This window comes from Scomber scombrus, chromosome 13, assembly GCF_963691925.1.
Source record: "Scomber scombrus chromosome 13, fScoSco1.1, whole genome shotgun sequence".
Taxonomy (NCBI): Eukaryota; Metazoa; Chordata; class Actinopteri; order Scombriformes; family Scombridae; genus Scomber; species Scomber scombrus.
In genome coordinates, this window is record NC_084982.1 from 10,847,014 (window position 1) to 10,912,340 (window position 65,327).

General features: G+C 37.6%; 2 protein-coding genes across 2 annotated transcripts; one reads left to right on the top strand and one right to left on the bottom strand.

Moving 5' to 3' along the window:
• The first annotated feature begins 10,315 nt into the window (after window positions 1-10,315).
• On the top strand, window positions 10,316-16,891 carry ecrg4a (ECRG4 augurin precursor a). Its single transcript, XM_062432071.1, has 4 exons — window positions 10,316-10,388; window positions 13,815-13,865; window positions 13,958-14,127; window positions 15,728-16,891. Exons 1-4 carry the CDS (start codon window positions 10,316-10,318, stop codon window positions 15,875-15,877), a joined length of 444 nt encoding a protein of 147 aa, XP_062288055.1. The 3' UTR covers window positions 15,878-16,891.
• A 19-nt stretch (window positions 16,892-16,910) lies between these two features.
• Window positions 16,911-59,563, bottom strand: uxs1 (UDP-glucuronate decarboxylase 1). Its single transcript, XM_062432070.1, has 15 exons — window positions 58,850-59,563; window positions 54,215-54,242; window positions 52,684-52,732; window positions 43,422-43,465; window positions 40,384-40,444; window positions 38,907-39,087; window positions 36,124-36,228; window positions 35,174-35,233; window positions 34,716-34,837; window positions 24,074-24,193; window positions 23,194-23,237; window positions 20,462-20,522; window positions 20,258-20,315; window positions 18,666-18,769; window positions 16,911-17,066 (listed from the first exon to the last, which is right to left on the bottom strand). Exons 1-15 carry the CDS (start codon window positions 58,938-58,940, stop codon window positions 16,935-16,937), a joined length of 1,260 nt encoding a protein of 419 aa, XP_062288054.1. The 5' UTR covers window positions 58,941-59,563; the 3' UTR covers window positions 16,911-16,934.
• Window positions 59,564-65,327: the final 5,764 nt, after the last annotated feature.

Consider the following 65,327-nt stretch of genomic DNA (forward strand, 5'->3'; position numbering starts at 1 on the left):
TGTTGCGCAGCATGTCTTGTGCCTCATGCCGGTTTGCCCAGTGAACAGTTGTTTGGTAAATCATTTAAGTCCTAAAAGTCAGAGTTCACAGTAAGATTTAAGTTGGAGCCAGCTCGTCTCTCTGACTGGCTCTTAGAGGTGAGTTATGTAGCCAATGGTGAGGGTCGTTTATCCAAGTGGTACTATCCATTCACACTGGGGTGTGAGTTGGTCTTTCTTTCTTCTCTCTATCTCTCGTCGCTTGAAGGATCAAAGGTGGTTTAGGTCAATGGTTTGGTTTAGTGACTATGCAGGAAATGGGGGTCCTTATCTGATCCCTTTTGTGTGTAGGGTGTATTTTAGATGATCTGGTCAGTGAGAAGTTTGGAATTCTTACTTATGTGTTATTGTCCAGCATTCCTGGGGGTTGAAGAAAGAGGTGGTCTGTTGTTTGAGGTTTGTGCTGTCTGCCTTAGAAACATGCAGTGTTTTTATCCTACATTAGGTCTGTAAAATTACAAAAAAGTCAAAAACGTTTGCTTTTACTTACAGGTAAGTGTTTTAAGGGGGTCTACACTTGGTGGTGGTCCCCAGGTCGCAGTGGCATAGAGATCCTCCACGTAAATTTCTTCTCCCTGCACAAAAAAGCCTCCAAAATGGGTTGACGTATATAGTAATGATAATAAGTACCTTAAGGCTTGCAATTTGTTGTACTAAGTGCAAGCATGCATTTCCAATCTAGATAACAAAAACTAGAATTTCACAAACGACATACAATCTACCATTCATTTCTAAACTGATAGTGGATTCAAGCCAGGATTCTGGTTAAAGATATTTCATGTTAACCACATTCCTCTGACTTCCAGAAGCCAAGCTCATTTGTGGCCATCTGGTATCCATGACAAAGACAATCTGCAGTGAGGAAAATAAAGTAGGGTTGTAGAACATCAAACTTAAGAGCCCTTTAACATCACATAACAAGCAGAATATTTAACAACAACAACACATGCTTCAGAAACTGATGGAAATATGAGTTTACACTATCATCATCTACTGGATAGACTGTTTCATCACTTGGCCCTGGGACTGGATTTCACACTGTCAGTGAACACTGTTTAGTCATTGTCAATCAGCAACAATCACTGTCACCATTATTAAGAGTCCTGCTGTGACATTTCCTGTGCTGTACACCTTATGAACTGATCAGTGTAGGAGCCACTTAACTTGCAAATGACACGGCAATAGCATGACTCATCAACTACTACCTAGCTGCTTAAACTTCATACCATTCTCTCCTGTCTGGGGTGTTTGATAAAGCCTTAAGACAATCTGCAGGCTTGCACATTCTGAAGGTTGGTGGAAGCTTCCACACAGACACACAGACACAGACACAGACACAGACACACACACACACACACACACACACACACACACACACACACACACACACACACACACACACACACACACACACACACACACACACACACACACACACACACACACACAACTTGAATCACTGTAGTCACCATGTGTGTGTGTGTGTGTGTGTGTGTGTGTGTGTGTGTGTGTGTGTGTGTGTGTGTGTGTGTGTGTGTGTGTGTGTAAGAGAACAGAGAAGGTGTAGTGTTAAGGAAAAAAACCTTTCTTGGCAATTGCTTTGCAAATCTGAAAAACTGTTAAGCATACGCTATAAATCTGAGTTTTCTGTTATAGCAATCATGAAACCCATAGGACAGACTGCTACCAGACAAAGCTTTCCCACTAAAATTGTTGGTGATCATCTTCCCTCCAGTAATTGCAAATCTGCCAATAGATTCTGATTAACTCTCATATTATAGTGATGAACATTACATCTCATCAAGAACTCATGACTGGCTTGAAAAACCATGCTCATGAAATAATTATTTTTCTGCATTTCTGAAAGAAAAAAACAATGCTCTGCCTTCTGAGACTTCACCCAGACACAGTTCTGGACCCGGACCAAACCTCCTCAGCACATCCTTCACATCCTTTGTGCAGTACTGGTGGAATGTATCATACAGAGTACAATGCTCTGCTGATCCTGTGACTGGATAATGATTAATATCATGATTCTTTGTTCATGTTCAACCAGGGAAAACAAACATGATGACTGCCCAACCAACTTTCAAAAGGGAACATAGAAAAAGCATAAGCATCGCTCTTCACAAAATGTTCAGATATTAATAAAGACTGAAAAATCAGATATTAATAACAATCCACATTTAGAAGCCTTTACTCGCCCAATGACACTCAAACCTTCTCGAAATCCATATCATAGGTGCTACCTGTTTGTGTTTCTCCCCACAAGCATATGACAAGGTCCATTTTGGAGCCCTTAGAATCGAGCGTTCATGCACAGCAGTTTCCTTTCAGCGTCAACCTATGGAGATATTCTCGAAAAGAAAAAAAACCCAAAACACACTTACTGTGTTTAACTGTTGTTTCATGAATTTTATTTGTAAGCTGCTATTTTGTAATGTTAATGTCACTCTGCTCTTGGTACTTCTGTAATACATTTGCTTTAGCATACTCTGTGTTGGTGACAACTTGGGGCCATATCCACATGGCACCACATGGAAAGGACTGTCACAATTACCTGGGGAAAAATTTGACTAAGAACAAACAAACAAAAAAAACAAAGGTTCAACAGGTTATTCTATATCACTCACTGCATTACATTAACTTAGGTTACATAAGGCCTTGTAACTACAGCAACATTAAATTCAAACCTGGTGGTTACTGGGTGATGTATAGGATGTACAGGATAATGGTTCCTCTTGTCTTGAGCTTGACATTTCTTCTCCTCAGACCTCATTGTGCCTTATTCAATCCCTGTTATTATCTCATCACACAGGACCTGCACTCCTGTCCTGCACACTAAATTTTGTCTTCACCCTGGGTTGCACTAAATATTTCTTAGTGTGAACAATGAATTTATCCAATGAACAAACATTGCCTAGACAAAAGTCTGATACAGTGCATTCCTCTTGGACAAATACCAGAAGTAATAATGGGGGTTATTCTGAGGGGTTGCAAGATAATTAAAGGGATATTAAAGAACAAATTATAATTCAATTTGTTGGAGATTTTTCTCTGTCAGTGTCAAATACTGAATACTTCTAGGTTTATTCTAATCAACTGTAAAAACAAACAAACCGAGAAAAAATTTGTTCCCAACATATTGTTATGCAGATGACACAATTATTTATTTAGATTAGTCATTAATATTTATGCTTTCTGTATTGTGGTTGTTTCTAGGGTGATTTTTTTTCTAATTACATTAAGAAATATGTTCACAATAACAGGATTTAATTTCTGTTTTTATTTTTATTTGTGAGATATTATTTTGTCAAAAAAGGCTCAATGGTTAAAAAAAAGTTACACAAAATTAAATTAGTTAATAATCCAGAGTTGAAAAGGTCCTCACACAATGCACTGTTTACAACCATTTGTGTAACATTTATCCAAATCTGGAGTGTCAAGCTGTTCAGGACTTTACTCAGCCTTTTTTTTTTTTTTTTTTTTTTTTTAAGAATATGGACATCATCAGTTGTAATGAATGGGCTGAGAGCAACAGAAAGGGTAGTGAAGTCTGATAGTATTCAAACATCAAAAAACAGTTTGTTGACAAAATCAAATACTACAGCACAACTGTTTTTAACTGGCGAAGATCAGCCAGTAGCCGAGTCAGCCACCCACCCCTCCTCTCTCTGACGGTGTCCTCAGAGAGTAACAAACACCCACTGAACAGATAAATGGATGGTCAAAAAAACCCAAAAGACTAACTTACGCCCCGTGGCTGAATGTCCAGACAGTCTGGATACCAGGTGTGAAAACTGTCTGGTACATTCTTTTCATCCACATTCTCACTCTTCCCTCAGCTTTCTCTGTCCTTTTCTCCATCTTACCTTGAAAACATCCATATTACTCCCAGGCAATAGCAGGCAAAAAATTGATTATTAAAATATAGATTTTGCACAATGTGGCAGTCACAGCAAGAATCCATAATCATTTCCTGTTGAGCCTGAATTCATAAAGAGACAACTTTTGAGGGATTTTTATCTCCCAACATGGTCAAATTACTTTTTTGTATTCTCACAGACAAGATCAAAGAAAAGGATGCCAGTATCTCCTCTAATTATTTCACTTGTTCCAAATGTTCTTTTCAAGACTTTTGTAAACTTTGAATACTTATCTTTGCAGCAGTCCATCACTGACTGAGTCTATCTATTGAACCTCTAAGGACAACACCAACCTTGTATTGCTTATGATAGGATCTAGTATTGATGATAGTAAGTGGTAAAGTTTTCTGATCACTCAAAGTGCTTTTACACCACAAACCACATTCACCCACTGACACACACATTCATAAACTGTTGGAAGAGGCTGCCATGCAAGCTGATAACATGGTTATCAGAAGGATATAATCATTGATAACACAGCCATCAGGAGCAATCTGGGGTTTGAGTATCTTGCCAAAGGACTCTTGGACCTGTGGACTGAAGAGCCAGGAATCAAACCGCTAAATCAACCTGTTGTAAAGAATGCCACCCTCAATCTTGGCAATTCACAGACTTGTCATTACGAGGGGTGTGAAGCAGAGGTTTCCTCAAACACTGACTTTCCTGTTTTCTGATCATTTTGCTGTTTAAAAAAATGTATCATTAATACTTTACCTACATCCAACAGTCTTGTTCAGATCTCGTGCATTGTTTTAATAAATTTCCCTCCCCTTGGATGTTTGAACAGTGAACTCCATTGATATTTTTTGCAAAATAAATTAATCTGGTTTTAATTTGGGGCAATCCAACTAATGTTAACTTTTTTGGTTTGTCTTTGGCCTTACACAGTTTGGATTCCTGTTTTGTAAAGCAACTTGGGCTGAAAGTTGCTATACAAACAAAGTTATTATTAAGATTGTTAACATGTTTATATAATATTATTGGTGTTTTTTTTATCACTAATATGAAGATGTCCAGATGTAACCATGCATCTTGCCTAAATCATCTGTAAACCAGGAAAAAATGGAACATTTTAACAACACATAGGACACTTTTTTATGGCAAAAATTATATTGCTGTAGTATTCCTCTAAATAAAGCAAACAGATGTGAGAGGTGTGAAAGTGGCTCTCTGACATCCTTTGGAGACAGTCAAGTGTAAGAGGGAAAATGTGAAAAACAAACATGTCCGCCTTTGCTTCTAATCGAGATGCAGTGAGTCATCCTGAGATCAGTCTGAGGGAGAAGGGCAAGGAACAGGTCTGCGAGGATTATCTGCTGCCGATCTGGTAAGAGATGTTTTTTCAGTGAATCAGAGATGACGCATCGGAGCTTTTATCTTCTTTTTTATGGACGCATGCACTTATTCTGTAGCTTGCACAATTTTTGAGAGCATACTCTTTTGAAAGTAAATTACAGGCATTACATTGTGTTATACTTTTGAAATGCTGGTGTTAGTAAAGTGCTCTATATGTGCCTGAAAACATACACGGTCCCCCATAAAGTTGGAATAAAATATTTTTTTCCTCTTTCCATGAAATGATTGTGAAAATGTGATTTATTCTTGATAGATAAAGTGTATATATTCTCAAAATTGTATTGATCAATCTCATTATACCTGATCAAATGTGATTACTGATGTGTATAAATAGAAAATAAAAAGAGGAATGTGTCTGACAACAAAATTATTCCAACTTTATGGGCGACTGTGTATGTTTTTCTTGTAAAGACTGAATTCAATGACTTCTTCCCTTTTATGTTCAGTCTTCCAGTTCCTGAAATCATGCATCATCTGTACATGTCTGTGCTGCTCTTTTATCTTGTGCTCGGCTCCGTGCCTCCTACAGGTATGTCAGTGGCTCATATATGGTGTTACAAATGAATGGGCTTGACATGATGATGTACAACAGCAATTCTGAAATAACAGACAAGGTGTGTAGTAATTTTCACACCTCTTTCTGTCTCTGTCTCCTTTGACAGGAGCGGAGAAGAGCGATGCAACCGTCAGGAGCAGGGAGAGGGAGAAACGGAGCATGCCATACTGGGGACTTTGGTCGTCAGACTTCTTTGGATGGTTGGAGGAGCTACGAGTCCAGGCGGCTTACGACGGGATGCGGGACCTGGCTCACACCTTCTGGGCTCACTTCCCCATCAGCAGCGAGTTGGGCTACGATAGTCCTGAGTCCGATTCTCAACTTCAGGAGTGAGGCAGCAGAGACACAGGGTACAGATAAGATATTTAAATTTCTGAGGACTGGTATATGCCACCTTTGACAGGTTTTGATGTTTATGTTTCCAATAATAAATAGTAGTTTTTTACTTTCTAAACATAGACTTTTGTAAGTGTTACAGTCAAAATGTCAAATGTTTCTTTTTCATTATTTCTGGCCTTATCAAAACCCAACATATAGAAAACATATTGAGTCTCACATTTTGCCACAAACTGAGTTAACACATTTGATGAAGGTGATTAAATAACTATTAAGAATAAGCCAAATGAGGAAAAATGCTTTATATATTGCACGAGCTATGCATGAACAAAAACAATTATTCACAAATACAAGTGCAGAATGTTATCCTACATAGTGATGATTCAGGGTCAACTAGACCCCATAGAGCTTGAACTCCCTGTCAGGCAAAACAAACTTTTATAAAACTTCAATCACAGAAATCCAGACTTATTTCAGATGAAGAAAGGGTAGAGTTGCGTAAAAACTACTGTCAACACCAATCACAGATATAGAACATACGAAAAAGTGTATTTAACCATATTTTGCAGCTTGTGTCTGTAAGACCCGAAACAGAAGGCATGCATCATTCTCTGAAAAATGAAGCTTTGGCAAAAGTTCAAGAATAAAGATATCCGCCTCGCATTTTTCCTTTATAACACTAGGGGTGAATGTCCGTCATTCCTCCTGTTTTCTCCGTCACGAGTGCTTTCCCACGCTGTCAAAATCCCTTCATTCACAATTCTGACAACACCACAACTGACCAGTGATCTTTCTGTATGTATTCCTCAAACCAATCAGTCCCCAGATGCTGTTCTTTAATTATCACTGCCATTCTGCCATTCTGTCTGTCAGTCCTGATATTGTGCAACCCACCTCATCTGCATCACCACCATGACCTCCGTGGTAGCCAGGGAGACTCGGACAAAGGTTTCAATCCACCACTTGCTAGCTCTGCTCCACCACCGCCAGCATCTAGGCTCCAGAGGGATCCTGTCCAATTTCCTATCTTCAAATGGCTTTATGAAAATTCTTCACATCAATGGACTCCTTCTGTTGCTAACAACAATAAATATTGTTATACACTTCCAGTCGATCTCTCCTTATTGAACTAACTTCCTCAAACAAGACATCTGGATTAAAGGAATGTTGGAAAAAGCACATATGCATGACTTTTAGGTCATAAAAGGCCAACAATCTTTTAACTGAGTTTGTCACTGCAATTTGATTCTGTCTTTTGAGTTGAGAGTGTTTGTGTGAGCTTTGAGAGGTATATGGGACTACGTCTGTGTTTGCAAAGGTGTCACTGAAATGAATCTGTCTCAGCTTATGACATACAAATTGTCGAGTGAAGCATGATGAGAGGGGATGGGGGTAGAGGAGGAACAACAAAGGAAGGAGTTCAACATGTATTTCTGATGTTCCAAATGCCTAAGAACAAACAACACTGATATAAATGAGATGATTACTTTATTCTACTTTATCTTTGTCCAAGAACATTCTGGCATAGAGGTGCTTATTTCACAGATCTGTGACCAAATAAAAAGAAAGCTTTGTAGTTGAATCTGAGTCACTGTGTCCACATATGCCAAAGCTTATGAGTATGTGACACATTTGGATGGGGAAAATCAAACCGGATGTCAGATGAATATTTTGCCTATGAAATTCATAATTCTGTCAGAAACGTCATGTTCTAACTGCCCTTTGTGTCTTTTCACCCCTCATTCCCGTCCTCCTCGCTTCTTCTAATCTTCCCCATACCCTAGAATTACAAAATGACACCAGAGGGAGATGTGACTGATCAGTATGTATGTCTGTGTGTTTTCAGACTTTCAAGCACAGATTTTTTGAAACTCAAACTCAGAATATTTGAACCAACGGACATCTGTTTTCCCTTTAGTAAATTTGTTTTCCATCTCCAATGGAAATGCTTGCCTGAGGACAGCGAGTCTTTGATAAGACTGACTGTAATTTGAATCAGGAATCAGTCTGTTCCAGAGGTGTCTGATGCTTTGGATGAATAGAAACACAGTAGAAAATCCTATTGACTTGGGTGTCTGCACTGAGAGCGGGAGCCTTCACCTTTCAATGAGTTTTACAACACACCAGGACTCAGATTGTTCAATTCAATTCATTTCAGAATATGTGTTTGTGTGTGTGTGTGAGGGGGTGCACTTCGTGAAGAGGAAGTAACCACGTTACAAAGAGCCTGAATGAGGAAATAAGGAAAGCTAATAATAATTCACCCTCACCCTTTCATCAAATGCTTTCTGTTTCTGCTCTTTCCTCAGCATGCACTTACTGCCTTTCTGTCTTTTATTTTGTTGCTCACCCTCTGTTCTCTCTAAATGCATCATGAAGGCACTGCAATCGTCTGCCAGCTTCTGGATTCCTGCATTCCAGCTCTACCTGTGAGACACACAGAGACGTTTGTAGCCCCGAACCAAATGCTTTCCTTCTCTGACACACACACACAAACCTTCATCATATTCCAAGTTCAAGCCCAGTCAAAGGTGAATTTATGAATGAAACCTCTATAAAGTAGGTGCTATCATTCATTCTGCTACCAGAGAGGCTGTTATTATTATATGTACAACTGCTTTGCAAATAATCAGTAACTGACAAACACAGTTGCACCAGTCAGTCAATAATTAATTCCAACTATTGATGATTTTCATTATTATAATCTGCTGATTATTATCTTGATTAATCTGTTAAGTGTTTGTTTCTTTAAATGATCAGAAAATAGTGAAAAATGCCCCTTAGACTTTCCCAGAAAACTGACATCAACAAAATTTGTAATCATACTCTGTAATCATAAAAAACAAAGAAATGGAATCAGTTAATCCTTTGTTAGTTTATTTTTGTAAAATGATTTTCGGTTCCCCTCCACTCAAAAATGTTTTTCTCATAGTAACCTCACTATGACGTTTGACCTTCACTGTGCAGATGATGTATGTGCAGAGTTTGACGCTAGAAGGCTGTTTTCACATCCATCTGCCTCTCTGTGCTCGCCTTAAACCCCAATTTAAGACATGTACTCACAAGCATGATTTTGATCTGATAAACTATAAGCCAATCATGGTCCAGTATGCAGCTTGCAAGAGTGGGGTGGAAACTTGAAGCCTTCAGTGCACATACACTAGTAGCAATTCGACTTTTCTGTGGAAAAAACACATCAGACTTAAAATATTATTTAGTGTATTGCCTGTTAGGGATCTTTAAACAATGAATCGATTAGCAGCATTTTTGTCAAATAATTTTCTGCCGATTGACTCAACGATTAGTCTAGCACTTGTTTCAGCTTTTTACATTCATTCAGTCATAAGGGCTTGGGTTGTATATCAAGAGGAAATCATTGGTAGGAGTGGCGTTATAGTGGTGTTTGGCTTGAGCTTCAGTTTTGAAAAGATCAACACAGTTAGAATAACTATTTCCAATTCATGCTGCGTGCAACTCATTTCAGCTGTAGCATCACACTTTCTCATTGCAATAGTTACCTGAATTACACCTGTTTCTCATACAACCAGTAGGCTGAAAAAGATTTAAAAGAGAAGAAAAAAAGAGATCCTTATGTCTTTTTCTGGTCACTTTCTGCTCTCTCTCTCTCTTGCCACTGCCCAGATTTTTCCTGGGGTACATTCATGCATATAAATCCAGTGAGTTTGAATGATTGTGCACACTAACTCTGTATTACATCAGACACAGCAGTCATATGGGTTAGGGTTAGGGTTAAGTGTGAACATAAGTGAAAACAGCATTTTTTAATAATACATTTCTACTGCATTGAACTGCTTCAAGAAGTCTAAATGACAATGTTCTTTAGTCCTCTTCTCTGCATTATAAACCACATTCAGGTACTCTGCCTCCCTGTACAGTGTGGAAAAGTACCTGAGACGCACATGAAAATTCATTTAAGAGTGGAAAAACTTTCAGTTGCAGTCTTGTTTCTGTAGGCAGGGAGGTAAACGACATTCCAGTGCCATAGGCCAATTTCCACTTGGAAAGTCTGGGTTGCCGCCCACTCTTCCCTCTGGTTGAGCAGCACTTTATGCACAGCTTTAAAGACTGAGTGGTTGGGGGAATGATGGCATCTCAGCAGCTCTGTTTGAGGCTATTGGGGGTAGCTGCATTGCTGACTCTGTTGGCTCCTAGAGGTGAGCTCAGTCTTTTTTCTTTTTGTTGCATTTTGTCTCTATTTGCTCTGCTTTGCTCATGCATGCTACACTTTTCTCACCCATACACATCTGTTCTTCATCCTCTGACCTTCGATTAATTTCTAGATGTTAGTGGTAGTCCAGTTTCTAACAGTAATCACAGTTAAAAAGGGAAAAAAATAACTGCATATCTTTCAGAAAATGCTTCCTCTTAGAAACCATGAAAAGGAACGAGAAGCCTTTCTAATAACAAACAACTTTCCTTTCCGAAGTGTAGTACATATTTGAATACATTTCACTACCATTCTATTTGATTAATTTAAGCTGGCTGGGACACAGAACATGCATAAAACCTACTTGAGATGGAAAATCTATCACAGAGAGCATCTTGTCTGCTTTTATTATTGTCAAAGTTATATTGTTAAAAACAAATGGCAAGTGTTGTAAAGTAGTTGGCAGTCATGTAAAGAATAGCTGATATAAATAGAATAAAACGAGCACCGGAGTAGCTCTTAACTATTATACTACTCTCTATTATTGTCATAAGAAAGGCTTTTATACACTTTTCAACAGTTGAGGTTGAACTTCTTCTGAAGTAAAATAACTTTGACTGGAAAACTTTCCGATCCATAGTAATAACCTCAAAGTCTGGTACCTGGCGTTCACAGTGCAGTCACCACAGCTGCAGAGTTGCACCACAGGACACTTCAGGATGTGACTCACAGAGCCATTTATTTCTGATTTAGTTAGGTTATCAATCCTCTGATTCTTGCAGTACCAGTTGTGTGCCACAGGGCTCTACTTAAGGCCCAGTACTATATACTAATTTGTATATGTGTATATGATATGACCTCACATAGTCAACAAAGTTTCATTTAGCTGTGCAGATAGCAGCCTACTGTGCACCTCCATGTCATCTAGTACTGAACAACAAATGATAACTCTCATTAAAAACAAGTTTTAAAAAAAGCACAGCCAGCACAGCTACATCAGCCTTCTAACAAATTTGTCTTTATTTCTCCTTCTTTTTAACACTGAACAGAAGAAGCCAGGCATAAAATGGGGAATCTATGGGTGTATTTTTCAAAAAGTGAACCATAACAGTGCAAACACCCAGAAAGACAAATTCAAACGCACATTTTGAACAAAGTATTTCCACAGCTCTAAATCATTTGCAGTGTTGGTCTACCCTCTGACATCTGTTTGATGTTACTTTTACATGCATTAAATATCCAGATGTCACAAAGTTCACTGGTTATTAATGATAGCTGTGAGATGATATACGGCAGGAATGAATGTAGGGGAGAGAGAAGATTAAAAAAAAACCTTTAAAGACAAAGATCTGGGAAGAATGAGTCACAGTGTGCATGCTGCTGGCAAATGAGAAAGGTTTTGCTGGAATTTGTTGTTTTCGGCTCATTTGCATCACAAACTGTAGAAAAACATTTGCAAGCAATTTTCTCCAGCTGAATCCTCGTGTTCCACCTCTAACTGCACACTGGAAAGAGTGTGCAGTTAGAGGCTAAAGCACAAGCAAAGACAGACTTTAACTTTAGATATCGACTAAATGTCTTTCCATATTCTGAGGCAGTTTAGAAAAAACACTAGGATTATGCTTCAGCTTTTCAGAAAAACAGATCAAATACAATCTTTTAGACTTATGGAAATGCTGGCCAAGACGTAGGGAGGAACTTTGGTGTATGTACAGAACCATCAATTGCCACATCAATCGGCATAAAGGGACAAGATACCTACCGACAATAATGCATACTTTGTGTATGACCATTTGTCACAGTGTAGCTCCATTGCTCCAGAAAGAGAGAAAATCAGGAAGGGACTCGCCATCACAAATGCAAAATCCTCTACAAGCTAGTTTCCTGGGATGTGAGTGGGGAACTTCATATTTGCATCTATAAATGAAAACAGAAAAGAAACTCATCCATGCAACTGAGATAGGGGAAGGAAGTGAAAGCTATCAAAGGCTAATCAGATGATATATTCATTGGCAAGGATCACATCTTGTATATAATTTTGTCTTTAAGATTGTCCAATTAAAAAGTAACTTCAAATGTTCTGCTTACCCTTTAGGGGAGACTGGGGTAAGATGAGCCATTTTTCATATTTAGGATCACTACATCAAGGCAATCATAGTTCTGTTGCTAACTAATATATCTGCATATATTTCAGGATGTTGTGCATCCCTTCAAACAAACAGAATGAGTGTAAACATAACTGTTTCGATAATATAGCATGTCCAAAAAAAGTGGTCTTGTGGCACAACTTGCCCTGTGTATGGGGTAAATTTAGCATAGGAGCAGGGTAAGTTGAGCCGTATCCCTACTCCCCCCCCACCCTCCTCCCCACCTTTTCCCTCCTTAAATAACAGTCACTTCTTCACATTCATGTGTATTTTTATTTATTATACACAATTCAACAGGTACAATAACCTTTTTTAAAATTATTATTGCATATTACTGCTAAACAGCTGTTTTGTAAAAAAAAAAAAAATTTAAAGAAGAGAACAGGTGATTAATGCCTTAAGCTTGATTTATGGTTCTGCGTCGGAACAACGGTGTAGCTACAGCGTACCTACGCAGAGCTCTCTGCGTCGACGTGGACCCCTACGCCGTAGCCTGACGTGCATCTCCAAAAAATCCTAACTACGCGTCACAGCAATGCGGACCGCAAGGGCTGTGATTGGTCCGCTCAAAACGTCAGGTCCTCCCGCAGTTGCTTTGTCCGGTCTTTCTTTCTGCAACACCGCCATTATTATTAATAATGAACAAAAGGTATGTGTTTTCTGTTATTAGCGCACATGCTACATGCTACTGTGACCAGAAGATAAACAAGGATTCCGGTATGACTCCTCTGAAACCACACACACCCCCTAGCGGGGGTGTCTATCTATCCTATCTTCTATCCATCTTTGTTAAACTCCTCCCTCCATCTTCCTCTCGTTCCATCTATCCCCAACCCCCCGGCTCAACTTACCCCTGGCCAAATGGCTCAACTTACCCCAGAGCTACCATTTTTACTTTATTAGTCCCCACAGCTAAAATGTTGCACTTTTATGCTAGGTTTATGACCTCATGTTGTAGCTCATAGATACCACAATTGATTTATAAAACAAATTTAAAATGATCTTTTTTGGTTTAAACACAATTCTCATGAAACTTATGATAGACTAAATTCACTTTCAAGAGTGAAAAATGTTTTTTTGGAAATAAAGATCTAACCACTTTACCCATGTGGTTCTTACCTTCACAGACTCCATGAAATGATGCCTTCCTCCTAAATATTTGGTCACATGATCAATGTTTTTTACCGTTTCCTAGCAACAAGGGGTGGCTCAACTTACCCCAGTCTCCCCTACTAACAAAACCTACAACTTTTACTCATTAAGTCTAAGATGACTCTCCTTCACAGATGTATCCAGTGATGGAAGCAGCTTGCACAAGATCTTAAGGAAAAGAGATGGTAATATGCACACAGTTTTATTATACAACTGATGCAATCAATCTGTTGCAAGTGCCCTTGCATTCTTCTGCCCTTATTGTGTCTCCATCCAGTGGCAGGGGCTGGTACTGCCTCCCCAAAGTCCTACATCGCTGTCCCTCCGTCCAAGGCTCAGGAGTTCCTGGCAAAGCTGAGCAGGACCAAAAGGAACATTTGGGATCGCAGCAGACCAGATGTACAGCAGTGGATTATGCAGTTTATGTACATGGGCTATGATGAACAGGTGAGTTTAATTCTATTACAGCAGAGGTCCAAGTTTCCCTTTGAACTCATAACACCTTTCAACAGCAATAAAAATAGAAGTTAATGTTCAGCGCAGAGCTTATGACATGACTAAACTGATGCACATTTTAAAAGCAGACAGTCTTACCAACTTTTGAGAAAAAATGTAATTGAGCTGTGGAACACACACACACACACACACACACACACACACACACACACACACACACACACACACACACACACACACACACACACACACACACACACACACACACACACACACACTTCAGTCTATCTATAAAAATAAGTTGCAGTATCAACGTGTGACAGGGTTCACTTGTATTTTATCTCAAAAGACCCCTCAAAGGATTTCGTTTTTTAAAGTTAGGGGAACAGTAACAGACAAAGCAGCAAAGGCCAACGTTTCCTGACTTGTGTTGTCTATTACGTATGAAACTGGAAACACGCTGGATCTTACATTTCCTATAATGCAACTTGAAATTGTATTTTGTTAGACCCTCCCCTCTCAACTCCAACCCTGTAATGCAAGCTTTCTGTAATACATTACAGAAATTGGTGGCAATCATTGGTGGATTGCCAATTGAAATGTCCCTCCAGGTCTAATACCGTGATTTAAAATGATTAAAGACCCTGAAAGCATAAAAAACATATTTTGTCTGTACTGATCTCACTGTTTTAAAGTGGGCAGGGCTTGATTGGGAAAGGTGATGTCATACTTGTATGTGTACCAATCAGAACGTATCAACATTTAAATTAGCCTCCGTTGACAGCTGTGTGTGTTGCCAGGCAACTGTCATGTAAATCTTATCAAACCACACCTCTACAGTCCTTATGAAACTGGTTAGCTGAGTATTTCAGTGTTATCTGAGAATGTTTTATCACAATTGTAACCTACTTTAGTCATGAACATTTCATTTTATTGAGAAAACTGGATTTTAAATCTGACAAAAAAGGAAACATACAAAAAACATAAATACGAAACACAAAAAAGATAAAACAGATAATTTTATCTGGATCTTATATACCTCAGACATGTGAAGGACAAACGTGGAGTGACAAAGGTAGAGTAAGCTGTACTCTGGTCTGATGTCTAAAAAATAAATCTTCACAATATCATTGACTGAATGAATAAATACAAACGTGGAGTTGAATACATGGCAATACATGAATTCCCTCTCAAACACAAATATATCCCCTCTTACAAAGCTAGTTTGAGTTTTCTTTCAGGTCAGTGGCTGCCATGTTGAATTCATCAGGGACAGTAAGGAACAGATCAGAGCAGAAAAAAAGGCTGTGCACAAAATAACCCCTGACCACCACTACTACTGACAGCTGAAAGCATTTGTGTTTCAACCAGTACAGCAGTATCTCAAACAGCGTGCATGACACTTAAGAGTGGATGCCATTTGCTGCTGCTTCCTTAAAAGGTCAAAGCTGTCAAAGCATTGGCCTTTTCAATGTTTGCCTTTCATGCATGTTTATTTGCCACAGCTGTGCATGCTGACAGTCTCAGTGAACACCTTATGTGTTGTTGAAGCTGAGTTTCCTAACAAGTCTGTGGTGTTTTTCCTCACCAGAGGCTGGAGGCTGACTTATCGTACTGGATGGACCACGCGCGCTCCAATGACCAAGGGCGTCAGCACCACTATGATGAAAACTCCCCGATTGCACCACGTGACACTTCGTCGTACAGACATGGGGCTAATGTCAACTATGACTATTATTAACTCCAGTCTCACACACTTGTTTCTTCTTCAGCCTCCCGTCTTCTTTTTGAGAGCACACAGCCAGTGATAGTCTCTAGTTTTACACCTTTCACACAGCTGTCAACATCCAAGTACTCCACAGCTGCTCCAGCTTCCTTGTCTTGATTGGTTAGACCCTGGGGTAGAACCCGTGCGCAACTCCTTTGCTCCATCCTTACATACTGGTTAGAAAACAAGTGTTTTTGCTCTCATTAAACATTGCCTCTGCTCTACAAGTAAAGCTGCGAGGCAGCTGATTTGTATGAAATAATTATATTCTTGTCTTATCACTTGACAAAATAAAGATACTTGGCTCCATATTGCCTGAGTCCCCTGCTTTTGTAGAAATGTGTCACATACACACACGTCTTCTTCCCTAATTTTATCATACACAAAATATTGGAAATATTTTATTAAAATAGTATCTTCACCTGAAATTGATAATGCACATCCTGACATGAGATTTCACAAAATAGAACACAATGCAGGTAATGATTGATTATCTTTCTGGAGGATTTATCCACTTCTTCAGTGTGCTGCATCAACAGCAAACAGGGTGCTGACAAGCCACTGATAAGAGGACAAAACATCCAATGGAAAAACAAAGTCAGGTAGTTCATCTACAGAGACAAAGTACCATGAAACTATTAAAATAAACACAAAGCACTGTACGAGCTGTTTGCAAGATTCTCATGTCGGCGATTTAAATAGCAAAAGCACAAATCCACAAAAAAAAAAAAAACGTAGGCTAGGTTTGAGATTTGTTTTCTCTTAAATTTATGTTTTTGATTCAGGCTTGTCCTTCCAACAACGCAAGCCCCTGCGAGGAAGCCCACAGTATAGCTGCAGCTCCAACGTGAGGCGACGTCATCTTTTTTAAAGAGATCGAAAAAGTTATCTCTGCTTCTCGAGAGGAGACAACATATCCCAGAGTGCACTACTCAACAGCGTGTTTCAGAGAGTTGCCTTTCAAGGGTCCTCTGAGGAGTCTTAACATCCATCTGTGTTGTTTGAAGAGTCTTTGATGAGAGACCCGACCTCAGTTGTGTCTGGGTCGTCCCTTCTTCATGCGGGCGGCTTTAGGTTTGGGGATGTACTGGTTGTTGGCCTGGTGCTCCAGTTCTCTGCTGAAGTACTGGATGGTTTTGTTCAAGCCTTCCTCCAGGGGCACCTATCAACAAAAGACACAACACATACAAGTTAAAGACACTATCACTCACACTCACTGAAACATCAATTGATAATGTAAACAATATATAAGTCAGAAATTTGCTGTATACGTTATCTATAAGCTAATAGTGTAATCCATAGCTATTGATGAGATATTTAGGCTACTTTCCAAACACACCTGCACTATCTGCATTACTCTGCTGTCTATTAAGGCGACTGCTAACATTTTATTTAGTGAATTGTGAAGGTGCTGTTCATCTAGGGGCTAGTTGAAGCTATACAGAATAAGGGCCACATCCTGGACCTGGTTTTATCTTCTGGTTGTTTACTGAATAACATGCTTTGTGTTTCAGACCATAAACTTGTTTAATACTTCATTTTCCAGTACCATAAGCTTTTCAACTCATCCTTAGCAGGTACATTTTGCCAAGCATCTTCTGACCTCCAGCTCCCCTTCTTAATAAACACCTCAGCTATTTTAAAATCTGAGCCTTAACTTAATGAAATCTGTTTAATAAAGCAAACTTGCCATAAAGCATGAGGAAAATTGAGTGCTACAAAACATTCCACTCATCTAAGTTAAAATGACATGTACTAATTATTCTCATTTCTTATTGCTAAACATAAACATGACTCCAGATGCCTCGTCGATATTATTAGTCACACCACAAACCCTCCCCTAATTTTTATTATTTTAATGTGAATAGTTTTTTTTAATCATTTTTCTCGAATATGGTTCAAGCTGTTGCTAGGAAAGCAATTATCCTTCCTTCTCAAACTGTTATCTTTAAACTTTGACCAAAAGGTTAAGTGAGTCATTTAATAATACTTTCTGCAACTTTGTAATCTATCAAATATTAGATCTTCTTTATCCGCTCAGAATCTGGAAATTGTCATACCCGCTTTTATTACACCCAGCTTAGACCACTGTTACTCACTGTTTTCCCGTCTCCCTCAATACACCCTCTCCAAACTTCAATTAGTTCAAAGTGCTGCAGCAAGACTGCTCAAAATATTCAATATGAGAGTCCACACTATGCAGTTTAGCATCTCTAAACTGGTTAACTATTCATTTTAACATTGATTTTGCATAAGCAGACATTCAAGTATATCACTTGAGTATATCAAGTGATATATATTTTTCTTTTCAAATTCAAAAACAATCAAAGATATAGAGGTGCATCATTATGTTGGACCAATAAGTAAGAAACTGCAATGTAGAAATGCTGATGGTATGATTTTGCTATGATTAAGAAACAGTGTAATGGTTACATTACAAGTTTATTTTTCAACTGTAAATTGTCATAATCAGTAAATATCCTGGCCATATTATTTAATATGTAATGTTTGTTTTGTGTGCTATGCTGTAAAAAAAAAAAAAAAAAAGAAAATCCTGTATGGATGGGATCTAGTTTATGTAATTTTTTTTTTACAGGAATTAGTTAGACTAACTAACTATCATTTAAACTAAACTAACTATAGTTTAACTTTCTACTATGTGACTTTGTGACTAAGTCACATAGTGACAAAAGAATGTTGCAATAATTATTCTAATAATTGAGAAAAGTCAACATCTGGATCTGCTGTGTGTCACACATACCACCGGCTCCCAGCCTAGCATCATCTTGGCTTTTCGGATGTCAGGTCTTCGCCTCTGTGGGTCATCCTGAGCCTGTGGAAGGAACTGGATCTGACTCCGGCTCACTGTGTGAGTGGAAGAAGAAGAAAAATAGCTTGTTATTGATAACTTTGCCTGAGCATGAAACTAACATTATATATGTTATAACTAACATATATGTGTTTACAAAGTTAGGTATTTTAAGGGCTCTGTTTTTGTGGCAAAGAAATATCCGGAGCAAGCAGTACTCTGACACTTTCTGGACTTTTTATAGGATTTTTCATATTTTGGTGGAAACTGGATCTTAGATATTGCATTTTAATTAGAGGTCATGTCTATTTTTCTCTTTCCTGGAATCATACTTGGAACAACAATTTAAAAAAAAAGCTTAACATGTACATAAAGGGTTGCAAATAATCATTCTGTGCTCAGTGGATGCATTTTAATTGGCTTTGGTTAAAGCAGTATAGCATGTATAAACTGATGAGAGAATATTACAGTCTGTTTTCCAAAGCTCAATTATTCTGCATGAAAACCTTCTCCTAGAGTTATTTAAATCAGTGCAACATTTGAAGGCAGCAGATATGTTGATAAAGGTGCAGCCTTCGATTTTGAGAAATGCCGCTTTAGAGCGCAGCACTATTATGCCGGGCCAACCACTGTGTTAACCTTCATGAAATCATACTGGTTGGTTATAACTGTATTTTTTTATGTGGAAGACATCAGATTACCTGAGCTCCTCAACTTTGGCAATCCATCCAATAATTGTCTAGATATTTCACTCTACACGACAAATGTCAATCTCATAATGGAGCTACAGGAAAAGTCTGTACAAAATTCCACATCAATCCATCTGATAACTGAAAAGATATTTTAGTGTGGAACAAAGTGGTGGACCAACCAACAGACAGACCGATATTGGCATCTCCCTCCTAGTTAAATTAATGCTGATGGAAACATTAACAGTGTATCATTGGAAAGAAATGAGTCAAGACAGATTGATGCTTCTCTGTCAGTGTTGTGTCAGTCTCAACTACACCCTCCAGCTATCGAGTACGTGATTAATCAGGTTGGTTTACTTGAGTTTTCTACAAAGCTAGTACAGATCGCTCATCGTGAAAACAAGAGCAAATTAACGGCTCAACAATATTCTTTTTTGTACTGACTGACACATTTATATTTAGTTATCTAGTAAAGCCATTTCAGGGCCAACTTTCTCTTGCAGCAATCTTCTCTTTATCCACAAGAATGATAAGGTTAACCATACTTTGTGTTTACTGTGTTACAACTGCAAGACACTGACTGATAATATATACGGCACATTCATTGCTACAACAATTAATAGGTTAAACCCTACACTGAGACTGAGATCAATTTCTTTCTTGATACAGAAGCATAAATCCTCTATAAGAAAGAGCAGGTAAGACAAGACAGACACCAGAACAATAATGGGAGCCAGACATTAAGAGATAAGCAGGAAAGTAAGAGCTTGAATTGACATGGACTGAGATAGTGGGGGGGAGTTTGCAGACACAGACAGAATGACAACTATCTAAATCGATCCAACACCTTACCAACAAGACTTTTGATGAGACGAGCAAACTCCAATATGGTGTGTTCCTCTGGGTTTCCCTGCAGACAGGTATCATAAACTTCCATCAAATTAGTGTTAACAAGAAGCAGACACATACATTGACTCACCAGTAAATTGTTTGCCTGTGCCGAGTTCATTTACTATCTTTCAATTTGTGAAACACAGCTGAGTATGACAAACTCACCAGATTGACTGGACTGCTGATGTTACTGTTCATCAACAACACCAGGCCATTTACTAGATCGCTGGAGGACAAATCAGACAGAGAAGCAAATACATTATTTTAAAATTCCTTTGCGTAGCCTGGCTTTGTATGAAGGACACTGCCAGATAACTTTCCATGCACAGATTTGTTGATGATAACATACTGCACTGCATACTGTTTGTGTAACATAATATACATTTTTCAATTGACATAGAGCCATAGTTGTTTTAATGCTGCTTTTTCATTTAATACAGTGTTCATGGAACAAAACATCCAATTATTTCAACTATGTCTGACTGGGCTTAAATATCACAGCAATTTCAAATGAACCATCAGCAGAATGTAGCACATACATTTTTAAATAATACGAGAAAATTAAAAAATTAAAAAAACAAAACACAATCCCAATTTCAACACCTTGATGTCTACAACAAATTTCATAAATTACTGATATGCTGCATAATCACCCCTATTGCCTCATTTTCCCAGCTCATACCACATGTTGCCCACATTGATACGGACACGCACCATTCATTAGTACTTTCCTGTCAATATTCATCAGACGTTCACATTAGCAGGCACTTGCAAAAAGATATAATGATATGAAGGGCTATCTTTCCTACCACAGGTCAGGAGAGAGTGGCAGCAGGTTTACAATAGAAATCTAATTTTCAACACAGCACCAGTGAGCTCTATTTTCTCCCAAATGTCGAATTGACCAAATATTAGAAACAACTCAGTATAACACAATAAACTAAAAAGCACCACAGACTGCAACCTCAGAAAGGACCATTAAATTTGATTCCACACCTCTAAAATTATGATCTTCATAAAAGGTATGATTTACGGTAGCGCTGTTAAATTACACTATATATATGCTTAGGTTTCCTGGGGCTCCTTAAAAAGTCTTAAAATTAAATCAGGGAAATTAAGTTTATTGTATTAAATTTACCTTAAATTTGCTAAAGGTATTAAATGTGGTGCGTTTAAGGCAACAAGGAAAATTGTAACACACAGTTGCCTACCATTACACGTCTAATAGTGTTTATATGTTTAATTAACTTAGTATTAGAAACTGCCAATTATAGAAGTTTTACATTACGTTTATGTTACGTTAGCTAACTGATAAGATATCAAATTTTTCTACATCTCTGTAGACCAGTATCTGTGTGTTTTGCATCACTGAACTCTCAAATGTGCATTCGCCTTTGTAATGATGCTTTTATGTACTGCAACCCTTTTATAACAACCCCCTATATGTAATTGTTGATGGACTGCTCTTGCTGACAGTCTGACCATGTGCTGCACTGACATTCTCAGTCACCTATAGAAGAGTTGCTCCTCTGTTTTTCCTAACATATTGCACTAACGCATTAGCATCACAGCGCAAATGTGTCCTGTCGACCACAATTTCCAACCCTCTTTACAAATGTCATTACCACAGGAATGCAGATGTCACTTCAGTCACTGTTCTTGTTGAAACACAAGCAAATTGAGTAGTCTTTGTGACTAAAGCTCCTGCCATCTGTGCCTCAATAATGAACCCTCTTTCAAAGTCACTTAGAACTTTTCCTCTAACCATCTAGATACAAAATCTATTAACTTACAGAGCAAACAGGATGTTAATTACTTAAATGTAGCATGCAGTGCACTTGTGTGAAAGCACCTGCATTAATTATGTTTCTATCTGCTCAAAGACAAAAAATCAGAGGGCCTGATTTACTAAGATCCCAAATAAAGGGTACTAAATTGCGTGCACAGTGCAATAGATTGTGTTCAGTTTGCGTGCGTTTTGCGGGTGATCTACTAAGAATAACTGCGTAAATGAAAACAGGTGCAACAGGGTGGAGACAGCAGTATTTAAATGAGGGTTTTGCGTGTCTTAATGGAGAGTTTGGACGAGCAGAAAGCTCCAAGCGCAAAATAAAATTTGATCAGGTTCTAGTGGAAGAGGTTAACAAATATAGAGTTATAACAAAAACAAATATTACCAGAAAAATTGACACATGGGAGAGTATTTGTAACAAAGTCAATGTTGTTTCTCTGCGTATTCTGTCATTGTGCCTCCGTCTCCTCCTCTCCACAGTAACAGAAGTCATCTGTGTGCAGTGCTCAGCCGGTTAATACCTGCCCTTCAAAGGAATTATTTATAGGCGCAGTTACCGTCAGCAAAATGACTGGGGTTAAAATGCCCCATATTGCATAATCATTATGGCAAACGTACTAAATGGACAGTGTGTATTATCTTGCACATTTGAAAGACGAAAGCCTCAGTGCGCTGCTTTAGTAGATCAGATTGCACATTTTTTGCAGGTGATGTCATGTTTGCACACCTTTAATAAATCAGGCCCAAAGACTTCTAGTGTGGCTTCTTGAAACTAGTGCATGTAACTACATACCTGCATGCATACCTTTTTAAATATTATTCAGAATATATAGGTATATCAAGCTGGTCTCAGAAGAGAGACACAAAATTAATAATAGAATAATAATAAAAACTAACAATACATATACTGTGCAATGAGATGACATCATCACTCTTAATTAATTAATTAAATTAACATTATTGATTAATAAATGTTGTTTGTTTTCTAATTGGCGGGTAGATGATAAGAGTTAAAGATCCCCTGTGACAAATATTTAGTTACAGATTGAACAGAGGAATGAAGCATTGCAGGAGGAGATCTGTCAAAACATGTTCCTTTTCTTACCTTACATACTGAAAGGCTCTTGTTTGGGAACCAGTACCATATACCTAGAACAACAACAGGAGATTTGTTACCATTCCTGCGTAACACACTTACCAAAGGTGCATTACTAGTCTACATACTTCAAAAAATGAGCACAAAGTTGTTTAATTACTAGTCCATGTCCACTCAATTACTGTTGACTTGATCAGGTTCAGATAATCATGGCAACAGTAAAAAAGCAAAGAGTACAGTAAAAGTCTTGAAAGTTGTCATGTACAGTGCAACTAAGTATTATTTCCCTTCTTTAAGTTTTTGCATTTTTAAAAATATCAAATACAACTCATAAAACACACCTTCATCCAGATTGATCTGAACACTAAAGGGTCTTTTCAGTTAAAATCATGTTCAATAAAAAAATAAATAAGTGGCACAGCTTCTTTTACGCTTTTATGTGATTTAATGGATAGGTCCACAATTTTGTTGGTTTTGATACTACTTGATTTGGCTCATTTTGATGGCGGAAGTTTCATAATAGCTTCAGATAAACTTTAAATACATTTTAACACAGAAGGAAGACTGTAGATTGTGTTCTCCATCACATACATTGTAAGTGCATTATGAAGGGATCTTTCGGTATGAACAGGAAAAATAGTTACAGCAAACAATCTGTTTCAAAGTTCATTTGGGCACCTGACAGTTGTGTTGATACGGACTTGAAAAATTGTGAACCTGTCCATTAAGATGCATACAAAAGTAATGAATCATCATCTCACAGAGGCTAATCCAGTTTCCTATGTCATCACATAGCTAGCACTGAAAAACAAAGAGCCTGATGTGTTCAGAGGTTTGTCTCGAGCACAGGTGAAAGCAGCTGATCAGTAGAAAAACTTAAAATTCATACAGTGAGGGGTTCTCCCTGTAGAGCTTGCAGGATGAAGTTGCTGACAACACGTCCATCATTCATGTGCATTCGGGAGCCAAACGTGTTGAAGATTCTTGCCACTCTCACCTCGACACCTTCCTGTGAGCAAAGAAAGAAGAAAGTGGGTGAACTCACTAGTAATTTAAGAATTTTGCTGTTCCTTGGTTTTATTATGTATCTTTATTTTCATTATTTATCTTATTATCCTTCATGTTTACTTATTGTAAGAGAAATTGTTTCATAATGTACGTTCTTTTTTACATTTTCTCTGAGTTACATACATTTATGAACAGGTATTAGGGTCACTTTTTTATTATTCATGAAAAGAAATGTATTATTCATGACGTTGAATTGATAGGCACACACAAATTAATATGTCCTGCACATAGAAATGGCAGTTTATTAGAGATAATTACTGCAATCTGGATGACACTAATAAATTAGTTATTGCATGCTGTACAAAATTAGCAGATTCCTAATGTGTCCCTAGCTACAAATGTACAGCACAAGTTAAAATATGCAGCATGTATAACAGTTCTACTGTTTGCAAGCTAAATATACCAGACACAACATGTGTGCCATTTTGTTTAAAAAAGCCTGGTTGAACCTTTTTGGCAATTTTGGCTGGAGCCCTCTGTGTTGCCCCAAATCCAATAAATAATGGGGCTTTTGACCAATAAATGTTTAAGTTGTATTAAATGCATGGGAAGTTAAATTATCTGCATGATGCAAGAATGTACCAAAGGAAATTAAATTGACCTCAGTTGTTACACAAACAAACACACACACAGGCACACAGTCACGAAGAATTAATAAATGAGGCCAACTACATCACAGATACTCACACGGCTCCAACAGATATACAAAACATTTACATTTTTAAAAATCCATGGCCTTGTTCAGTCAGCCTAATGCATCAATGAATACCACTTCAGATGGGATGTTGAAACATCATAGGTCATATTACATGAATAAAAACATGAAAATTATGTAGACCGATCTCTTCAAAATGTGGAACATGAAAGTCAATGGACACAACCATCAAATGTATTCAGAACAAAGACACAATGAGGACAACATGATGAAGAGGTCTTAGGGGTGTGTGTGTGTGTGTGAGTGTGTGTACAGGTATACTTATACACATACCAGAAGGGGTTGGTTCAGTTTTATACACATCACAGTCTACACACCTTACTGATCAGGTTGACAGCAATACCCTAATTACAGAACAGAATCGGCTTAAGGCAGTATGTCAAGAACAGCAGCTTGAATTCATTCACTTTCCCCAGTAACTTAAATCATATTGTTTGCTATTTCTGTAGTACTACACTTCTGCACTATACAGCTTGCCACAAAAGAAGAATGTGCAGAGTTTTCTGAACTGCGTCGTATTTTACAGGTAAACCCCAGTGCCTTCAGGTAATTTAATTCAAATATGTGGAACATCAAATTTCTACCCACATCACATTCACTTGGATAAAAAGAAAAAAAAACAAAAAAAAAACATGAAATGTACAGAAAAGTGCACCAAAAGATATAAAGCTAATATCCAGAAAATAGGGCTTTTAAACCAAACAGTTCCAGGAACATAACACAGGGGCAAACTCCGGAACTAAACACATTTGTGTGTGTGCCACATGACAACAATGCAGATTTGTGTTGTTGTTCTTTTGCTCGTTTTGTTAGATCAACAGCCCATTTTACTGTCATATATGAGAGAAAATCAGCATATACTCAAAAGTAAAAAGCTGAAACAAGAGAATATTTGGCATTTTTGCCTGAAAAATGGCTGAAGCTATTAATCCATTATCAAAATAGTTGCAAATTAAGTGTCAGTCAATTTTGGAGTGTTTTTTTTCCCGGTTATTACTGTGCCTCAGTACTCAACCGATTTAAAATAATGATTGAATACATTGCATTTTCAGGGTGTAGGAGTCTCTGTGGATTGGCCATCAGCCATCACTCAGCTAAAACGGTGCCATGACATGACAACTGAGGCAGGATCTTGAAGGAGGAGATCTGGAGCACATGGTAATAATTAGAGATTTGCAAGGTGCTGCAACTGTCGAAATGTAAAGCATGACTCTTATCAATACTGTATGCTCCAGATCACATCCAGATCCTGCCACATTTAATTTTCAATTTGTTTCTCTCACCTCTTTGTATACACGTATTACTACTTGTGACAGTAGGAGCTTGCTTGAAAGAAGTAATCACTGTTCATGCTGTGGTATTGCCTGCTTAATCCATATCTTGGCTTGAGCAGCAGGCAATTCTGAGCAGGCAACACTGGGCCCAGGGGATATGGTTATTTGTGACTGAGAATAGTGGTGTGAATGTAGTTGGACGGTGATCCTTATAGATCACCTCCCACAGTTCAGAACACATACCGACCATAGATTAAGAATAAAATTGAATTTCTCATTGGAGACAAAGTAAACAAAACACTGTAGCTACCAGTCATAGACAGACTGTGTTTCGCCAACAAGGATTTTGAAGAGCACAGACCAAAACAGCATTTTGTGTGTCCAAAGCGACATTTGCAGGTATGTTTACATGCTGTTTATGTCGCAGCTGAGCAGCTAATTGGCTATCAAGCTGCTAAATGATAATAGCAGTGCACTTTTCCTTGGTGAATGTTTGTTTGCTGGCTTGTTCAACAAGCTAAGGAGCAGGACTAGAGGTGTGTTCGTGTTTGTATGTTATCAAGTTTTGATGATGTGAACAGAGGCTATTTTTTCATTCACTACACTATTTAACAGAAGAAGGTATCAGGCCTCATATTGAACTTTAACTATTGAATATTTTATATATGTTAAGATCTTATTTAAACATTGGCCATCTTGAATGTTCTTATCCTTTCAGACCATAGGTAAATATTCCGTGCTTTAAGTATTTTTTAAATTTATAACTTATCATTTAAATATCAAAATGCTGCATTAAAAGAAAAAATAGAAAGTTTCTCAGTTTAAACAACCTTTGTGGCTATTTGAGTATATCAGAGTTAACAAAGTACACCTGACTGCACCATGATGTCCCTTGTTTTTACAGCCTTTGGTTGATGTTTAAGTGTCTTAAGTGGAGATAGTGTGACTGCGCCTTTTAAGTGTAGGTGGTGTGACATGACTGCACGGTAAAAGCACAAAAAGAGAGGAGGGTGTCTGTGGGCAGCAGGGGGGGGGGGCGGTCGAGGTCAAGAGAGAATGAACAGTCGGTGCAGGTGTGTCCCTGTCTGTTTTGGAGTATATCAGAGAGAGAGAGAGCACGAGACCAGGGTGAGCAGCTTCAAGAATAGAAAATCAATTTGTGGAAGGCAAAGTTTTATTGTGGCAGGCTGCCACAAATAAATGAATGTGTGGGAAACCGTGTGGTGGTTATAACGCACTGGTTAAACTGCTTGGAAGGGTGGCCTGACATTTGAGTCAAAGTAAATGAAGATGTATGAGCATAATAGCTGTTGCATCTAACACGAGTGACACTGGCAAAGTTGAATGTTGGCAATCAGCACGGTTGCACAAAATTATGTGACGAGCCAATCTCAAGTCAACATTTATTACCATAAAAAAAACCCAACAACTTCATAGTTAATAACCTCAGAGAGCAACACCACCAGCATTTATCTGCTCTGGAATTTGCCATGCACATTAAGAATGCTTTATCTCATGTGTTAGAGGTCTTTGAAGTATCCACATTTGCACATAAATTGAGTCACTGCTTTCCATAGGTGAACCTCCATCTGGAAGAGAGGGCTTATGACCGAGACATCCACTCACCAGTCTATCTAGTCCGGTAAATGGCAACTAGCAAGAGCATATAAGACCAATGTTCACCACATGTAGGCTTGTTGGAGATGCTGAGGCTGAGATTCAATGTTTACTGATGGGAACAGCATTTACACACAACAGTAATAAGGTATCATATTCATTCAAATTACGAGGAGGATAACATGATCACTTGGCATAAAATGAATAAAGGAGTACTGGCGAGTCCTGCTGTTTCTAAAAATAGTCACATAATGACCACATATCAACAATTATCTGCTGCTGTTTATTTCCTTGTGGTTACAGCCCTTCTATAGTCTTATTTAAAGATGTTCTCCAGACATGTTTTAAAACATTAAAAAATGACATCCTTCTCCCTCATTGAAAAATCCAAATTCTATGAATATTAAAATATATTTCATTTTAAATGTTTAACGGTTGAACACGATGTCTCCTATGTCATTGAAAAGTATTTCATTCTTATTGTATGCATTAGAGGATTCACCTTGGATCCAAGCTAGTTGTGATATAACAATAGGTGTTGTACTTGCACTTGTTAAACAAGATTTAAGGAGAGCACGGAGAAACTTTTCCTCTTTAACAGATGAACATGAGAACAGCCTTCAAATGTTAAAGTCTCACATCCATACATAGATCATTATGCACTGTGACACTGAAACATCCAAAGGAAAAAACAATAAGACAAACTAGGTTTTGAGTGGGACTTGAAGTTTACTTTGTTAGCAGCAAAACCTCTAGACATTTTCATAATTGTTGTTGTAATAAAAATGAACAGTTAATAGGTTTCAGCGTAAATTATGGAGGAGTGCATACCAATAAGTAAGAGTATAAATTATCAGTATCAGTGAGCATATCAAAGAAACAAAAAAGAACTGTCAATACTGCGATGTACGTTTCCACGACATGCTCAGGATCTGCATTTGCTGGTAAGATTTTGTTTAAAATGTATCTAACCACCTGACAATCAGATATCAACTGTTGTAAAGTTCGTTCTCTTTATGTTTCCGTTCTGTCTGAGGAGCAGGTAAAACATAATTTTTCATCCACTGCATAACCTATACTCATCACTTTTGAAATGTTAATGAATTTTGATTACATGACTGAGCAATAGATGGAATAGGTGATATCCTTGTCTTTCTGTACAAATGACTGACAGTTGGATATTGAAAGCAGGCCAGGAGAAGTAGAGGCAGATAAATAAATATCACCTGCCTAAAGCAAAGGCAAGAAAAGTCAGTCATATCTGATCATTAAAGGCTGGCGTCAATCAAGTAATACCAGGAAAAATTTATCAAAAAGTATTTTACGAGCTGCAGCATTAAAGTGAACACATGCATTACTAATTGAAATTACAATTTTGTATTCACAGGTCAGTTGACTACAAAAATAAAGGCCAAATGAATCACATCAGTCTTGCTCTTTTTAAGCTCTGAGGGTCCATTTGAGGAAGATCTCCTGCTACTCTTGCAATATCCAAGGGTATTGAGACTGGCGATGTAGCCGTGGAATCGATCACCAGCTCACCTGACACTGGGTTGTTGTCTTTTCTGGGTGGGGATGGGGACGGGGTTGCAGAGGATTGTAGCGTCTGCAGTTATGGTGACGAAACAATGCCAAAAATTCAACGCTACCTCGTGCAAGAACTGTAAGGAGGTCTAGTGGTGACAGGAGAGAAACTCAAGAGAAAATTCTGCACAGATTCCATTGCACAGGAGGAACTGGACATTAAGAGGTGGCTCCCTCAGTGATTAGAGGTGACCGTTGATGAGTTTGTGCAGCCAGTGGGCTCGCGGTTATCAACAATGGACTGTCTGAACTCTAATATCAAGCTGCTGGTGCAGCATACTGTGGGTTCACACTCACTATGTTCAGTATGACTCCATGCTCACTGCACACCAACCAAATCTATTCATATGGACACACACCCACAAGAGGGTTTCTCCAAGAATACAGTTCGCCTGCACATGGCAAGCACGGAAGTCCACCTGCACTGAACAGAAACTACAGAGAATATACGCATCTGTAAAGGGATAATCTATCAACAAAGAGCTCCTCTTGTTATGGTTCACACTTTCAAGTGGTGTTCATGTTTGTGTCTTATTTAGCCTACATTTCTACCTTTTGAATCGTTCTTTATTTTGCTTCATGCATGTTTATAGTTATTGATATGAGCAGATGTGTAAAAAGTTTTTGTCATTTGTTTCTGTCACACTTGCTTTATATTGCTATATTTCTATAAGGTTGTTTTTATTTTCTATTTTAAGCTAGACTTGGGCCCGTACGTCCAGACTCACTCACAGCTTCTATCCCAGTGCCATTAAATATCTGAACTCTTGAACAGTGCAATATATTTATGACAGTGCAATATTATTTATTCACTACGGGTTGTGCAGACTGTATGCATGCTGTTGTCTTTAATGTTTTTTTAATGGACAAATGTTGTTGTTTTAATGTTTTTTTGAATGTTTTCCCCTGCTACAAAGGGAACGAGCACTCGAATTTCGTTGTACTGTCGTGCAATGACAATGAAGGTATTCAATTCAATTCAATTCAATTTCAGGGCTGGTACAGAGGCAAAACATAATTTCTCCTGATAAGAAGACAAACAATGACAAGGCAGATAAATGTGACTGCTCTACATAGAATCCTCTCGGATAATGCTTTTCAAAATTGTGTTTTTGTCTTTCTATTCCATCATTGTATTTTCAGTGTCAATGTGTATGTTTCCAAATACAGACAATACAACATTTATACAAGCTTAAATACTCTGCAATATCAAAACACATATTCCAAGGGCACAGTGAGTTGCCAATGATGCTTAAAGACTACATGCACATGTAGTCTTTTACTTGGTCTATTATTTAAACTGCATTTGAATTGTAAAAACACCACTGCACATAGAAATTGTTGCAAATCACTTGAATTAATCTCTTTCCTCTTGTTCATATAGGCAGTAGAAGGATTATAAAAAAGCACAGTTAAGCTGCTAGCTTAGAAAACAAGGTCAGAAACACCTGTAATTCATTGTCCATGTTGAATTAACCATCCGTAGTCAAGGCTGATATCATGTTGCTTTCTTCTGGAAAGGGGTCACGTGACAGCGGTGTGACAAATGAGGGAAGGTCACATCATGACTTACAATACCCATTCATAAAGTGAATGTGGATGTTGTCTAAGACTGCTGCTTTTCTGGACTGAGGAATACGAACTTTATGTTCGTACACTGGCCCTTGAAAAACTGCTAAATGCAAAAAGAAAAAAGAAAAACAAGGAGTTTTCTGAAGATCTTTGGACAAGAGAATCATCATTGACAGCTCCCTAGAGTTCAAGGGCCCCATCTTGCGGTCGGTGCACAGTGGATGGCGAGCGTGGTGCATGTGTCTTTGTTAGTTTCCCCCGGCGCAGTTGTCATTTTCTCGCCCTGCACCCACGTTGTCTAAATAGCAAGTGCACTTGCACCAGTCAGTACACCTATGGGCGTGTTGGTCTCAAAATGAGGTGTGGTCAGGCGCATTGGTGGCGCTTTGCTATTTTGAGGCAGAAGAAAGCAATTGCGCTACTGACCAAAAAAAAACAGGTCTAAAGTCACTGGCGCATATGTCACTGTTAAAGGGCGCATCATCAAGAGTCCAATATGCTCCTAGATAGGCGGGTGCGCAGTGCGCAGACACTGTGCCTGTTACGCACACACGGGCACGCAGCAGCACACAAACATGCAAAACATCACAAATAAAAGGACCACAATGTGAATTCGTATTATGATGTACATCAACATATTAAAAAAAAAGTCACAATGACGTGCCACTATGTATCAGAATCAGTCAATCACAGTAATGATCAATGAAACTGTCAATGTAGTCATGTGACCAATCCTGGTAAATCCGCCATCAAACTAACAATCCGCCAAGGTGACAGCGCGCCTGGATATTAAAGGGAATGGGAGAAGACACTCTGATTGGTTTACCACGTGTTACGCCCAAAACACGCCTATGATTAATGAGGGGACTTAAGTCTGACCCTTTAAGACCATGTGCCTGGCGCAGTGACCATTTTTCCGCCGTTAAAATAGCAAAAGTGGATTTGGATACGCCCAAAAGGCACTTGCGCCACACGCTTCACGCCATGCGCTATAGATCCTTAAAATAGGCCCCCAAGTGTCACACCTGGAGGAGGATGACCTCATTACATTGCCAGAAGCCTATGCTCAAAATGAAATCCCAGTTTCAAATTCCTGCATCAGAAAGTCTGAAGGCACGGGATTACCTACAAGAGGTTATATTGACTCATATTGATAAAGATACTAGACTGAAATGAATGCACCTAAAACACTGGACCCACGGAAGATGATCTACAAAATGGAAAAATGCAGTATTTACTGCATCATTGTGTAAGAAACCCCAAAAACACACACAAACTTCATATTGTGTTTGTTCTGTGCAATTTCAAGAAACCTCATTTAATCAAGAACTGCTATAAGGTCCAAACCTTACATTGCTGGGAGAGCTCACATGTTTTTAACAGAAACCAGTCGCAGTGGCAGATATAGGAATGTACCATAAAGTTAACCTAACTCCAAATGACTCACACTTCCTACAATTCTTATAGTTGCCTAATGGTCTGAAAACACACAGGAATATATTAAAAGGAATATGGAATGATAGTGCATTTGTTTGGTACAATGTTTTCAGGAAGTTGTGCTGGTTTTGCTCTGAGAAGAAGTGCAGAAGACAACAAAAGTCAGTACTCTGAGAAAGTTGTGTCATTTCTATGTAGATGACTGTTCACTGAATCAAGACTGGTCCACAATAGGGATGGGCAGATAGATACTGTGGTATCGATACTTTGATACATACAAGCTACCTATTTGGTATCGAATCTCTTTTTTAAAAATCGATGCTAATGTTATTAAAAAACGGAGGTGGCTTGCATCACTTCCTAACGTTTTCAGTACTTTTGTGTAATGTTTGTGTCCAAACAACCCGGCGATAACCCGGCCCATGTCACATGACTGTGGTATCCTCAGGACTGCATGAGAAGCGAGCGCTCAGCTGCAGCTGCACGCACACATGGCATGCTGCATGTGCACTTCCACAACAAATGTGAGAGACTGAGAATGATAGAAAGGACATGTGGGGCCGTGCGGTGCTACTTTTCATCTGTAGTCAGAACTACAGCGAGATGCACTATTGGTGACAAGATGTGCTACACAGCAGTGATACCAGCAACCTGTTTAAACAGTTAAAAACAACTCACCCTGAAAGTCATAAAGAGGCTGAGCAAAAACAAAAAGATGACACCCAGTCTGCTGCACCAGTACCACCCGCTGTCCCACAAAAGATGCTGCAGGAGAGTATTGAGGCAAAGTATATCCAGGTATGGATAGCACTGTTATTAGATATTAAGCCTGTTACCGCTGCCAGAGAGTTGGCAGAGATTTTGGTCTGTCTATTTACCATTATAAATATTAGGAATGTCACCAATCTTGTCTTAAATTGTGTTGGTACCGTAGACTGTATATAAGAAATGGACGTAACATCCGTGACGTCACACATTGGTTTGTGGAATGCTGCTCGGAGGCCAATAGTATCGGATCTGAGCAGTGCCATCTTGAAAATTTCAGGTGCATGCCGAAAAAAAAACAAACATGGATTCTACTTATATGGGCATCAGGAGGGGCATGAGGCGGAGCGGGGGAGGTTGCGAGGGCTGGATCTACCACAGTCTACACCAGCAACCTGGTGATGCTAACCAAGTTAGCTGTTACGACTAACTATAACCACAAAACTCAATCAACCTGTCAATCACGACGTAGCCACGCCATAATGCATACCCTGCTTTATCGTCAAATATAAAATCAGGGAGGCCAAAATTTCACAAATGAACATCATATTGCATTGAAGAAGGCTTTAAACTAGCGATTGAGACCATTAACACTTTTTGAAAACGTTTACTGAGGTTAGAAATCAAGTGAGAAGTTGGTGAATTCTCCATTGACTTGTATAGAGACGGAAGTCCTTTTGACACCAAAACGGTCGCCCCCTGATTGCCTTTTGATAGAATGCAGTTTTGAGTTACTTCCGCGTTGGCATCATTTCAGAGGACCGGAACTCCCCGTCTGGTTGGTACATGAGGGTAATTAGGAAAATAATTATATATATATGCAAATATGCACGTTTTAACAAAATAAAACGTGCATATTTGCAATTATACATATATGTATATTTGCAAATATGAACATTTTATTTTGTTGGTAATTTATTTCATTCATATTTATGCTTTAATTATTTATTTTATTATTATTTTAGTCATAGTATTTCTATAGAATGTCCTGCATTTAAAATGTATTAGCCCACAAATTTTTATTTTATTTAGTTATAATAAATTCATTATTAATGGCCAGCATGTGTCATATGATTTGAATATCCATTTAAGAGTAGTAAAGTATCGGTATCGGTATTGGTAAAACTGTAACCGAAAGTATCTGTATCGTATCGAATTGAAAAAGTTTGGCATCGCTCATCCCTAGTCCACAATGCTTTCCTTCTAGAGAAAGCCAGGGTAGCTCCCTTACAGCAGATAACAATCCAAAGGGCTTAAGTGTATATTAAGTGTATTTGTGCTCTTACAATATTTTATTCAATCTTGGTTTTATTTCTCTTTCTATTTGGTTAATGGCTACATTGAAGAATTGTAGTATTGTTTCAAACAACTTTACTGATGAAAAAAAGAAGAACAAATCAATACATGATGAAGTCACACTGTAACTAACATGACCATCAATCACCTGTCTCAGGCTTCTATTTTTTCTAATGTGTACTTGAGTGTTACAGTGATCATACCTGCTTCATGTAGGCATAACACATGGTCTCTGCTACACGTTTTCCCTCATCGTAGCATGCTCGAGGACCAATAGGATTCACATGGCCCCAGTACTCTTCATTTTGGGGGTGTACCTCAGGGTCTAGAGAACAAAGATTTTGGCAACATTTCAAGACACACTTTTAAAGCTAATCAAATCAGCTTTCTGCAAAGAGAATCAAAGGCTCATTTGAAATACCATGCCTTTTCTTTTCTTGTAAATTTGTCAAAGAAAATACCTCAACTAGTACAAACCACTAAAGGTTCAGTGACCTGCAGGTTTTAGTTAAGTAATCATTTCAAGTAGTCAATTCTGACTCTTTCTGGGAGTATGGATAATGACTTAGAGTCCTAAATGCTCTCTGTTAAACAAGGCTAACCATAACATCGGGTTATGTAAAGAGCACTTGAATGAGTGAGTAGGAAGCCATGTTCTTACCTCCATAAACCTCAGAAGTAGAAGCCAGGAGAAGTCTGGCACCCACACGTTTGGCCAAGCCTGAAGACAAACAAAGAAGTGAAAATAATATTCCTGTCTAAGCACAAGGGAGATTAAATCCTGCAATAGAAGCTGGATAAATGCACACATTACAAAGCTGTCAGACAGCGCATACCTCTGCAAAGGCTGCACAATCTACAAAATTACACAGTGATAGATGTTTTTTTTTCCCACAGCAACAGTCTGAGTATACTCTAGATGTATTACATTGTTATAGGGTGCTTTCACAATACTTAACCTTACAATTGTCAAGCCAAAACAGCTTTCTGAATTATTTTCTACTGTCATTCACAATAAAAACAGGTGTTATAAAATGCTTCTCAAAAATACACCTCACATTGCTAAGAATCACAGAGAAAAAAATCCTCAATCTGCACAAAACAGTCATCGCTAGCCCTTCTCAGACATCCAGTGGCATCATGGCTTCATCTATCAATTAAACTAATGGATTTTGGATTTGCAAAGTAGGTGTCTGTAGCATAACGTTTCATAATGGCTTTCTTTACACAGGGCAGGACCATTACAGATAGAGCTGCGATGATAATGCAGTATTTGCCATCTGTGTGAGAGAGGGAGCAGTTGCACTGATGGATAATAATGGTCATTTGGAAAACAATATCAAGGAAGATGAGTGTTCTCAGTTCCCTCAAAGGCTGCATCAATGATGTATTTTTTTGTGTTATGCAGTTGAGGCTTAATTGACGTACATTTTGTTCAGTGGATATGCTAATAAGGTAATTGTGTTAATGTGATAAGTTCATTCAAGAGTGAAGTTTTTCATAAAAATTTACAAAGATACATCTTAGGGACATTTTACATTTAGCTTTGTCTTTCTAACCAGTCCCACACTTATACTGTATGAACTCAGTCAGTAGCATTAATTTACTCACCAAGCATGTTAAGAGTGCCAATGGTGTTGGTCTTGAGGGTTTTGATGGGATTATACATGTAGTTGGGTGGAGAGGCTGGAGAAGCCAGGTGATAGATCTGGTCCACTGTGGAGAGCAGAAGGAACATGAATCATCTAACCTTGAAATGCACATTAGTTGCAGCAAAATGAAATGACAGTGTAACTGAAAGATTTCCTGTGTTTAATTTTCTTAATGCTGCTGCTTTTGGAAACTTTGACTTGAATAAATTTACTATTAGTCATCCTTTGAGTTACCAACATAAAGGAAGGAGACTTTTTTTATTTCTGTTGTTTTCTGTAATAATGTTAGTTAATAACATTGATAATTTGAGGGAACATTATGTGCACTTAGACAAATCTATTGCCTTGTATGTCTTCAAGGTAAATACTCTCTCTCAACATCTCTCACCAATTCACTTCCACTCATCCAATATTCTAAGTCCACCACGTCTTTTAACCCGATTTCATCACCTATCGTCAGAGCCAATTGTTTCTGTTGTAATCACATACAATCTATGTATTTAAGTTCATGCAACAGTTAATCTACAGTGTTTGTACAGTTCAAGTGTATTTTGAGGATTATAAGTGTAAATACTTGCAATTTTTGTGTTCTTTCGTGCTAGAATGCACTTACATACATTTTGTTGTTTGCAACAGTGGATTGTGCTGTAAGATAATTTCGCTGCACATTTTTATTAATGCCCTAAAAACATGCTGCTAGGACTTAATGGAATCTGCAAATACATTTGGATTGAAACACATTTTTGACAGTGTACAATGTGTAACATGTACATAACATATTGGTAATGACCCAGGCTTAATGTCACTACAAATACATTTTCATTCAGCATTTACTGCCTCCTGTGGATTTGTGAGTACATTAGATTTGACAATACAACTGGATTTAATTCAGTGGAACACGAGTCAAAACAGATACTTAAGAGTAAGTGTCCTAGGAACTTGGAACATGGTAAAACAGTCACTATAGCTATTGAAGACTTGACCTCTCGATCCATTACTCAAAGCTATTTCTTCTTTCACTGCTTGCTCAATTTCAATTCTCAACCTTTCTCTATTATTTGAAATTTCCCCCAGAAAATAGAGACACTGATGTCAGACTTTCGTGCAATGGCAAGCAGCAACAACTCTAAAGAGGTCAAGACTCCAGCAACACTTGCAGTACATAGTACATAGAACAATGTTATTGTTAGACCAACGCATTTTGGTTTGTGGCCTTCATCAAGGTCATCCTGAAGTACCAAGAAGTCTCCCCATGTCTGCTTTTGGTTATGTTTTTGTAGTGATTTACAGTGCAGAAATAAAACCTGACATTAGTTAAACAAAGCCTGGAAGCTCCTCTTCAAAACCCCATGCATCTCACATTTTAATATTTGCATAATACCATTACAAAGTGCCAGATGGCACTCAAAGCCTTGGAAAATTGAAGAATAAAAGAATACAGAGGATTTTGGACTTCTCCTTCACTCAAAAATGTACTTTTTTTCTTCTTACTCACTTACGTGTTTGTGCTTCACTGTACAGAATGATGTATGTGCAAAGTTTGACACTAGAAGGCCATTTTCACATTAACCTGCTGAAGGATGGTTTTTTCTGTGTTCACCTTAAATCTGAGTTTAAAGCTTGTACATGCATGGATGATCTGTGACATAACAACTACCCTGAAGCCAGTCATGGTCCAGTATACAAGTTACACAAATGTGAAATGGAAACTTGAAGTCTTGAGTGCACAAACAACAGAGTGGACTTCCCAGTGAAGTAGGACACATCTTTTGAAATGAGAAATCCTGGCATATTCATAAGGATTTTTTAATGAGGGAGAAGGAGTCATTTGAAGACTTTTTAGCAATGTTTTTGTGGAAAAACCACATTTTACACTAATCATTACTTAACGTAGAGTATTTTTTTATGTCTTAAACATATCTGGCAGGGATCTTTAAACAATGAGTTCCTTATGGAGAGCAGTTCCTTTCGTAAATATGATATGCACCCCGTTGGACAAAATAAACGGAGGACAACTCAGAAAATTCTGAACCTGTAGCATTAAACCTGCACCATGAGTGTGTTAAGGTTTCTGTTTGCTCATATAACAAGAGTCTCTCCAGTATGGCAATCAGGAGCAAATTATGTGAGCTGTGTACAGCATCTGCATTGTAAAGAAAAAATTAGCCATTACCGTTTACCCCATCATTTGCCAGATACAACTGCAATATGCTGAGAGCAATTTGTACATCTGAATGACCTTAAATTGCTGCTTTAGCAAACATTTCGCAGAGGTAGAGAACTGACCGTTGCTTTTCAAAAGGACTTTAGTTATCACAAATATAGTAAAGGATGATTGTTTTGTTACACTAATTTAAATAAATGAAGATACATACACATAATAGATGTGTTCAATTTGGCCTGAGCTCAATAGAACCCAGGGGTAATCATGCAGATTACTGCTGCAGTAATCTGATTTCTAAACCTCCAATTACTGATTTCTTGGCCATTTGGGGGGCAGCAGAAACAAGTTGAAAACACAACATTGACATGTCATTACCTTTAAAGTTGTAACAATCAATAGTTTAATCTTCAACTAATGCTTTCTGGGGAGTTCAGATCACTTTTTAGGCGAGCTAGGCCCTTTCTGGTTCTCTCATGATTTGAAAACTTTCAGTTGACTCTGGTAAAGATGGTCCTACTTAGCTTCATAGCAGTAAGTAAAAACCGCTTATCTCTATCCATGTGTACTCTCTCCCTCACCCTCAATATAGAGAGGCTCCACCACGTCGTGATTGATGAGTTCAAAGTTTTCGTGCCCAATCCAGTGCTCCACATTCCTTTTCCTCCCCGTGAAGAAGTTGTCCACCACTGTCACCTCATGTCCATCCATCATCAGTTTATCAGTCAGGTGGGAACCCACAAAACCAGCCCCACCAGTAATCTAGTGGAAGAATACACATGTATGATAACATCAGTGAAGGATATTTTTGCCATAACAGTATTCCAAACACCACAGAGAGTGACGTGAGGAAACTTGCATTTGTGTTTAATCAGAATTTCAATATACTAAGGCGACAATGAAGCCTAAATAAATAAAGCAATATTTGTTGTTGTTTATAGTGTTAAAATCTATGAGCTAAACATATTATTTAAATAGACCTATTATTCAATAAAATGAAAATGAAGCTCATAGGTTCTGCATTGCAAGTGCAGTGTGTCAGCACTGGAAATGTGGTTCATTTAAAACATTTCTTGCATCATCTGACTTCTTTTTAGCAATGTTGCTGCATTCCCAGATCTCAGAAATTAACTTGGTGAAAACAATGTTAATTACGCCAACACGAATGATACACAAAATTAAAACAGTCATCAATACGTGTTAACCTTGCAACAAATGGGATTTTTATTTAAATTAATGAATTATTGGTCACCTGTTCAGGAACAACAGATAACAAAAGTCTAGTGCTTATTGCACACCAGTACTTTGAGTTAAATACAAATGACAGCATGCTAATATGCTCACAATGTCAATGCTAACATTCTGAGGTTTACCATGAACATCTTAGTTTAACATGTTAGCAATGCTAACATTTACTAATAAGCACTAAAAACTAAATAAAAATGCTGACATTCTGGTGGCACTGGAAGAAAAGTCAGGGGGTCACCAAAAGTTAAAGCAGTTCATCCAGATATGAAGATCAATGTCTGTACCAAATTTCATGATAATCCATTCCATACTTGTTGAGACATTTCACTCACGAATACTAAATGTAAACTCTATAGTGACACTAGATAAAACATCAGGGGATCACTACAATTTATCTGGGGATCATTAATTTGTGTAACATTTTGTGCCAATCTATCCAGTAGATGATATTTTAGTTTAAAGCAAAGTAGTGAACCAACTGACTGACAGACAAACACACCAACCTTATCACTGTCTCTAGTGTGGCTAAAAATAAGACACAGGTTGTAAAAAACCCTAATTTACCTTTAAATTGTGTGAAAACATCATGTCTTGAAGAACATCTGAAGGTAATCTTAAGATGTGTAACACTTGTACAAACTCCTTGGATCAAATTCTTATGTTTAGGTTAAATAAAGAAATGACTAATGTTCGGACTAATGTTATCATTGGGGGTTGTGTCAAAAAGCGGCTAAATTTAGATGTATGGTGTTAGTATATTGATTGCTGCGATTGTGATTGTGCATTTGAAGTTGTGCGTTTCTGGCATACCAAAATTCTCTTCCGATCCTTTTCTGACAGAAATTTCACAGGTGGGTACTTCTGAGAAAAACTGTGAGAGAAAAAAAACAAAACTTCATGAGAAGTAAGCAAAACAGAACCACATCTATGTTATCTGTAAATACATAGCAACATGTTCAAACAATCCTATAGGTGTAACTCATTGAATGATGTCATGATTGACTAATGGAGAAGAGTTTATTATGTTTAGTTTTTTATAAAAAAAAACCACACACACTATGTTTCATCTTTTAAGATGCTGAAAGATTCCTGTCATCTCCATATTATACAATTTGTTCATTCTTTCAATAACATGGAAGTGTTCGGTGTGTTTGATTAACAATTTTTAGGATAATTTAAGGCAGTTTTCTATGATTGCAGACATTTTCATTCATTGTTTTGTATTTATGAATGCACATAATATATTACAGCATACAGTCCCCTCCAAAAGTATTGGAACAGTGAGGCCAATTCCTTTACTTTTGCTGTAGACTGAAAACATTTGGGTTTGACATCAAAAGATGAATATGAGACAAGAGATCAACATTTCAGCTTTTATTTCCAGGTATTTATATATATATCTGATACACAACTTAGAAGATAGCATTATTTGTAACGGAACACCACATTTTTAAGTGAGCAAAAGTATTGGAACATGTGAGTGACAAGTGTGTTTTGTTGCCCAGTTGTGTCCTATTACATTGATTATTCAAACATTAAATAGCGCTGAATGTCTACGCTCAGTTTTATATTTGGGTTTTGCCTGTGCAGACTTAGTTAATTATAGTTAGAGGTGTAACCAACATGAAAACCAGAGGGCTGTCTATGGGTGAAAAAAAAGCAATTGTGAAGCTGAGAGAAAATGGAAAATCAATCAGAGCCATTGCACAAACATTGGCCGGTATACATAGCCAGTATAACCATTTGGAATATCCTGAAGAAGAAAGAAACCACTGGTGTACTAAGTAACAGACGTCGAACGGGTAGACCAAGGAAAACAACAGCAGTTGACGACAGAAACATTGTGATAGCTGTAAAGAAAGATCCTAAAACAACTGTTAGTGACATCAGCAACAAGCTCCAGAGGGCAGGAGTGAAGGTATCAGAATCTACTGTTGGCAGAAGACTTCATGAACAAAGGTACAGAGGCTACACCAGAAGATGCAAACCACTCATTAGCAAAAAGAATAGGAAGGCCAGGCTGGATTTTGCCAGAAAGTACAGAGACGAGCCTCAAAAATTCTGGGACAAAGTTTTATGGACTGATGAGACAAAGATTAACCTTTACCAAAGTGATAGAAAGGCTAAAGTTTGGAGAAAGAAAGGATCTGCTCATGATCCCAAACATACAAGCTCATCTGTGAAACACGGTGGAGGTAATGTCATGGCTTGGGCTTGCATGGCTTCTTCTGGGACGGGCTCATTAATCTTCATTGATGATGTAACACATGATGGCAGCAGCAAAATGAACTCAGAAGTCTACAGAAACATTTTGTTTGCCAATTTTAAAGGAAGATGCAACCAATTGATTGAGAGATCCTTCTTCATGCAGCAAGATAATGACCCAAAACACCCTACAAAAACAACAAAGGAGTTCATCAGGGGCAAGAAGTGGAAGGTTTTAGACTGGCCAAATCAATCTCCAGACTTAAACCCTATAGAGCATGTATTTTACCTGCTAAAGAGGAGACTGAAGGGAGTAACCCCCCAAAACAAACAACAACCGAAAGAGGCTGCAGTAAAAGCCTGGAAAAGCATCACAAAAGAAGAATGCAAAAGTTTGGTGATGTTAATGGGTCACAGGCTTGATGCAGTTATTGCAAGCAAAGGATTTGCAACTAAATATTAAGTCTTATTCATTTTAATCTATTTTAAGTCTATCTGTTCCAATACTTTTGCTCACCTAAAAATGTGGTGTTCCGTTACAAATAATGCTATCTTCTAAGTTGTGTATCAGATCTAGATGTAAATACCTGGATATAAAAGCTGAGATGTTGATCTTTTGTCTCATCTTTTGATGTTAAACCCAAATGTTTTCAGTCTACAGCAAAAATAAAGGAATTGGCCTCACTGTTCCAATACTTTTGGAGGGGACTGTATGTAATATTAAACTTTATTAACATGAGTCAACAGTTTCTCTTTCTTGGTTCCTAAGGAGCCCCTCAAGATGATGCAAACTCCATTGGCCTGGCTGTTTACATAGTTAAAGATGCATGAAGTGCTCTGAGCAGGAGACAGACTTATCATTTCTGACAAGCACATCACTAAGCTGTAATATTCTTTATGTTATAAGGAAATATGATGAATGAAAGTCAAACTAATTTAAGCACCAATTCTTTATTGTTTGGTGCAGTAAAGGGAGGCTTTTGATAGTTGCACACCCCTGACTCCTACTTCCAACGTCTCTGTACGGTACTTTCATTTTAAAGGGTATAGTAATCCTTTGGTGTATTGCAGATTTATAGAAAGCAACACGCAGTAGGGACATAAGGCTTACATGGATTTATGTGCCATTAGTAGCTGCAATATTTTAGTATATGGGTTTCATTCACAGATAGCCAACTGTGCTGAAGTCACGTAACCATAAGCACCGCATAACATCTAATACTACAATATGTTTTGCTCTATCCTTTTTCACACATTCTCAATTTCATATCTTAGTGCTGAGATCTGGTGACTGTGGAGGAAAGCCATGAAAATCAGCACAGCTTGCTGCTCTTCAGTGGGCTTAAAAATGGTCTGGTCTAACATGGTACAGCTCATGTTATTTAGATGGTATAATCATTCTGTTCTGGATTTTGGTTTAAATTGAAGGAAATTAACAAAATGTAGTAATTACAACATATGTATAATATAGGTTTAATTACTAGACCAGACCCTTCCATTGGATAAACGAGTTTGTATTGGAATATAGAGATACGCTTGTATTGAGAGTAAGAAGAGATACTGTCAGACTTCCTTACAAAGAACTACTAGATCATATGCGTGTATAAATATGTGCTAAAAAACGACACAAAAACAAAACATACCTTTGCTCCAGATCACGAATCTTCTCTCTGAGAGGAGCCACAGCCTGAGAGGAGAAGAGGTTTTTATTACTCTTGAATGCTGTGTTACCACATCATGATGTTCATGTAAGAATACAGGTAATTTAATGTTGTTTTTATGTTAATTTACTTATGTAGGCCTTTCCTACACATTTTTATACATTACAAATTCTATATGTTCATTTATACAAAAAGCAAAACTTATTCTAAAATTTAAAAAAATTATTCTACAGAACAAGCTGTCAAATATTAGAATAAATATGGGAACATTTTAGCAGACCACGTAAGACATGTAACAGGTGTTGCAGTTCTCTTTGCAATCTACTTTTTCTTTCATTTATTTACAGTTTAGTCCCCCCCCCCCCCCCCCCCCTTCTCTCTCTTGGATGATGCAACAGTAAGTCTGTGATAAGAAAGTGACAATCCCAATAGCACCCTGCCACATCCTGTTTACGCTCCTGTCAAATATCACTTTGTTATAGGGCAATTACATAAATAACCTTAAAACACATCAGACTTCCACGCTCACTCGACCTTAGATACTAACATATGATGGCAGCGAGGACTGGCACAGTATCACGGATAGAAGAGTTGAGCCAAGCTTGAATTTCAAGATGACCAATGAAAACTGAAAGTCATTTAAAATAAATTCGCACAGTAATAAAACCTGACCTTCTCAGCTCTTTCCTAATTTCTAGGAAATAATAATTTCACAGCTCCATTTGCAAGCTACACCTCTTATCATGGTCATGATGTAAAATGATCATGACACTGTAGTTTGTAGTTCATAATGATTTCAAGGAGACAGAACATTGCTGGTAAGGCTGCCAGATATGTAACAGATTTCTCAGAAAAGTCAATTCTTTAAACTCTAAGGTCAGTCTGATAACAAACTGAAATTATTTCAGCCAGCACCTGCAACATGTGATAAGCCGCAGAGCTAATTATAATTTGTGTTATGTAGCTGACTTTTCATCTGAGTTGTGTGTATGTACATGTGCATCTTGGTTCTGTTATGTAAATTCCACCACATAAAAATATGCTCATTCATTCACATTGCAGGATACAGCTGATAAAAGAGCTGTTGGCATTTTGGAGAGTTAGGTAATTGCCATATCTTAGTACCACATCTACTCTCAGTGCAATGTCAGTCCTTTGATAACTTGATGATACAGTACCACCATCAGGCAGAAACAGCGGGCCAGAAAAAGACTCCATTTCAGATGAATGAAATCATGTCATTAAAGGCTTAAGCGAAAAGATAACATGTAATTAGAAAAGTATTGAAAACATCATGTTCATGCCTGCAGTGCTTTTCCACCAGTAATTTCCCAATAATTGTACATGAAAAATGTATGATGTTAACAAGTCAGATGTAATGGGAATGCCTGGCATCAGGTCAAGATATGGTAAGAGAAAGTAACTAAAGTTCAAATTCAAAGCAGTAGCAGCAACATTTCACATATCTTGATTCGCTATCAATTTAAATCATTATCAAACATTCGTAGTGGAGACAGCATTTTAAAGATTTTAAGATTTTAAAGTAACCTATTGTTACAAAATTGATCAGTCAATAGCAAACTAGGATACTACTACATAGGGCATAGTATTTGAGTCCATTTTTTATGATCTCGGACTTGAATCAGTCTTAAGGGTGTTTGGTTTCAGTCCCCTGTCTCAACTTTTAAGTCTCTAGTCTTGGGCAAGGCTAGCTCTTTCTCGCTTTTTCTATCTGTGTTCCTTTGCTTCTGTGTCTATATGTAAGAAAAGTCGGTTCAGCTGTGTTTAACACTGCCTTAATTACACTACATTTGCAAGTCATCAAAATGTGCAACACTGTTAGTAAGATACACCTAGGCTGTGACACACCACAAAGACTCCAGCTCATATATCATGAATTACAAGGACATGCTCATAGTAGTAAATTTACAAGTGAGTACTGATATTAATAATACACTTAACTAGCAAAAATTAAATAAATATTAAATCATGGCTAAATCCAATCATAAAGAATAAGTAATAAAATGGTATTACATGAAAGACTTGCAGTGAAATATATCATTAAAAATATATCTATTATATCTATTACATGTATATCGATCATATACTATATCATGTTAATCTCATTTGTGTAAATATATAGATGTACATGTATGTACCTGAGAAAGGTCAACATTTGAGATGTTGGGCAATTATTATTTTAATCAGTCTTCAAAACACCATGAGTAATTTGCATGCCAGTGTAGAATGTGAAGCTGAGAACATGACCTTCCTGTTGTCAGTTTTCAATACAGCCCTGAATACAAACCGTTGGTGGAAATATATCAGGGTTAACCAGCAACACTGTGAAATAATATGTTATTTATAATTACTTTTTCCCCCCCTCGGGCAAAATGGGAATTGTTTTTCTTTCTTTTTTTTCTTTCCCCAAACTCAAACACTTTTGGACTTGATCTTGACTTTGACTTGGAGCTGCCTGGACTTGGATTTGTCAAGGACTCGAATACAGCCCTACCACTATGATATAACCACACACAGCTATTAGGGCATTTTCTCTTGTATGAGGCCCTTACAACCTCTTTAGTTACATTCCTGCTGGTCCATCAGTGTTCTGCAGGCTCGCTGGGTTTAGTAGAGTGCACGTTGCATGTCATACTCACCACAATGCCACATAATTACTATGATACATCTGACAAGGCAAAACAGTCCCTGAAAAAATGTTATCAGTCCAGATACCAAAAGTTATATTCCAGAATATACATGACTCTGACGCAGTGTCTACAAAGGCTTAGCTGCAGTTTCAGTCCCCCGTCTGTGTGTTTACACAGGCCACCTGCATTTTGGCAGTGCTCAGAGCTCAACACACAATTGTAGTCACATCCGTCACATGGGAGAAAATAGACTTGAGGCGTAAAAGTACACTTTGCGTCAGTGTTAAACATGTATAATGTGAATGAAACATGAGCAGTCACGGAGCCTGGGAAGACAGCTGTGTTGATTAAAGGTAATCTGGATTTTCTGACCTCTTGTAGCACTATAGAGCAGTTTTTTTTCAAATCTTTAGTTTTAATCTAGTTAATCCTGTAACTCTTCTACAGCCATCTGTCATGCAAACCTCAACTACAGGGAATTGATCAATAAGTACAGACAGTGGTCTCAAGAACATAAAATACACATTTCAACATTTCTATAATAGGTAATTGTCGTTTAATACAATTTAGCTATTAGCCTTAACAGAATAGTGCTTAACATAGTTTTGACAGCAGTGCAATTACTGTTATATTAAAAAAAAGTTGTAACTTTTTTAATGATTTCAAGGAATAGCAGGAAATGTTGAGTTTTCATCAGCAGTAACTCAAATAAGACATGGCTGAAAGCGATCACTAAACTTTCAAAAACATAGCCGTCTCCCTGATCTCAAGACTTGACACAAGTTTAGTCTCACAACATACTGCTTGTTTGAGGAAGAGGAAGTCGGGGTTCATCATGTATTGGTTGCAGTCAGCCCTGTCGGGACGCAGGACCACAGAAACGCAGCTCATACGAGCCCTGAGCTTTGAAGCCAATTTGACATAATGGCCAAACTGTGTAATTACAACTTCTGGGTCCATCATGTGATGCACACTGGCCAAAAAGTGTATTTCCCAGACACAATCATGGAAAAAGGAGTAGTTGTGAAATGCATTACAACCCCTGTGAAATGACTTGTTTCACTATCAGAATTTGATTCATTTGGTCTGATACCATTTGCAAAGTCTAGAAGAGATGCACAATTGCATAATTTTATCCCAACAGTATTTATAGTCAAGGTTAAATTTATTTCTACCCACAATGAAATTCTAATAAATAATCGAGTAACACTATTTCAAGCCTTTTATCTTCTCACATGCTCTTTTCATTAGGATCACAGCATGTGTTTTCGATCTTATAATCACTTTTCTTATAATTCTTCAGCCTGTTTTTATTCAACAAAGAACCCATTCATATCAAACTCAAACCGTAATAACATCTTAGTAACATCGGTCTTATTATCTTAGCTGTTATTGTTAGCTTAATTTATTGTTACTAGTGCAGTGCCTGTTCAAATCATGCTATGTGCATTCTAAAATAAAGTGGATCAATCATACTGGGCTCTTATACTGTTTATTTTCTGCGCCTTCAGTTCCTATTTGAGTGAGTATGTTTGCTCAAAAGATTTGTGCTTTGTCTCATAATGGGACTTCACAATTGCCATAGTCTCTGAACAAATGATATATACTGCTTTTAAACTGCCCGTAGAAAGAATGAACATGTAAGAGTCTGTCCATTCTTTGATTAAAAGCTCTGTTATCGCTTTCTATTTTTCTATTTTTAAAGCATACTAAGTGAAATAATTTTTCTATGACTCGCTTATTTCTTCGAATGTAGTCTCTCCCCTGTGTGCTTATCGGAATGCACAGAATTTATTGACTGAGTAGCATCACAGGAGGTAATTTACAATGTATGCAATTGGTTTGTGAGATTCCTGGGCTGCTGAACCAGTAGCATAAAGGCTAGAAAAGCTTTGCCTGTTAAAACTGAAAGACTCCGTCTGGATTTGATCATTTTCAACAATTTAACGGTTATAATTAATCTTAAGAGCTCACACTTGACACTGCTCTTCCTTGGGTCCTCAGCAATATACAAACCAAATGTGACAAAGAACGGATGAACGGGTCTAAAAATATGCAAAGGACATACCGTAAAAAACAGTGTATAAGTCGCACCTTTAATGCAATATTTTTTCATTTAAAAGTGAGGTACGTCTTATACACTGGTGTGTCCTATTCACCTTTAAAAATACAGAGACAGGTTGGATCTGAATATGATCATAGGTATGTAAAGGGCTGTCCACGATAAAAACAATAACTATAACAATAAAGATAACGATGTGAGCGTCCACACTTATGAACTATAACGTCCTATAAACAACTGTGTCAAGCACACACTGCACACTCCAGCTGTGTCAGCAGCTAATGAAAATAGAGCCATTACTTTACCAGACCATTAACTGTTAACCGGACACACTGTTTCAGGTGTAATATGTGGGTTTTGATTATGTTTCAGTTAAAAGTAAATTGAGAAAGTTTCCGTATGAACATATGTGTTTAAATAAATAACTACTGGTACATTTAAATAAACCAGTCTTTAATAGAAAAGTGTTTTTCACAGCATGACACCACCCAAAATAGACGAATTATACACTGGTGCGATTTATACACCGTTTTTATGGTACATACATATATACATGCAGTACATACAAACAGACAGACAAACAGAGAGTCTTTATTTTATTGTTAGATCTGGAGATCCTCACATGAAGGAGGGAGTTATCCTTCAGGTTAACTTACACAATGAGCACAAACATGGTGTTTCATGGAGAATCCACAGAAAAGCTGAAAGAGCTATTTGAAAGTGGCTGCTCTCCTTCATTGAAACTTGATGTATGAAAGTGCGTTTTACAAGAGGAAGAAAAGGAAAACTATGCATCTGCTGCTGCAGATTGTTTGGTCTGTAGAGATTTGCAGTTTTGTTAATCACAAGTGTCTAACATTTGTTTATTCTGCTACTGAATGACAATTCAAGATTAATTCATTCATTTAAAAAAAATAGTATAATATTGCAACATCTGTGGGAATTGTTTTGATGTTCAGTTGAAATATACAATTTAACAATTGTATTCTTTATCGCACACCATACCACAAACTGTTCAAAATAGCATACAGCACAGCAGCACAGCAGCATCAGGGAAAGTGTCAGCGTTCAAAGATCTTGAACAAACCCTTGATAATTACAATAAGGAGTAAGGGGAGGTCTGTGCCAGGATGTGCACAACCAACTGACAATCAGTGGGTGAATGCCATAAGTACTCTAATGATGAAAAGGGTCCATGGCAGGCTAAGAGAGGTGTTTGTGGACTCCTCAGGGAATTGTGACTGCCACAATCATCACTTTTTCCTACTCCTCAACCATTCTTCAGCTGATGGTTTGCCTACCTGCAAACCTCTGGACAAATTGGAGTGCAGCCATCAGCTGTGTTGAGGAGCAGTGTTGCCCAATAATTATATAGACTGTGGCAGCCCGCAATAGTCTAATTTGTGCCGTCACAGTTTCATATTGAGCTGATCATGTCTGTACACTCTCCAAAATGTTCCGTTGTTTTAGGGCGGAGCGGTATATTTAGTTTTTAAGATATATCAACGATTTTCAAACAAGATATAGGACAAGACGTATCTTCTTTTGTGCGGGTTATATTGTTGAATTACGAAATGAAGTTGTGACAATTTTCTGTCTCTGCTGCACACGGAGGGTTCAGCTCTGCCCATTCTGAGACAGAGGAGAGGAGCAGCTAACGTTAGCCTCAGCTATAGTTTGCTGTCTTCTTCTCGTCGCGTTGCTCTCCTCTGCTCTCAGAGTCTTTTTAATGCGGCAATACTACTACTCTATTCCACTTCGCTATTTTGTATAAAAGGTACGGACACTGAATGGGGGACAGAAGTAAGCGGCTACAGGACGCTGTTGTGTTAGCTTTGGTCAAGCGAGCTAGAGAGTGAATGAAGAGAGGGAGCGCTGACAGTAAGAAAGCCGGTGAATCAGATCAATAAAATGTTATTTTCTGGTTGTTTTACAGCGGTTACGTTCAACAGCACAAATAAACTTCCCCACACACCTCCACTCAACCCTGCAGCTCAGCCTCAAACCTCTGAATCTGAAACACCTGCATGCTAATTAAAACACAGCAGCAGCAGCAGCAGCAGCAGCAGCAGCATTATGCTTCTTTATTTCCATCTGTAAAATATATCAACTCTGACCCTGATCCACTTCTAAGTCATCTGGAAGTTGAGTCTTTTATTGATTAGCAGACAGTTAGTTTAGTTATTTAAAGAAACAAAACCTAGAAAAAGAATAATTTAAATTTACTGAAACAGTATTCTATATGTTTATAATAATTAACTAGTTGAACTTGGATAATCACTTCTGCTTTCTTTGTTTCAGAGCTGAAATATGGACATTAATCATTTTTGATAGTTTATTTCAAACATTTATTAACTGGTAAAATTTCTTTCCTGTGCTTTGTGGGAGTGACCTTTTTGATGTGTCATTACTGTTCAACCAGTAATTAAATTACTAAAGAACAAAATAATATCTACCTCTTAATTTTGCTCTCAGAATGCAGCAGAATGATGCACTTGACTTAAAAATGTACAAAAGTTTCTTCCAGGGGAGCATACCCCGGACCCCCATAGAGGGTCGGACTGAGACCCCACCACCATAGTCTCTCAAAATTCTGTGGGAAACATTGAGGAGGACCCCCAAGAGGTCAGACACTCACGTCCAGTGCACTTCATTCTCTAGAGACCTGGCAGAACAGGATGACATTCGAGGAAAACACTAAGAGCGGAGTAGTGTGTTTACATCAGGCTGATGGTTGGATCATGTTAAGATAATCATATGATTTTTTTAAAAAGACACATAATAGTCTAAACACATGGCCTGGGGGAAAGAGGAAATTTGAATCCTGAAATTACAAAAAAGTTTACTATGTTTGGTTATTTACCACTATGGCCTCTCTGCTCTGTGTGTGTGTGTGTGTGTGTGTGTGTGTGTGTGTGTGTGTGTGTGTGTGTGTGTGTGTGTGTGTGTGTGTGTGTGTGTGTGTGTGTGTGTGTGTGTGTGTGTGTGTGTGTGTGTGTAGTTCAGCTGATACACAAAAACACCCAAACACAGCAACACTTGTATATGTTCACATGCTTTTGCAAATAAAGCTAATTCTGATAAAACTTATCCATGACAGTAGACATTTCCTCAGATATGGCTGGCGCTGCAAAGAAGCTATACATTTTAAATTGTGTATGCTTCATACACATCATCAACCCAGCAGCACAAAGGATCTATACAATCACCACAGTTTCAAGGCGGCACCCAAGATTAGTATTACCAATTCAGTATCTGCCAAATGTAACATTTGGTCACAATCTGTCTCTTCTGTTCCTAAGTTACAGCGTTGAATAACGGCCAGAAAGGTGTTGTTGCAGAATATTATGATGTAACAGCTAAATTGACCTTTTGGCTATAAAATGTCATCACTTCATTATTTTATCCTATTAGACATTTGTGTTAAACTTTATCATAATTAGTGTATGAATTCTTGAGTCATGGTCAAAAATATGTTGTGTGAGGTCGCAGTGACATTTGACCATAAAAATCTAATCAGTTCATCATTGAGTCAAGTGGGTGTTTGTGCCAAATTTAAAAGAAATCCCTCAAGGCGTTCCCGAGATATCGCTTTCACAAGAATGGGATGGACGGATGGACAACCCGAAAACATAATGACCCAGGGCATGGCTGTCGCCAGCATGGAGGCTTTATAATAAAATACAGGCAGACAGCAGGGTACAAAATCACACACTTCTAATGGGTCACAAGTGATGATTGAGAGGGATTATTTTTTGTCTAGACATTGTTTTATGGAAAATCCTGCATAACATATAATGTAATGTATTCCTTTAATTTTTTTCAATTAAAATGAGCTGATATTTAAGATGTAAAAGGAAAAATAAACAAAAACACAGATGTGAACTTGGGAGAGTGAATATGCACAGACAATGATGGATATCCATCTTCAACAAGCAGCCAAAACCGTGATCAAAACCAAAACCAAAATCTGTGAAGCCGTTAGCTGAGTAGTTTTGTTGGTCAGCTCAGATTCAGTCATGTGTTGAGAGTAGAGACATTTCAGCATTTCTTATATATCATATATAATATATAAAAGGTATATTATTATTTATTCTATTTTGTTATGATTGAAAACATAATAACACGTAAAATGCAAATTTTCTTGATTTTTTTTTTAAACGCAGTGAAACGTTACTGAAAACACAATAGATGAACAATGATAGGATAAATCTCATGGCACCCTTGGCCCATCCTCACCGCTTTTTTGGTCTATTCTTTACTCGCAACACCTATTGCATATCTTTAGGGGAGTTTTTTTCTGTTAAAATGGAGGGTCCAAGGACAGAGGATGTTGTATTGCTCTACAGACTATAAAGCCCCCTGAGGCAAATTTTTGATTTGTCATATTAGGCTATACAAATAAAATTGACTTGACTTTACAAATTTACTTGAAATACTTGCATAAACATAGCTGTGAAAGACCTTTTTACAGGTTTAAAAAAGAAAGGGTTAAAAAAAAAGAAGAAGAAAAAAAAGCAGTGCAACTCACTTCATCAATTCTCTGCTCAATCTTCATCTCTCCGTGTTCTTGTATTGATCTATGATGAGAGAATGACAAAGACAAGGAGAGGAATGATGAGATGATGAGTCATAATCACAAGGGCAGAAAAAACAGGTCCTCACTTGAAGAACACGGTTAGATAACAACACATCCCCCACCACCTCCATCCATCAAACAGGAGCAGGTTGTACAATACTCTATCATGGTGGATACGTCATTTTATATTGCAGTAACAATACATGTATATCTTGATATGGTTGATTCTCTGCTTACTGTTTATTGATAGAATAAACAGACAGTATATAAGTGCTAATTCCACATATTAAATATCAAACATAAAAAGGTAATTCATCACCATTATATAAAAAAAACGTACAATCTGTCATAAAGCATTTTATTCACATTAGTGGTTTTGACATGGCAAGTTTACCTCTCACACTTGGAGAAAGAAATGACACATTTGTTCTATTTTGAAACAAAGAAATAAAGTCAGTGCAGCTGTCATCTTCTAAAACTGCATTAACTAATTTTTCAACTTGCTGATTTTTTCAACATCAACAAAAACTGTAGCCGTCACAACTCAAATAATACACATGCTGTGCTGTGCAATTTGTACTGTATATATGTATGTAACAGACCAATTATAGTCCAAGTCAGCTGCTGATAGCTTGCACTTATTGGAGTAGCAGATCGTTCATATTTTATGAACAGAATCTGAATCAATTTTGGGAAGATCCTTCGTGGTGGACAAAGTGAAGAATTTTTCATGAGGTGAGCGAAGCACCATATGCTCTACTCAACATCAAGGAGCAAAATTGATTCTGCTGATTAAGATTACACCCCTGATTCCCAGTAAATAACATCATTATACTCTCAACTGCTCACATAAAATGTGACTTCATCATGGTGAGCCCTCTGAATTCTGAGTTTTGTCAAAGAATCTATTGAGGCGCGCAGGTGGTCGAGTGGTTAAGAGCGCATGCCATGTACGCAGCAGACCCTGGTTCGAGTCCTGGCCGGTGGACTTTTCTGCATGTCACTCTCTCCTACAATTTCCTGTCTTTCTACTTTCAAATAAAGGCGTCTATGCCAGAGGAAATCTATTGATACTGGTCTCATTTTACACTGTTCAGTGCAGAGAAAATCCAGTACCACTTAAAATCGAGGAACACCAGAGAAACAATCTGATAGAGCGATGATGAAAAAGCTGTGAAGGGTGTCAGTGGTGGTAGGGTTGGGTTATCAGGGTTCAGAAAGCACTGTTTGAATTTTTGAAGGGGGCATGTTTAAGCTCAAAAAGGGTTGTGAAGTTGCTGTTTAGTAGTGAAAGTTAAATGATTGTTCACAGAATATTCTGGTCTATCACAGAACGACCTCATTTAATTTGGCACTGGGAAAAATGTTGCCAAGAACCATGAATTTAGTTTCCAAGAGCAAGGTCACATATTTTATTTAAATTGATTTTAAGATGATCCTAGGCGAGCATGCAATAAGGTAACAGAGAAGTTAAATATCATACCTCATATTTGTGTATGTTCCCCAGACAGCTAGAAGAGAGAAAAGAGAAAATGAATATTAAGCGCATAATATGGTGTTACATTCATGTCATCATTTTTTGAGAAACCGAAGAGAGGAAAAGAAGCTCTAGCTGTTTTCTTCTTTTCCCTTGGCTCCTACAACTGAACTGTTTGACAGGTGGATTGTAAATCATTGAGCAGAAATCTGTCACCAGATTTTCATACTCTTCCGCAAGAAATCTGACTAACGGATGGATTACTATGAAAATCCAGCACTGAAAACAAAATCTGAAACTGAAAAAGGAAACACTGACTTTGACACACTTGTATTGGAAGAAAATTACACAATCTCATTATCTTAATTTATCTTTATACTTTTTTGTATTATGATCAATGCCAATGTGACTCTTTGTTTTTTTGTGGGGTTTTTTTCTTCTTTAAACTGCCAGTTTGGGGTTTTGTTTTTGTTTTTTTTGTTTGTTTTTTTCAGTTTCAACTTCCTGTCACTGTTTTGGCGTAGAAAGGGGGGCCATTGCCGGGACTGCATTACCCAGTATGCCTTGTGGTCAAATGATACCCGAGGGCAATGGTGGACATTTTGAGCCAGACTATTATAGTTTCACTCCAGGACTGTTCATTTTAGCCTTTACTTACTTTCTTATATTTTTAAAATTGTAATATTTTTTTCAGTTACCATGTAGATTATGTGGTCAGTTTATCCAAATAACGCCTGTATATAAATCTGCTGCAACATTTGGGAGACGCTGGCTGGGTGAGACCAGCCAGAATATGATCCGATGAACTGATCTGTGCAGCTGTTTGGTAGTTTACCACTAGCTCTAATGTCCCTGTAACATTTTGATACATGATATAATTCCTTTAGGAAGATAAATGTTGGTCTCACTGATGAAATCTAACAATTGTAGCTACATTGGTTTGTCTGAATGAAAAGTGAGGCTTTGTGTTTTTACTGGACAGAATGACAGCTCTGCCTCTGGGGTTCTATGTGTATAGTATTATTGTCTTTGGCCTTAACCGAGAGCAGCTATTTAATTAATAATATTTCTGTCCAAAAGCACAAACGGTGCAGTGGAAGAAATTAATTACATTTACTATCATTACTGCAATAAAGTAATTTTTGTGCACTTGTACTAGCTTGAGAATTTTTTAAACATCAGTCATTTTACCTTTACATAACTGTATTTTCTTCTCCAGTATTGTATTTTGCTACATTACAAGTCACCTCCATTACTTGTAAGAGCAAAAGTCACTTGTAAAAGTCGTGCGTCTGCAGTGGCAGGAGGGCAGGGCTCAATGTCCAGCGAGGTGCCACTTGGCAAGATAGATGTTCTAATATAAGAGTTCAGTGGCGGACTGTCAAGGAATGTGAAGGGTCAGTCTGAACATAGCAGCCTGTCAATACTACAAAAAAACACAACAAAACATTTAAACTATCAACGACATCACTATGAGTCATGGTCAGAGATAACATTATTGTACCTCAGCATAGTTTTAAGGAGAAAAAAGTCACGTCTACCCAGGTCAACCACCCAGCCAGCCTACTGAATAACCTGAACTGAACACATCAACAGTGTGGCATGACTGACAGGTGCAAGATGAGTCTGGCTTACATACAAATGGTGGATCCTGCAGCAGTGACCTCTACATGGGACTGTGGTATTCTCTGCTCTGAATTTCATGACAGCCACATCAGTTCAGGCCTTTAACTCCCCTTTTTAGCCTTGCTTTTATTTCAAATCTGTAATCACTGACATATTTTTTATTATACTGCTGTTCAGTGCTTTTCAGTTTAACAGGAGGGTATTTAGTAAGATGATCATGGTGAAAGTGGTTTTGGTAATGATGATTGCTGTTACTTCAGAGCTGCATCAATTGATTGATTAATCAATTAGTCAAAAATTCACCTGCAATTATTTACTATCCAAAGATTCTCAAATGAGAGGATTTTAAACACATATTTTAAAATCACACATGATACTAAAATCTTTTGGATTTTGGACAGTTGATCAGGCAAAACACATTTGAAGACATCCCCAAAGGGTCTACAACATTATAACAGACATTTTTCTACCCTATAACAGACAATTTATAGACCAAACCATAATCAGAGAGTAGCGGATTAATCAATAACCAAAGTTAGGACAGCAACTAACAATCACTTTCTTTATCGATGGTCTAAATGTGTCAATTATTTTCTCAATTAATTGATTAGTTGTCTGGCCTATAAAATGTCAGAAAATGGTGAAAAATGTTGAACACTGTTTCCTAGAGCCAAAGGTGACACTTTCAAATATTTTGTCCTAAAGATATTCAGTTTACTATGATACAAGACTAAAGAAACTAGAAAATATCTACATCTGAGGAGCTGAAGTCAGACAATTTGGCCATTCTCAAGATTTCTCAAATTGATAATTATCACAATAGTTGGAAATTAATGTATTAGTTAGCAATTAATTTATGAATCATTGCAGCTCTACTAAATCTATTTTTTTGGTGCAGCCCAAAGTTACAGTGTATACACCTTTATACCACAGCCGCTATAAATTATAAAGTAATAATATATTATATGAAATAAAAGTCATATTATGCCTCTTTGGACGTATTTGTATTGGTCTAGCCTGTAAGTATTTAAATATTAGTGTCATGTGGAATAATCTTTTTTATATTGCTATATAAGCCCAGGGTCTACAGATGGAAATCAGCACTATGCTACTGTATATCTGGTGTAATACATCTATTGTACACTGTCCATGTTTCATATAAACCAATAAATGAAACGAAATGCAATGAGAGGGGGAAAGGAGGAAAGACCAGGAGGGAAATCTAACCAAAACATCCCAGAAATAAAGAGATGTGGAGAAGTCACAGGTAAAAGTGAGGGAGAAAGACGAAAACAGCGAGTTGTCATGTCTGTAACAGCGGGGGAGAGAGAGGCATCCTGTGTGTGTGAGAGAGAGAGAGAGAGAGAGAACGCAATGTAACATTATCTCCACTGGACAGAAAGTCTCAATAATATCGTGTAGCAGTATGCAGCACTATCTCTCTATTCTAAAGACTGGAAGCAATTAGTAAATGTATTTTTCTCACACAGTTTTCAACACTTGTCATGGTTAGAAAACTCATTTCCTGTAAAGTTTGAGGTTGACTAGCAACGCAAACAATATAAATTATGTGGCTCAGAAATTAAATGTTATTATGTTGAAACAGAAAAAACAAGATGAACATTTTTAAGTGTAAAATCATAGAGATGGTATTTTGTTTGAAAATGACCATGGCATAAGCAGGGTGATCTCTTATTACTGTTTATTTATCTTTTATTTTGATTTCATTATTTTCCTTCCTTCCTCTTTTTAAACATATTCTAATATGTTAACTGTTGTTTAAATTACCTGCTCTTTTCTTTTATAACCTGTGAAGCATTTTGATCTAAATTTTGTGTATGAAACAGTGCTACATCAGTCAAATTTACCAAGATTAAACTTTGACCAAGATTTCAGACAATTCATAACTTTGCAGGTAAATACTTTTTAAAAATTTGGAAAATACTTGCACCAAGTGAAAAACTTGAGAAAACAGTCTGCCCACAATAGAAAAAAGGCATAAGAGCATGAGACTGAAGCACACCATTGAGAGAGGCTGAGTCACAGAGAGTGAGTGTGGTGTGTGATAGGTGTATCACAGAGAGGGTAAGCTAAATTGTATTGCCCACAGCGACTCCCGATATCCAGACAGCTAACATTATTTTATCGTGATGTACTCACTTTAAATTGGTTCAATTTTCAAAAGATCTTGCATCTGTGTCCAGACAAATATTTATAATATATTAATATATTGTGTTCAGCAGAGGTGGGACATGCTGCTAAAACAAGTTCTTCCACATATTGTATACTGAAGGGTAAATAATGGTCTACTGTAACATCTGTAACAGTCATCCTCTTGTGTCCCAGTCTGTGAAGTTAGAAACTGGTTTGTGTCTTGATGTAATCAGCTGATAGCAGCATGTGCATGTGCACCTGAATGCCCCTGAATTTGTTACATAAATAAATTTCACTTTTCAGTCTGTCCACAACAGATTACAACTCTAGTGATTTTCTGATTGTGCACATTGACTGCAAGTGGGTGGTTGTGAATGATTCTTCAGATTATACTATAGTTGACTGTTAAAAGTTAAAACAACTGTTTAGTCATTTCCGTCAGTAGATGTAAATACAACTTACTAATTCTAATAATCACAAAAAAAGCAGTGTCTCCCAAATGAGATAAAGAGAGAAGGTATATCTCAATGGGTTTCTCCTGAATTAGAAAATCCAGTGCAGAAACCATCCTGTAATCTAATATATTTTTACTGTATGTTGAGCCTGGCTGCTTCACTGTTGCTCTTCCAGAGGGACTAATGACGTTAGGTTTGTCCAATTATGTCCAACTAGTCTTCCAAGTCTTGCTGGGCACAATATGGGGGCTTGGCCACCAAGCAGTAGCTTATGTTTTATTTTCAGTTCTAAACTACTGACACAAGTTTACACTTTGGGTACCATGGTTGAAAATAAACAACCACAGGAATGATGACAGTTTAAAAGGTGAGGTGCATCCAGGTACCACAAGTTTCATTTACTTACAGGCAATGTAGGCGATCAAAGCGAGGGCAAAAAGTAGCTTCATCATTCTTCTGTTTAATCCTGATATCAGCCAGATGACCCGCTTCATCATCCGCTCAGTGCAACAGGACCAGGAAACTAACACTTCCAGGTGCAGCTATAGCATTTTGAGTCACAGCTGCTCACGTCCTCGGTGGAAATGGTGCTTCCAGATGTCTTGAAATTATCAGGCCGGCTGTCAATGACTTGGTGTCCCAAATTCACATAAAATGTGCTACCCAGGACAGGCCAGCTAGCTGCTTCTGCTACGTCAACACCAATCAGGAGCAGTTTACGTGGCTAGCGCACACACAGGTAGCCAACAGTTACCGGGAGTGTCCACATTTACAACTACATAAGAAATTATTTACTGGCGCCATTTGTTCCCAGACTACGCCAACAGTCATAAGCTGTAACACACGTAGATGGATATCCGAAAGGCACATTCACAAACGCCTCAGTCACAAGTAACACAGTGAAGGGAAACACTTAGCAGTTAGCACCACACTTAGCTAACAACTGACAGCGTCTTCGCGTTTTCCTTCATAACTGCTGATTAAAAAAATATAACAGACGCAAACCCCGCTTTGCAATTATATCCAGGTTAGTTCCGAGAAAATAAAACAGCTGCTCATTTTAACGCTGCACAAATGCACACACAATTTGCTCCTCTCAGCTGGGCCGAGGTATAGCAGATGAGCGATTACTCCTTGCTCGATTTAGCAGCCTGACTGACTGGTGTGACGTTCATTTGATCACAATAAGCATTTGGTTTTATTTTATTCGGTTTTATTTTATTCAGTTTTATTTGTACGACCTTAAAAACCTCGTGTAATTTGACAGACTGAATGTGTATTCTGCATCCTTCTTAATGATGGCGTAGATTTCAAGTTCCAGTAGCCTATCATGTATTTTCAACACTGACACAATGGCTCATTCATTCCATGACACGAAACTTTCCATACTGCACTGAACCAACCTTGTTGCATACCATGTTGATTTTCCCATTGCAACCTCTTTAATCTGTTTGGCGCTGTAAACGTTTTGCAAAAATGTGTACTACATGTCCTGATGCTGCAGGTATCATTTACAGTAAGACAACCAGACAGACCTACTGTTGATACTTTGTGTAATTAGACTGTCAGACAATAGGCAATTGTTATGTTTAAACTCGTTTGTTTGTCATCCCTAAATAAATCAGTCACATGCAGGCTTTATGGTACCACAACAATCTAATCACTTCACTCGTTGTAATGTGTTTCCAGACTCAAGAGTTGATTAAAAAAACAACTTTCTTATACTTAGTGAAAGCAGGTCATTAAAAAAACTGACAAGGAGAATAGGTCTTGTTGTCATCTGACATAATTTCCTATTACACATTTTATTCAATGGGGTGGTTTTTTATCGTTTTGACTTTTGTAAAAACCCTGCAGTTAATGATAATGGTTATAACAGGGCATGTGTTTGTTTTCTTTGTTTGTTATTTGGAAACATACAGCCTATATCATACTGGGATGTAAAATATGCACCACATTGTAGTCATAGGTCATATTAAGACATGTATTCACTTGATAGAACTTTTTTTTTTAACTTTTATGATTGTTATGCTATATAACCTTTGTGGATTAAGCTTTAAATATATATGCTCATGTTTATTACAGTATAAACTTTAATCTATTGTGTCTCACTCTCAACCCTTAACTGACTGTTCTTTCACTCAATGCCCTAGTGAGACAGGACTGATGTACAGCTGGTGATGAGGAGCACTTTTTATAGTTATAAACATGCACTCTTTCTAATGGCCAGCAGGGGGGTGACCCCTAAAAAGATGACCCAATTCTTACTCGATTTATTACCCTAGTAAACAGTCTCCTACTATGTTTATGGGCTCAATCTGTAGTTTCAAGCCTCCTTCAATACAGAATGATGTTCATTTTGTGAATTATGTTCCCTTTACAAGTAAAATAGACAATAAAGCAGGGTAGGCTTTAATCGCCGCTACCATGGTAACAATGTTAATTATGTAACACAACCATCTCATAACCCCAGATTCTGAGTATAGCTGCAACTATTTCAGAGTGTTTCACTTAGTGAAAGTTAAGTGTAACATTTTGGTGCACTAAAAAAGTCTTGTACTAGGTTAAACTAAAAGACTAAGCCTGTTTTTTGCTAGAGAAAATTAGCATTAGCATTATCACAGTTAACCATAGACCATCAATGTGCAATGCTAACCTAAATTAACCAAGCTGGCAGCAATGAGCTTAAGGGTCAGCTCGCCCAACTTGAGGCCTCAATATGGTAGTCTACAAACCAGTGGGTGATATCAAGGTAACTACATCCATACGTTTTACTATCTATGGTTTTTACAGTCTATGGTCACAGCTTTACAAAGTGATGTAGATACACAATTGATGTTTAATTGTTTTTACATTTACATTTACAGGTCCTTACGTTTTTCAGTGGAGGTAGTGCAACTGCGCCACTCCTGTATAGATGTCAGAGGAGGGTTTTTGTGTGCAGTGGGGGGAGTACAAGTCAGTGCAGATGCATCCATGTCTTTTTGGGAGTAAATCAGCGTGTGTGTGTGTGTGTGTGTGTGTGTGTGTGTGTGTGTGTGTGTGTGTGTGTGTGTGTGTGTGTGTGTGAGAGAGAGAGAGAGAGAGAGAGAGAGAGAGAGAGAGAGAGAGAGAGAGAGAGAGGGCAATAATCAACTGGCAGCTCCAAACTAGAGAAATCAATTTGTGGTGGGCAGGTCTCCAAAAATAAATGGATGTCTGGGAAACCCATTCATTTCAAAGAGTTTGTTATTATGTATTTCACCATATTGCTGGGGAGCAACATCCTGGTGTTATTGTTGATAGATAGATAGATAGATAGATAGATAGATAGATAGATAGATAGATAGATAGATAGATAGATAGATAGATAGATAGATAGATAGATAGATAGATAGATAGATAGATAGATAGATGACAGCAAACTCTCAGAGAGGAAGACAGAAACGAGAGAATTATGTACTTAAGTCTAACTGATGACACAGTAAGTGATTGTCATTCTGGTAAAAGGCAAGAGTAGCAATGTTCTTGTCCTTCATGAAAACCCTCAGCCCTGAGGATGCAACAGACAAATTTAGTCATCACACATCTCACTTTAAATAGTCTCTTTCTTCTCACAATCTGTCTTATGTCTGTTCTGTCCCCCATGTGTCCGTTCACAAATCAACAGATAGCTAACAGGCTCCAAGAGAAAGTCAGAGGCTGTAGTAAAGTTGAATACTCTTTACTGTTGTGATCAATGTCATGAAAGGATTTTTGTAAAACTGACAGATAGCATCAATCACTAGATGCTATAATGACATCATACGTCCACAGACATAAAATAATGTAAAAGACAGCTACAAAGTTATAATGTACAAATACTAAATTTAAATTATATGTACATAGCTGTAAATAACTTGTAAATAATTAACCTAAAGTTCCCCAGCTTGAAAGGAATAAACAGTACTGGATTTCAATAGGAACACCATAGCTTCTCATAGCATTTTGATTTCTTAACACTGGCAATATTCACATGCAAATGAACTAAATATTTAAATGCAACATAACATAAAACACAACATGGCAGTTGCGTACAACTATAACTAACTATAAATGCAAATATAACTACAAGTGATGCTTTTCAAAGCACAAACAGAGGAAGGAAAGGATAAAGTAGTTGAAGCTGCAAGTTGACCACATGTAATAAAAAATCAACAATTTCCTGATTGGACTGTCTAAGCTATGATGTGGCTGTATCATATGACTAAAACAGACAATGAAAACAACAGAGGACGTAAACAAAAGAATAATGAATTACTCCAAAACGATTGCTAGGGGGGATAAAATACAAAAAGTTCTTACAGAGCATGATAACATGGCACATTACATGCTCTGGATAATGTACAGTACCAATCAAGTTTGGACACACCTTCCCATTCACATCAGTGAGAAAGTGGGTCCAAATTTTTGACTGGTACTGTATATTATGTAAGAACATCCGGCACCTGTTCTCCTTTTTCTGTTTTTTCTTTGTTTGTTTGTTTATTTGTTTTTGCTTGGTCTCTTTTCTCTTCAAAACTACGACAAGACAGAAATAGATAATGGTTCAACTGAACAACATCAGAATCGCACACTATTATTCCAGCTATTTGATGGCTGATTTAAATATACACTATAACATACAGACAGTTATACATCCACTCATGACTGAATTTTTGATTGAATATGGGCTGAAGACATGTGACATTAAGTTATTTCTTTGCCATATTTGAAAAAAACTCAATAATTCAGTTGTTTAGGTATTAAAGGGCACAATGCATTGATCATTTTCTCCTTGGAAACAGCTTTCCACTCTGAGTCACTGAGATAGCAGAAAGCACAAATACGTATATATGAGTAAATAATCCTGTGATTAAACACGTATTCAGTCAGCTGTTTTTATTAAGACCTCTCTAAATGCTCACAAAAGGCAATCCACTGTGAGATGAAAAAAACAGAACAAAATTAGACCTACGCATCGGGGGTCAGATGATCACAGTGCCATTATTTTATGGAAATACTTTGCCAGCATGTCTACGATAATAATTTGTTTAACATCTGAAGGTTTCATGCAGTCAGTGGAAATGGGTCACATCTTGCAACTGCAAGTTAAATTCAAACAAATTGCTAATTAAATTGTGCCTAGAAATGCTAATTGCAATCCCATGTCAAGGGAAGAGAGACACATTTTCATTTTATTATAAAAGATATTCATGAAGAAGGATTACATCATCTCTGCTTTTGTTTCTGTTTCTTGGCATGTTTTGAAATGTGTTATGTCATTAGCTGATAAAAATCCATCAGAGGTAATTTACAGAACAATCCATCTGTCGGGGGAGGCGTTTGGTAATGGGCCATCTGACAGCTGTTAACAGTGAGAATTGGCATGAAAACAGCCGATAGAGCTTATAGCTCATGATGTGTGGCTCTGTCACGTCATCAAAAGTAAAACCATGGGGAACTGACACCTGAAGTCAAATGCCACAGTTACAGTGGGCAATGCGGAAAATGCAGTCGTGATTAAATAGAACAAACACCATCCACATGTGTTATATTGACACAAGTGAATTTCAAGGTACAAAATATTGTTACTAATGTAAAACTGAACCAATTATGAAAGATTTTTTATAAATAAGTCAAAGCTGCTAGCATGACTGTAGACACTTAATGTGGTCAAAAAGGCTTTGAGCAAAACATGTGAATGCATAAATGCAAATATATTTCACAAGAAAATCAAATGCATTTATTGTATGGAGCATGTAACAGTGCACAGAGCATGAATGTTTAATAGTCCACTGCTGTTAACTGGTCACAGTGTGCCTCTGTATGCTTTACTGTATTAATTAAATTTGTACCTAATTTACAAAGATTTTGATCACAATTTTCTTTCTTTTGTTTTCTTATCAGATGAAAGATGGTAATTTTTGGTTTCAAATCTTTTTTATTATTATTATTTCCACAATGAATATACAAGTAACAATGATAAATTGAAGATGAATATCACAACAGTAACAAAAATGCCCTCCACAAGACATCCCCAAGGTTGGGCTAGTGTAATTTCAGATGGTATCAGAAATGTGTTATCCTACAAAATTTATATAGAAGAAAAAAAAAGATTTACAGAAATCTTGAGGTAGAACATTGACCCCACCTAACCACCCACCCACCCCTAACTCCCTACCCCCACCCCTGTCTTTAAAGAAGTGAAGTAAAAGGCACACAAAAAGAAGAAAACAAGATAGTGGATTTTTTAATTAGAGAAAAAAGGTAGTTGGCAGGCTTATTCAAATCTAAACCTTGAGCTTATTGAATGTCAAGGGTTCATAGTATTCACTCTCTCATGCTATAATCTAAACTGTGTAAGAATCATGGAAATAGGTCAAAAAGGATTGCCAGGTCTTATAAAATTTACCCTCTGAGCCCCTAATTGAAAATCTTATCTTCTATAGCGTAAGACAGTGCATAACACCTCTGAGCCACTGAATGTGTGTGGGCGAGGCCGTCCCCTTCCATTTAAGCAGAATGGCCAGCCTGGCCAGAAGCAAGGAGAAAGAGATCACATGGCACTCAGTGGAAGTCATTTGGGGAACATCATCCATAGAAGCACCGAACATGCTAAACATAGGGTTTGGATCTAGTTTACGCTTCAGAATTTTCGAAAGAGTATGAAAAACTTCATTCCAAAAAACTTGTATATGAGGGCACAGCCAGTAGATGTGAAAAAAGCGGCATCCCCTGATTTGCATTTGTCACAGGTAGAGGTGATGTCCAAGTATATGCTGGTAAGTTTGAACTTTGACATATGCGCTCTATGGACCACTTTAAATTGTATTAAGCAGTGTCTTGCGCACAGTGATGATTTATGGATTGATTTCAGGATGGAG

What these genes read in the sequence shown, in the direction of transcription:
- ecrg4a (XM_062432071.1), top strand. Translation starts at nt 10,316, where the DNA reads ATGATGGCATCTCAGCAGCTCTGTTTGAGGCTATTGGGGGTAGCTGCA. An exon ending in GACTCTGTTGGCTCCTAGAG is followed by an intron (nt 10,389 to 13,814) that starts GTGAGCTCAGTC and finishes TCTCCTTCACAG; the next exon opens with ATGTATCCAGTGATGGAAGC. An exon ending in ACATGGGCTATGATGAACAG is followed by an intron (nt 14,128 to 15,727) that starts GTGAGTTTAATT and finishes TTTCCTCACCAG; the next exon opens with AGGCTGGAGGCTGACTTATC.
- uxs1 (XM_062432070.1), bottom strand. Translation starts at nt 58,940, where the DNA reads ATGATGAAGCGGGTCATCTGGCTGATATCAGGATTAAACAGAAGAATG. An exon ending in GGAACATACACAAATATGAG is followed by an intron (nt 52,733 to 54,214) that starts GTATGATATTTA and finishes CTCTCATCATAG; the next exon opens with ATCAATACAAGAACACGGAG. An exon ending in TGGCACTCTTAACATGCTTG is followed by an intron (nt 35,234 to 36,123) that starts GTGAGTAAATTA and finishes GTTTGTCTTCAG; the next exon opens with GCTTGGCCAAACGTGTGGGT.